Raw genomic sequence first — 64,150 nt, 5'->3', positions numbered from 1 at the left:
TAAGGACGAGTTCTTTTAGTCCAGAAAATAATGACGGCCTCCTGGAGAAAAGCTTGGATTTGGTTGAGAAACGGCGAGAGGCCGCTATGGTCCAAATGGCTTATTATCAGCAGAAGCTTAAACGCGGGTATGATGCCTATGTGAAGCTAAGGCCACTAGTGCCTGGGGATCTAGTGTTGAGAAAGGTTGTGAGTACCGCCAAAAACCCTGCTTGGGGAAAGCTAGGACCAAATTGGAAAGAACCCTACCGGATCATCTCTGTAACAGGCATAGGGTCATATCGACTAGCTGATCTAGATGAAAAAATTGTACAACGCCACTGGAATGTAAACAACCTTCGAAGGTATTATTATTAATAAAAAGCGTTTTTATCGTTCCTAGTTCAAATTATGAATATGTATTTGGGTTTACTTCTTACAATTTTTAAGTATCAAACAGAAACTTGGTGATGTATGGTCCTCGGACCACATACCTTGTGAAAATTGATGTCTTATCATTTGTTAAACAGAACCTTAGTTATGCCGGGTCCACAGACCTTCTACTTTGGGAAAATTAACATCTTAAGTTACAATTTTTAAGTATCAAACAGAAACTTGGTGATGTATGGTCCTCGGACCACACACCTTGTGAAAATTGATATCTTATCATTTGTTAAACAAAACCTTAGTTATGCTGGGTCCACAGACCTTCTACTTTGGGGAAATTAACATCTTAAGTTACAATTTTTAAGTATTAAACAGAAACTTGGTGATGTATGGTCCTCGGACCACATACATTGTGAAAATTGATATCTTATCATTTGTTAAACAGAACCTTAGTTATGCCGGGTCCACAGACCTTCTACTTTGGGGAAATTAACATCTTAAGTTACAATTTTTAAGTATCAAATAGAAACTTGGTGATGTATGGTCCTCGGACCACATACCTTGTGGAAATTGATGTCTTATCATTTGTTAAATAGAACCTTAGTTAAGCCGGGTCCACAGACCTTCTATTTTGAGAAAATTAACATCTTAAGTTACAATTTTTAAGTATCAAACAAAAACTTGGTGATGTATGGTCCTCGGACCACATACCTTGTGGAAATTGATGTCTTATCATTTGTTAAACAGAACCTTAGTTATGCCGGGACCACGGACCTTCTACTTTGGGAAAATTAACATCTTAAGTTACAATTTTTAAGTATCAAACGGAAACTTGATGATGTATGGTCCTCGGACCACATACCTTGTGGAAATTGATGTCTTATCATTTGTTAAACAGAACCTTAGTTATGTCGGGTCCACAGACCTTCTACTTTGGAGAAATTAACATCTTAAGTTACAATTTTTAAGTATCAAACAGAAACTTGGTGATGTATGGTCCTCGGACCACATACCTTGTGGAAATTGATGTCTTATCATTTGTTAAACAGAACCTTAGTTATGCCGGGTCCACAGACCTTCTACTTTGGGGAAATTAACATCTTAAGTTACAATTTTTAAGTATCAAACAGAAATTTGGTGATGCAGGGTCCTCGGACCACAGACTTTGTAGAAATTGATATTTTATTAAGTATCAAACAGAAACTTGGTGATGCAGGGTCCTCGGACCACAGCCCTTGTGGAAATTGATATCTTATTAAGTATCAAACAGAAACTTGGTGATGTAGGGTCCTCGGACCACATACCTTGTGGAAATTGATATCTTATTAAATATCAAACAGAAACTTGGTGATGTAGGGTCCTCGAACCACATGCCTGTGAAAATTAATGTCTTATCATTTGTTAAACAAAACCTTAGTTAAGTTGAGTCCAAAGACCTTCTACTTTGTTGAAATTAACATTTTTAAGTTACAAATTCTAAGTATCAAGTAGGAATGTGGATATGCATGGCTCTCGGACCATATACCCTGTACAAATCGATATTGTACTTATCAATAAGACGAAGTTTGTTTATGTCAGGTCCTTGAATCCTTTACTTTAGAAATATCAGCAAAAATCCATGTCATATTAATGTTGTGATGTTTATGAAACATTTTTTATCACTTTATGCCCCGAATTGAATTCTAAGTTAGGTTGTTAATTGTGCACTTACAACAATATTTTGAATGAGATTCGCTAGAAATTTTGTAGTTCAATAATATTAGATGGTCTCCACCACAAGGAGAACCAGGATTTGAATACATTTTCCCCATTTGTTATAATAATTAAATTTTATATAATAAAAAAAATGCATCATCCTAGTTGCCAAAATATTCAGTTTATTCAAAACCTTCAACTTTCCACACAAAAAAGAAGAAGTTTTCTTCTTATCACATGATTGAAATTATCAATATTTTATATATTGTGTAGATCCAATTAAACAAAAAGAGGCATACCAATCAAAAATATTCTAGACAAAAGAAAATGCAAATAAGCATAGTTGATGGCAATATAATTTTTTTTTGAAGTTAAACTCAGCAAATATATTAATACAAAAAATAATACAAAGAGTCACATGTCTATAACTTGTATCTTATTAGTTCTAGCCTAATTTGCAATACATTTGAGGGGTTTCACCTCATCACCAAACTATGCGTGTTTCGTTAGAAGATAGACTGCCTAATTTGCCTTTCGTCTGGTTAAATGGAAGGATGCTTCTGAATAGCGTTTCTACTTAAGTATGCCACAGACAATGTGCCCTCAGCTTGAGCATTGATCTATGCCCTTCTTCATCACATTACATATAGTAGTCAAGTCACTCTCGACTTCAATATGGTATAAGCTTGTTTGGGTTTTTTTTTTTTTTTTTGGTGGTCACAACAAATGTTATGTTTTGAAAGGTTAGCGATTAAACCTGGGTTCTCTATGGCAGTCAAGTCCGATACTCACAACAATGGGTTGTCCATTGGCTATGATGATGCCGAAAAAATCACCAGTAAGCTGCAGGCACTCCTCAAACCAAAGCAGCACTTGCAAAAAGAAAATAAAGGACCTAAAAAAGAGCATTGGTGTGGTGCCGGCCAAAACCGCTCCGAAGGTCAAGTTAGAGTCTTATTTTTTTACAACCCTAGAGTGCCGGAGTCGAGATAATTATGCATACCTTGCTTTGTGAGGGTTTTTGGGTATTTATAGTTGCGTAGGGCCTAAATTCATGCCTTGGTCAAGAAGTTCTTTCCTTTTAGGAGAGTGACTCGTGAATTTTGCGTATCTCTTAGAATTCCTTTCCATATAGGAGTCTTTTTATTATGGTCAAACGTGTAACGAAAGAACTCCCGGTGTGCAAGCTTGTGTGGAGATAAAGCAAAGCCACGTCAAACATATTGTGTGATGTATAATTAAGAATTTATGACAACTAATCATATTGGACGGATACCAAATGTTGGATCCGTCCATTATGTATCCTTGTGGTATCAATCCGTCGACCATTCTCCCGTCGTTCATCTTGAAGAAAAATCCGTATCATATTTTTATCCTATTCAGTTGCCCCCTCACTCCTTGAATCCGTCGCTAAACACCAAACGGATTCATGGAGTGGCAATCGTCCTCATGGCAACCTATTGTGACATGACGGTCTACGCTTATTTATGACGAAGGACACGTGGACCTTATCGATTCGCTGTTCTCATGAAACAAGACGTCCCTTCGTATTTCGTGCCCTTCTTTCTATAAAAGCCTGCCTTTTCTTCCTTCATTCTTGTCTTTCTTTAAAAAATTTGCAATCAGAGCACATCCGTCATTTATATTGTGCATTCGTGTCGTCCTGCTAGACTATCCGTCACTTCATATCTGCTCGATCTTAATCCGGTATGTGCTTTGAACCCTTCTTTTTTATTATTTTTTTTGCACCTTCTGTAGATCCGTCAGTGTCTTAGGCTGTACCATCATATATGTAGGTAATGTCTAGTGCGTCGAGTAATCAATCGTTTGTCCGCGACGGGGCGGGCTACGATGAGGGATTCCCATCAGGTTAAAGAGATCCTGACGCTTCAAGTGAAGAAAGGAATCCATCCTCTACCTCTTCTTCCCTAGATGACGAGGGTTTGGAGACTGATAGTTCAAAGTCGTCAAGTGATAACTTAGATGGTGTCAATCCCCCCGTTCAATCCGTGATCGGTCCAGACGGTCTTAGAGAGTTCCTCATGCTACCGCTGTGGACGGTCAACGACTTTAGGTCCACAATCACAGAATTCCATTTCAAAACACTTAGGGCCAAGTATCAAATTCCTGACGGCGTTCGTCTCCCACATAAGTCTAGAAGTGTTACTACAGGGGGGTTGACAGTGTTGGGGTCTATGAGCAAGCACTGAAGGCAGGGCTCAGATTCCCTTTGAGTTCTCTCCACCGTCGACTGCTTCAATATCTTGGCCTATCCGTCACTCAGATCTCCCCAAACGCCTGGAGAGTTTTCATAGGCATGGAGGTCTTGTACGGAGCTATGTCCAACGATGCACGAAGGTTGACGGTGGAAGAATTCTTTCACTATTACCGTCCTACGGAGATTACTAAGTCAAAAGGAATGTACAGCTTCATAGCTAGGAGCCCATTGTTGAGGCTGGTTTGTGAAACACCCGACTCCAATAGGGACTAGAAGAGTAGGTATTTTTTCTTGGAAGGGGACGAACGGATGTGTCGTCTAGGGGACGACACATATATGCCCGTCAACACCACATGGGGCATAATGCCTTCGTCGGGTAGGCAATTGCTTTTAGCTCCCATCCATTTAAAACTTAATTTTGCTTGGAAGTTAGTCTAACCATTTTTTTTGTAGCTCAGGACCGTCTACAAGTTACTTTAGAGGAGTGGAGCTTCCTGGAGAAAATTTTCAATAAAACGAAGCTTGAGGAGAGGACGTGGGCTCAACTAGTCACCCTCGACACACTCCATTGGTATTGTGACGGCCCTGAACCCACTCTTGCCGCCCGTCGCTACGACAACAGAGTTCGTAAACGTAAGCCTGTCATAAACTCTTTCCGTCTTTTTTACTTGTGCTTTTCTAACGCTTCACATCCGTCTTTGATGTGCAGAAATGGATGTTGCCAAGAGGAGAGCCTTCATCAAGCAGCAAGCAGCGAAGAAGAAGCAAGAGGTCGGTCAAGCCAAGGGGACGGTTCCATCCGTTCCATCAAAACGGAATCAATCGGAGAAGATGGACTGTCTGCCGAAGAAGCAAAAGACCACCCCATAGCCCGTTGTGGCGTTAGAGGTCGAGAAACCACCCGTCAAGCATGGCAAGGGTAAGGGTTTGATGAAAGGTCCAATTCACACCGGTGAGAAACCACCCGCCCTTCTTCGAGAAGACTCAAGTTACACCCTGGAAAAACTCTCGTCCATCATGACGGCTGACGACTATGAAGACCTTGGCAACCATGAGACGGAGGCGATGGGAGAGACAAGCCTCTTCACTATTGCACAGGTACTTTTTAACCCGTCCTCTAGTTTTTGTAACCTTCTTTTTCATCCGTCGCTTACATAGTGTTGTATTTTGCTTTCAGGCCATGCTAATGATGAAAGGGCTAATGGGCCGTTGTCTCAATCACGAGACAACAATGGACCGTCTTAGGAAGGAGAATAAGACGATGGAGGATGAGCTTCACGACCTAAAGACCTGGAAGATTAACATGGATAGAAAGCTTAAGTGCTCGGAGAAGGTTAGAGGTGAGATAGAGAAGAAGAATGAGCAGTTACGTCAAATTTTGAAAGATAAGGAAAAAGAGCTGACGAACACCAAGACTCAACTCCGCGATGCAAAAGAAGTTGCTGTGCAGGAGTATCGTGACTCCGACCGTCTTTTAGCAGAGCTTGGGAGCTCCTTTGCTGACGGATTCAACGACGCCATCCGTCAGGTCAAGTCTTCGTATCCCGATCTGGATGTGTCCCATGTCTCCATTGACGCTCAAGGGCAAACATTTGCGCAATCCGTCCGTTCAGAGAGTACAGACGATGTGTTTGCCGTCACTGCTCCAGCTGACGAAGGTCAAACTCTCCCTCCAAATCAACCAGACGACAATCAAAGGATTGAAAACACTTCCCCAAAGCATCAGTAGCAGTTTTTTTTTTGTTTTTTTTTTAATTTTTTTTTATCACGGTCAAAACTTTAACCGTTGTAATTTATTTTGTTGAACCGTCGTATTGTAATTGTGAACATTTCATATTATGAAATCTTAGCTTATTTTGTTGAATCGTCGTATTTTGTTGACTTCGTTCCGTCCATTTTACGAACTGTATACTATGTGAAATAATATGATAACAATCCTCGTAGGTTGATCCGTCCATTGTGTGGACAATTTTTATCCATTTGGGTGGTCCGTCCACAATGTGGATTTAGAGATCCCTTCATAGCGTGGACTTCACATAATTTTTATTCCTTTTTGGATGATCCATCCATAATGTGGTCTTTAATAGAGATTCGTCCATTATGTGGACGATTTTACTTTTATCCATTTTGGATGACCCGTACATTATATGGACTTAGTAGGGGTCCGTCTACTATGTGGACTAAAATTTTATCCATTTTGGATGACCCGTCCATTATATGGACTTAGTAGGGGTCCGTCCACTATGTGGACTTAGTAGATTTTTATTCATTTTGGATAACCCGTCCATTATACGGACTTAGTAGGTGTCCGTCTACTATGTGGACTAGATTTTTATCTATTTTGGATAATCCGTCCACTATACGGACTTAGTAGGTGTCCGTCCATTATGTGGACTTAGTAGATTTTTATCATTTTGGACAATCCATCCTCTGTATGGACTTAGTAGTCTGTCCATTATGTGGACTTGGTAGATTTTTATCCATTTTGGATAATCCGTCCACTGTGTGAACTTAGTAGTCCGTCCATTATGTGGACTTAGTAGATTTTGAGCACAGTACATTCATACGTTTTAAATAAAAACTCTTCTCATTATGACATACCGGTAGACTATATTGTTCATGGAATAAAAAAAACTTTTGTTCTAATAAACAAAAACTATGACTGTTTAAAAATAAACTGGAGAGGTAGATGTGGTCTACGCCCCTCGACTACTGGTAGTATTTCTTCAAATGTTCTGTGTTCCATGGATGGCTCAGTTTTCTTCCGTCTATCGTCTCCAAGTAGTACGTTCCCTTCCTATGTCATGAAATGATTCTGTACGGTCCTTCCCAGTTAGGACCTAGTTTTCCTTGGGAGGCATCCTATGTAGCGCCAAGTACTTTTCGCAAGACCAGATCTCCCACCTGAAAATCCCTGTGCTTGACCTTGGAATTGTAATGTTTTGCCATCATGTCTTGGTATCGCGCTAGTCTTTGTGCAGCTGCTGCCCTGACTTCGTCTACAAGATCGAGTTGTAAACGTAAAGTTTCGTCATTCTTGTTCTCATCGTAGCTTTCCACACGGTAGCTTGCTAATCCTACCTCTGCCAGTATGAGGGCCTCAGTACTATACGCCAACCTAAACAGTGTCTCTCCTATCGGTGTCCTCGTCGTTGTCCTGTATGCCCATAAAACACTTGGTAGTTCGTCCGGCCAGATGCCCTTTGCCCCCTCGAGCCGGGTCTTGATAATCTTCAACAAGGACCGATTCGTGACTTCAACCTGTCTGTTGGCCTGCGGGTGGGCGGGTGACGAGTAGTGATTTTTTATTCCAAGTTGAGAACAAAAGTCTCTGAAGGTGTTGTTATCGAATTGTTTCCCGTTGTCTGAAACGAGCACCCTCAGAATTTCATATCTGCAAATAATACTTCTCCACACAAAGCTACGGATGTTTTTCTCCGTGATAGTAGCCAGAGCTTCTGCTTCCACCCATTTGGTGAAGTAGTCAATATCAACCACCAAGAATTTCAGCTGCCTTATGGCTGTTGGGAATGGACCCATGATGTCTAACCCCCATTGTGCGAACAGCCATGGAGCCGTCATTGGGGTAAGTTCTTCCGTCGGCTGCCTAATGAGATTGCCAAATCGTTGACACTTGTCACAAGCTCTAACGTATGTATGGGCATCCTTTTGCATTGTTGGCCAGTAGTATCCTGCTCGGAGTAGCTTGTGCACTAGAGACCTTGATCCAAAATGGTTTCCACAAACCCATTCATGGATCTCCCTCATCACGTAGTCTGCTTCTCCGCGGCCGAGGCATCTTAGATATGGTTGGGAGAATCCTCGTTTGTATAGGACGTTTTTGATCAAGACGAACCGGGCAGCTTTAACCTTCAACTTCCTCACATTTTCTTTATTATCAGGCAGCTTGCCTTCCTTGAGATATGCCATAATTGGAGCCGTCCAGCAATCCTCATTGCTTACCTCTTGCATGCTAATGTCATCTAATAATGATGAAAGCTGGACAAAGGACAATACCTATTCCGGGACGATCATTGGTTCGGGCGAAGCTGCCTTTGCAAGTCGGTCCGCTTCCTGATTCTCCTCTCTTGGGATTTGAATCATCGTGAATTAGAGGTCACTCGTTCGACCCTTCACTTCTCCAAGGTACCTTTTCATCCTCTCATTCTTGCAATCATAGCTCCCATTAACCTGACTGGCCACGATTTGTGAATTGGAGTAGACGATCGCCTTCTTAGCTCCTGCCGCTATTGCGAGTTCCAGTCCCGCAACCAGGGCCTCGTATTCTGCTTCATTGTTAGTAGTAGTGAAGTCCAGACGGATCATGCATTCAATCTTGTCTCCTTCCGGGGTGTGGAGTACGACTCTAGCACCCCCAACGCGCTTATTGGAAGATCCGTCTGTGTGAATTCTCTAGGTGGGCATCTCTTCTGCCACTGCTTCTCTGCGGTAGTGAATTCGGCAACAAAGTCCGCCAATATCTGTCCTTTCACTGCCGTCCGTGGCTGATATTGGATATCGAACTCACTTAGCTCAGTTGCCCATAGAGCCATCCGTCCAGCCGATTTGGGATTACTCATTGCTCTCCGTAGGGGTCTATCTGTCAGGACATTTATGGTGTGTGCTTGAAAATATGGCTTGAGCTTCCGGGTCGCAGTCACAAGAGCAAATGCGAGTTTTTCCATCGGTGGGTATCTTTCTTCTGCTCCTCTTAGTGCCCGGCTTATAAAGTACACGGGCTTTTGTACCTTTCCTTCTTCTCTGATAAGAGCTGCACTGATCGCAGTTGAGGAGACGGCAAGGTACAGGAACAATTCTTCCCCCGGCATAGATGGGCTAAGCAACGGCGGAGCGGAGAGATATGTCTTCAACTCTTCGAATGCCTTTTGACACTCGTCCGTCCACTCGAAAGATCTCTTTAGCGTTCGGAAGAATGGGGGGCATTTGTCCGTTGCTCTAGATACGAACCTGTTTAAGGCCGCTATCTTCCCGGTCAAGCTTTGTACTTCTTTTACCGTCCTTGGAGGAGACAATTCTATAATCGTCTTTACTTTCTCCGGGTTGACTTCAATGCCCCTCTAGGACACCATAAATCCCAAGAATTTTCCTGCAGTTACTCCGAACGCGCATTTGTTTGGATTCAGCTTCATTTTGTATGTCCGAAGAGTATTAAAAGTCTCCTGGAGGTCCTTCAGATGATCAGACACCTTTATACTTTTTACCAACATATCGTCCACGTAAACCTGCACGTTTCTGCCAATTTGGTGCACGAACATTTTGTTCATCAATCTCTGATATGTGGCTCCCGCGTTCTTAAGACCGAAAGGCATTACCTTGTAGCAAAAAAGTCCCTGGCTTGTTATAAATGAGGTTTTTTCCTGATCAGTCTTATCCAATTTGATTTGATTGTAATTGAAAAAAGCATCCATGAAGCTCAAAAGTTCATGTCTTGCGGTGGAGTCTACAAGGGTGTCAATGCGTGGGAGTGGGTAACTGTCCTTGGGGCAGGCTCTATTCAGATCCGTGAAGTCGACGCACATCCTCCACTTCCCATTGGACTTCTTGACCATTACTACATTTGCCAACCAATCAGGGTAGTACACCTCGCGTATGAAGTCCGCTTCTTGTAGCTTTTGCACCTCTTCCGCTATGGCTCGATCTCAATCTGGGGCAAACACTCGCTTTTTCTGTCGGACTGGAAAGAAGGAGGGTGATACATTCAATCTGTGAACTATGACTGTTGGATCTATTCCCGGCATGTCCTCATGACTCCATGCAAAAACGTCTTGATTTTTTTGGAGGAATAATACGAGCGCTTGTCAGATTGTTTGGTCGGCGAGGGTACCGATTTTGGTTGTTCGGTCCGGCCTAGAATCATCCAGTTGTACTTCTTTCAACTCTTCCATTGGTTCCGCCGTTGTTCTCTGTTCCTTGATGTTCATTGCTTGTAGATGATCATCCATTTCCATCATGGCGACGTAACATTCCCGTGCAGCCACCTGATTTCCCCACAGTTCCCCAACTCCATATTCCGTAGGAAATTTGATCATTAGATGGTAGGTAGAGGTTACAGCCTTCCATGCATTAAGAGTGGGCGTTCCGAGGATGGCGTTATACATTGAAGAGCAATCAACCACGAGAAAAGAAACATCCTTGGTTATCTGCTGTGGGTAATCTCCAACCGTCACAAACAACGTAACGACGCCTAAAGGATAGACCCTTGTTCCTCCGAAGCCAACAAGGGGTGCATTCGTTGGGACCAGTCGTTCTTTAGCAATCCCCATTTGCTGGAATGCGGGGTAATAGAGGATATCTGCAGAGCTCCCGTTGTCCACCAAAACTCGATGCATGTTGTAGTCCCCTGCCCGTATGCTGACCATGAGTGCGTCGTCATGTGGGTGGTGAAGGCGTCGCGCATCTTCTTCCGTAAACTTGATGTTGGGGCTATCTTGTTGTGTCGCTTTTGGTGAAGTACCTGTCGACTGGACGCTTTGAACCGTCCGCAAGTATGTTTTTCGGGCCTTTTTGGATGACCCTGTAGAAGTATTGCCCCTACAATCATCCGTATATCTCCTACTAGTGGCCTGGGACGCTCGTTTTCCCGTTGGGGATTCTACTCCTGGAGCTGATCTATTCTCTCCTTCCTCACGAACCTCTGCAACCCTCCTTGCCTGATGATGACCTCAATTTGTTGCTTCAAGTCATAACAGTCCGTCGTATCGTGGCCATGATCGTCGTGAAAGCGGCAGTATCTATCTCTTGGCCTCTTGTTCGGATCTCCCTTCAACTTGCCTGGGAACGTCAAGGATCCTTCATCTTTGATCTGCATTAACACTTGGTCAATTGGGGCTGTGAGGGGGGTGAAGCTCCTAAATCTTCCCGAAGGTGGTTTGGGTCGTCGGTCTTCTCGCTGTTCTCTGGTTCTTGCCATTTTTCGTCCTTTGTCCGGTTGCGCATCTTCCTGTCTTTCCCTTTTTCTGGGCTTGTCCTCTCAGGCTAGCAAGGCATCCTCTGTGTTCATATACTTCATCGCCCTGTAAAACACATCGGACATAGTCTTTGGGTCATTCTTGCATAGAGAGAACAAGAACTTACCCTTTCGTAGCCCGTTTATGAAGGCTGTCACAAGTATCCTGTCATCTGCCTCGTCTATCGAGAAGGCTTCCTTGTTAAAGCGGGCTATGTATGATCTTAATGTCTCGTCTTCTTGTTGCTTAATACTCAATTTACACGTAGTAGATTTCTTATGCCAGTGATTTCTGATAATGTGTGATACGAATTGTGTGCCTAATTCCTTAAAAGTGATGATAGAATTAGGCGTCAGCATACTGTACCAGTCCCTCACAAGCCCTTTCAAAGTGGTGAGAAAAGCCCTGCACATGATTTCATCCGGTATGCCCTGAAGATGCAGTAGGGTTTTGAAAGATTCCAAGTGATCCAATGGATCCTTGGATCCGTCGTAATTCTCCACATGAGGCATGTGAAACTTTGGAGGAAGGGGGCATGAATTCACAAGCGTTGTGAAAGGCGAATCCGTTCTATGGACTAGGTCGTCCAGGTCGCTGGATACTCGTCCTCTAAGGGCGTTCATCATCACATCCATACGTTCCCTCATCTCCTGCATCTCAGCAGCTATGTGAGTCGGCAAAGTGTCCGAGATGGATGGTCGGTTGGTCTCTTGCTGCTCCGGTCTAGTCGGAGCGTTGCTACCCTCAGGCCCTTCCACGTTCATTCCTTCCGAACTAGCACCCTCCTAGTCTTCCTCCGGTGCACTTGGGTGTGCATTCCTTTGTTGCAATTGTTCTTCTAAATCATGATTCTGCTTGGTGAGGTGCTCAACCGCCGCTGCAAGCGTTTGGACCTGCCTCTCTAGAGTTGTGGCGTACGGTTCGTCACTTTGATTGTTGTTCGTTGCCATCGATCGAGTGAGTACCATGCAACTCTTTGTCTCAGGAATAGAGCAAAGGATGAATAATCGATTTCTTTCCCATAGACGGCGCCAACTGATGATATCGAAAAAATCACCAGTAAGCTGCAGACACTCCTCAAACCAAAGCAACACTTGCAAAAAGAAAATAGAGGACCTAAAAGAGAGCACCGGTGTGGTGCCGGCCAAAACCCCTCCGAAGGTCAAGTTAGAGTCTTATTTTTTTACAACCTTAGAGTGTCAGAGTCGAGATAATTATGCGTACCTTGCTTTGTGAGGGTTTTTGGGTATTTATAGTTGTGTAGGGCCTAAATTCATGCCTTGGTCAAGAAGTTCTTTCCTTTTAGGAGAGTGACTCGTGGATTTTGCGTATCTCTTAGAATTCCTTTCCATATAGGAGTCTTTTTATTATGGTCAAACGTGTAACGCAAGAACTCCCGGTGTGCACGCTTGTGTGGAGATAAAGCAAAGCCACGTCAAACATATTGTGTGATGTATAATTAAGAATTTATGACAACTAATCATATTGGACGGATACCAAATGTTGGATCCGTCCGTTATGTATCCTTGTGGTATCAATCCGTCGACCATTCTCCGTCGTTCATCTTGAAGAAAAATCCGTATCATATTTTTATCCTATTCAGGCTATTACCATTGCATTTTTTCCTAGGCAAAAAATAATATAATGAGTGATAGCAATTACAAATTACTGAGAAAAATATTATTCTCGTGTATGGATCTTTTAAGCATGATTTAAACTATGAAGTATATGTTGAAACGGTCTTTCTTTAGGTTGTTCCATACATTCTCAATACAACTCTTAAATCTCTGCATATACTTGTGCTGGTGCTGGCTATATATTATATATCATGGAGGACCTTTTTTTTGGTGCTTCTAGATTGCCCAAAGCCAAACTTAAATACTATTTAACAAAAGTTTAGTATTAGTAAGCACTTTTACATTAAATTAAGCAATATTCCAAGCGAAGTTGTCAAAATAGGGATCCTACGTAGGATAGTGGGAGGTAGTAGAATCGTAAATCATAGGATCGAATCATGAATCGCAAGATCCTACATTATTTGAGAAAAAAAACAAAAAATACACATTAGTATGTTAAATAATCACATAAATTATATATTCATTGATATAATTATCATACATCACTATATCCATTTGTAAGCATCATTTAATGAGGCCAAAAACCTTAAAATATGACACTTTATTGGGATATTTTTTATTTGGATTCAACTGACACTCTCTTTACAGTAGAGTGGAAAAATTTGGTCTATTGAGATTTTATTTTTTATTTAGGTTCAACTGAGCCTTTTATCAAGTTAAAGAAGATTACAAGAAACTAAGGTCGTTTGGGATCGTCAGAATCATACGATCCTATTGATCCTGAACGATTGCAAAGATCCTTGAAAGATCTAGATCGTTTTGGGCAGGTGGAATCATAAAATCGTAAAATCATAGAATTCAGATCGAAATTTTGACAACCATGATTCCAAGAGAGGAATATAGACACGTTTAATTTTACTATAGAACCATACTTTTTGTGTAAAGAAAAAATGTTCATTTGAGAATTGCTTATTTTCAGTAGCTTATTTGCATATTGTGAGACAAAAAGCTAAAAGTTGGCATATGAGTGTGTTTGGATATCGCTTATTTTGCTGAAAACTGAAAACACGGTAGCAAAATAATTTTGGCGTAAATGCACTTTTAGTCCCTACATTTTGGGCTTTTTCTATTTTGATCTCTACATTTTCATTTCACCACATTTAGTCCTTAACTCAATTAACGCGTGTTATTTTAGTCATTTCCGTTAGTCAATAGACGGAAATAACTGAGGTGACTAACGGGGGATTAAAATATTATTAAAAATCCACTGCTGCACTTACCACTCATGCCACATCAGATTATAATTTAAAATATTTATTTCTCAATTTTAACAAAAGAAAAGATATGAGTTAAAAATTTTAAAAAAATAAGAACACACCAGAACAAGAACAGAAGGTGGAGAAGGGGATCTAGTTAAGCATGTTCCATTCAGGTTGGATGTCGACGGAGGATTTCAATGGCTCTCGGCGCATCATGTTGTTGGTGTTGGAGCGGTTATTATTGTAGTGACAATTGCGGCAAGTGCGTTCCTTCTCTGTCTCGCGCTTTTTGGCTTCGACTTCCTCGTCGCGGCGTTGAAGGAGCTGGCACTGTTGCTGGAACCTCCACTTGGGGATGAACTTGGGCTTAGGTGGAGGCTTGCTGTTGACGAGACAAAAGGAGGAGTTGTCATCGGTGGCGCCAGAGGAAAGGAAGGAGTCGTTATTGGAGAAGTTGAAGACGGAATTAGAAGGGTTCTTGGAGCGGTTCTGGTTCTGGTTGTTGAAGTTAGTGCGGGTCCAGTCGGCGATGTGACCAAGCTTATCGGAGAGGGAGAAAGGGGCGGGCCCCATCCGTCAGGATTGAATGGGACTTCTCCAACTTCGAACTCTCCTAGACTTGGTTGTTTGTGTGGTAGTGGATTGGCTTGGGTTCGAATTTTTGGGAATGCAGATCTGTGTTGCAAATCGTGTTTTGTATATGTAAATTGGATAAGTGTTTTGTGTATGTAAATGTGCATGTAGTCGAGTGAGTTTAGATAAATTTTTTTATTTGGATTTGATTTGAGTTGGGTTTGGATGGAATGGACTTTGATGGTGCTGTCCAAATTTTTATTCTTTCATTTTCTTGGCAACCAAACAAAGACTAAAAAAGAACTGAAAAATGATTTTGCTTGGGTTTGAGGATAGGGGCTTTGGAATTTATGATTTTTTTTTATGGTGTTTTTATGTTGAATTTTCTAGGTTTATGAATTTGGTTTCTGAGTTTATGAATTTTATTTGCTGGAGGTTTTGTTGTTGATTGAAAGATGAGAAAATCTGGGTTTCAGTTGTGATTTTGTATATCTGGGCTTTGTGTTTTGAGAAAATCTGAGAAGATCTGCTGCTAGGTTTGTGTTCTTGCTGGAGATCAATTTGTGTTTGTGTTTGGTTGACAAGAAAGGACAAGAAAATGCAAGAAAATCTGGGCATGTGTTCTTATGTTTAAAATCTGAGTTTGTGTTCTTTGGTGTTTTTGTTGAAGATGAACATAGATCTTGATATATTTTTAGATTTTAATTTTGTTTTTTTCAATTTTAAATCTGTTAAAAACTTAAGAAGGTTATATTTTTTATTATTATTATTTTATCGGATGAGTGCTACAGTAAATTTTTTTAATAATATTTTAATCCCTCCATTAGTCACTTCAGTTATTTTCATTTGTTAACTGACGGAAATGACTAAAATAACACGTGTTAATTGGTTTAGGGACTAAAAATTGTAAAATGAAAATGTAAGGACTAAAATAGAAAAAAAAACCAAAATATAAGAACTAAAAGTGCGTTTATGCTAATAATTTTTAAATGTATGAATAATATTTTGGTATTGATGTGTTTCGCTTTACCATTTCAAAATTACGCATCGAATATAGTGTTTTTAATTTTTAATTTTTAGCAAAATAAGTAGTATCTCAACACAGACTAAAGATGATAAATATTGTCAATATAATTATGGTTTAAAAAGTGAAAATCGTGGTTACCCCTACTACACCCCCAAAATATCTAAAATTACATCAATACAAAAGTGGGACCGGACAATCCAGTGAGTTGGGTCCCATCCTTTCAAACCCAACGCTGACGCGTCAAGAATATTTTTCCTTTTAGGGTGGTCGATATAAATCGCTAGCAAAGCAAAAGAGATATTAATAATACATAATTGAGAGCTCAACCCCGATCTGCTGTATCGCACATAGAGACACTACTCTCTCTGAGTTCCGAGCTCCGAACAGTCACACAGTCACTCACAGAGAGAGAGAAAGAGAGAGATGGGGACGGAGAAGCGGCACCAGATGATGCAGAACCTGTTCGGCGATCAATCGGAGGAGGAGGAAGAGATTGATTCCGAACACGAGTCGAATCCTCCGCCCAATTACGCCTCTGTAAGATTCTTCTTCTTCTTCTTCTCTTTTTTGATGTATAAAAGTTATAGGTAAAGCTGAAATTTCAGATTCAATTTCGTGCTCGTAATGCTAGGTTTTCATCAATTTAAGCAAATTCTAGCTATGGCTTTGGATCTAGGCTCTAGGGTATCCACGTGGAAATTTGAAGTTCTTGTGATTGTGTTAAAATTTTGGTTATGTGTGTTCTGGGATTAGAGAATTTTGTAATGAAGTATGTTTGTGTTTTATTTTGAGTATGTGTACGCATTCTGGTTTTAAAAAGCACAAAATTTTGTTTCCGAAATCAGAGTGATTAAGTGTGCTTGATCATAAATAATGTTTATGTGTGGTGTGGTTAAAATTGGTTCTAAGTGATTGAAGTTTATGTAACTAAGAAAATTTACAGTTTCAGTTTATAAATATGTGCCTTTGCCCTTAAGATAGAGCTTTGCATAATATATAGCCCCGAATAGAAAACAATAATTTTGGTGTTTTTTTTAAGGACCCATCGCATGCGTGTGTAACATGCGAATAAAAATGGATTTTTTTTTCCCGTTGAAAATGTGACGGTTTTGTTTTCAGGATGAAGCAGAGGGTGGGCTGGAGCCTGAAGGCGAAATTGAAGTGGAGGGGCCTGGGGAGGCTGAAGTAGAGAGTGAAGGTGAGTTGGTTGAAGTAGAACCTGATCCGGGGGAAAGCGAGGGTGAAAGAGATCAGAGTTCTCAAGAAGTAGAAGTCGGTGATCAAAGAGATGAAATTGGAGGAAAAGAGACTGACAGTGATGAAAAGGAAGATTATGGTCAAAGAGTGGTAACAAGCAAGAGACGCGATGTGATTGAAAGTGGATCCGAGAGATCCGAGGAAAACCATTATCCTGACAATGACGAAGAGGAAGTTGATCAGGGTAGAAGTCAAAGGTAATTTGCATAATACTAATACCTTTCTAACACAAACACATTCAATTTTATCTTGAAGAATTGGGTGCTATTTTCTGGTATGGGCTGGTCATGCATGCCTTGGTCACTAAGCACTAGGCATTGCAGACATATCAAAACAAAAGAATATTAATGTTAATGTGAGCTCTTTTTATAACAAGCAGCAAGCTATCTTGACTATTAATGGGAAACTTACCTTCTTAACAGTGGATCGCCTGGGGAAGGAAAAGATCAGACCCATGTTTCAAATTCAGCTGTTCGTGATGTTTTTGGTGAGTCTGATGATGAAGAAGAAGCTCCTGAGTATGCAGCTCACAATGACATTGAGCAAGATTTAATTGTGAGTATATCATTGATGCAATGAATATATCATTGACCAAGATTTGTACTTGGTGATGATAGAAAGTGTTTTCTTGCCTTAGAACCCCATGGAAGAGGAAGGGACCTATGGAAAGAGTCCAAGAGCAGAGGATTTAGTGCCTGATGAAGATGCTCGTTATGAGTCAGAAGAGGAAAACATTGAGTCTAGAATTAAAGAGAAGCCTGTTGGTCCACCATTGGAGCTAGAGATTCCATTACGTCCACCTCCAGCTTGTCCAGAGAGGGTATATTCTTTCTTCTATTAGCTACTACTATGTTTTCTTAAGTTGTCTATCTTGCTTGATTCACAGGTTGCTTGCATACCCCATTTAAGGCATATGCATTATATATTGCTTTCCAGGGAATGAAGTTGAAGCTAAAATTAATTCAGATGGTCTACTTGTTTTGCTAGTCATTTCAGATATTAATTATGGTCTCATCTATGCATCTTATTGAATTAGTTGGTGGCATGTGTAGATTGCACTTTTAGATGTTGAGGTTGAGCTTGGGATTTGAAATTGTATTTTAAAAAAGACCTTGGGCAAATAACATTTAACATGGCTATTTAGTATGAAACTGGAAAGTTGTTCAATTTATGTTGCGATTGGCATCATATAAATTATACATTCATACTTGAGTTATAAAAACGTATATAGAGGACAAATTTTACTATATTCTTTATTTTATTTGTGGTTAAGAAGTTCTGCATAGTGAGAGAAAAGAAGTTTTCTGGGTCCTGAAGTTTCTAAAATTTGTAAGCGCAGCCCTTAAGATCAACTTCCCTCAGTTTCCATGGAAGCGTTTTGAGTCATAGCTGTGCAAAATCAAAATCACCTCTTTTGGTTTGGGGTTTCTCTTTAGGGTTTTCCTTTTGAGTCCTCCTTTTATCCCACCTTGCTTGTTTTTTCCATGAGACATGTCTCTTTGCCAATGGATCTGTAATTTTTCTCATCTTTTTGGAACTTCATACAGTTTCAATTAATGGGTCTTATTTTCAGCTCCAATTTGATACATTTTTAGTTTGTCTCATTTTAAGGTGTGGGGGAACATGTTTAATTTTTACTGTTAGCTAGCAACCTATCAAAAAAGAAGAAGTTCTGCATGACTTGATCATCTTACTTTTCTTTTGCAAGCTTTGTGCTTAGTAATTTACTTGATGATGGTTGCCAATGAGATCTAGCTCAAATGGTACCTCATCTACTACTATGTAGAGTATGAGATCATGGGTTCAAGACCTACTGGGTGCATAACTTAATAATTTTAAAGGGGGGGGGGGAGGAACTTGATGGTTATTGTTTTCATTATTATTGTCCTCAGATCCTTTGATACCCAAAAAAGGATCATTAATATTTTAATTTCATGACTTGGTGCAAAATTTTAATATTTGGCTGTTTAACTGTTTGCAGATGAACATGGTTAAAGTTTCTAATATAATGGGCATTGACCAAAAACCATTTGATCCTAAAACATTTGTGGAAGAGGATATTTTTGTGACAGATGAATCTGGATCTAAGAAACGTATACGCTTAGAGAACAATATTGTGCGCTGGAGGACTGTTAGAAATCCAGATGGCACAACATCTGTAAGTATTTATCTTTTATTGTTATCTGTTATACACACACATGCATGCATAACAGAGAAGTCAAACACATTTGGTCATAGAAAGAAACACAAAAGTCAAATCAGTTAGGATTACAGGGATAAAGTCTTGGGGTCCTCTGATTATGTCACTGTACTCATAACTTGTAAGTTGTAAAAGAGGATTTTTCTCAGAGTCATGTCTTCTTTGGGGTTGATCAAGGTGTTGGATTTTGTGATTATTTCCACACACAAATTAATTGTATTTATTGTTTTATAAAGTCACTTGATGTTCAATAGTCTAAACTCTAAAGTGTGTGTGCAAAAATAAATTTAGAGCTACCTTTCTTAATAATGATTTAGTGTTGGAGTAGATCATCCTATTATACCCTCTTCATAGTGGTTCTTCAACCTATGAACTTTTTGTTCTTGGTAATTATTTCCCATTTTTATCTTCCCTTTAGCCTTAAGTTTTGAAATTGGTCCAACATTACTGTAAGAGCTCATTTTGCACTTGACTGTTCAACATTTTTGTCAGATTTAATTTAGTGTTTAAATATTTCCTTGTGTTTTATAGCGCGAAAGCAATACACGCTTTGTGAGATGGTCAGATGGCAGTTTGCAGTTATTAATTGGGAATGAAGTTCTTGACATATCTGTGCAAGATGGACAACATGATCAATCACATCTTTTTCTTAGACACGGAAAGGTGAATTTATATCTGTTTGATATGTCTAATAGTTTTTTATTTAATTGATATCTTGTGTGATCCATAAATATAACATCTTTAATCATTTCTACCCCCTTTTTCCCACTTCCTTTTCCAACCTTTGATGTTGCATATCATTTGTCTAAACATCCTTGAAAGCAAAATCTTTTATTGCTGCCTGAGAAGTCTAGTGTGTTGTTTCCCTAGTTTCCAGCTTCATTCTTCTAAAATTTTAAACCCTGGTTCTATGAATTTTTCTACCCTAAGCCCAATAAAATCCGATATACAAACTTCCTAATTTTATCCTTCATCATGTATCAAGCTGCCAAATGTGTCTGAGAGAACCTTAAATACATAGCCTACTAAGATGCATCAATTTTCTTTTACCTTCCACACCTTCTTTGTGGCATGCTTTCAGAGTCAGAAACTCATATTTTGTAATTGTCTCTCTAGGATAATCGATTTGATTATTCCTTCCTGCTATAGCATCCCTTGACCCAATAATATAACCAAAATTTGTAACGAATTTTCAAGTTCATTCTACCTCTCCCCCTCTTTTCTAGATACTTGTAAGAACATGAGTATATCATGTCACATGGAAGTTGAATCTAGATTCTTACAATAATGTCTTGTGTATACACAAACAGCCACTCATATACATATGTGTGTGTGTTGGTCAATATAAATGGAAAAAAGCTTAGAAGCCCTTGACAATAGACAATCAGTGTATTTGGTATTAGGGTTTAGAGGCATTTGTTATTTAAAAGTTGACATGGGACTGCCACTGTGTTAGGGTTTAGAGGCATATCCTTGATGTTCATGTCCTTGCCTTAGATTTATGTCCTCCTCCCATATTGGAAATTTATTGCTATTTTCTTCCTTGGGTGCTAAAAGAGGTTTAGTTTTTTTTCCCCGATTGGTAATTTATGCACAAAACCACTGGTTTTTAGACCCATGACCTTACCCTCTATCCATTCTTGTTGGAGGAGAAAGTCCCATTTGGGCTAGGGTTTATTGGCAATATGTCCCCTCTAGGCTGCTTTTACTATAATGGGACTTAAATTTTATTCCAGGGACTGGGGTTCCTGTCAACTAGATGCTAGGGGGCAGAAATGATGAAGTTGATTTTATAGAAGCCCTCTCATGTTCTTTTAGAGAGTTAAATGCAGTGTACGTGCAGGACAAGAATATACTAATTTAGGGTCATCTGTATATCAGCAGGAATAGAGTTTAGCCTTTTTGAACAAGATCATGCTATATATGCATACCAAATACCGAATAGATGCTGTTGATTATGGGTTCCAGTTCTGAACCCTGAATCTTGCCCACCAAGCTTGGCCATTGTAATATAAGACCTTGTATGTGATTTCTTGTAGGGTCATCACTTTTTTTTTTTACTTTTCATTAAAACCGTTCACAGCTCTCCCCATGTCCTGTTTTGAACTGCATGATTTCTTGAATCCTTAAATGCCTTGCTTTCAGGGAATTCTCCAATCTCAAGGAAGGATTTTAAAAAAGATGAGGTTTATGCCGTCATCTTTGTCATCAAATTCTCATAGACTGCTGACTGCTCTTGTTGACTCAAGGCATAAAAAGGTTTATAAGGTTAAGAATTGCATCACTGACATTGATCCTGAGAGGGAAAAAGAGGAAAAAGAAAAGGTAATTACTTATTAATTGCATTAAGGGTATGTTTGGATACCGCTTATTTTGCTGAAAATTGAAAACAATAAAAAAGTTACTGTTCATGCGTTTGATACTGTTCATAAGTCTAAAATCTCTGTTCATGGACAATGAACAGTACCAGAACTGCTGTCCAGGAAAAAGAAAAAAGAAAAAAGAAAAAACGTAAACGCAAAACTCAAAACCCAAATGCCACCTAAGTAGTGGTGTGTGCTTTATATTGAGAATCATGAATTTCATTTGTCCATTTTTCTAATGGTTTGTAGGCTGAAAGTCAAAACATCAGAGCTAATGTACTTCTTAATCGGAAGAGGGAAAAAGTGAACCGGAAATATACCCCAACTGTAGACAAGAGGCGCCAACTTTCTCCCGGGTTCTTGGAGGATGCTCTTGATGAGGTCAGCTCTTGCTCTTACAATGAATGGGAAATAGATGAAAAAGTTAACACTTGCCTTTTCCTCCTTCACCTATGGAATTTTATTATTTGACTGGTACTTTTCACCTTGGAGACCACAAACATTGTTTTAGGCATGGAAAAGCCTATAGTCTTCATCTACCTGTAGTATTTTTCTATATATATATATGTCTGTCCAAGCCTGAACCAATTCTCCTACTTGTCCACCAATTTTTAGGACGATGAGACAGATTATTATGATTCAAGACGTTCTCGCCGCCGCTTTGAGGAAGATTTGGAAGTTGAAGCTCGAGCTGAGAAACGCATTCTAAATGCTAAAAAGGTCTCATGACTTGATCTCTTAATTGATTCCCCCCACCCAAAGAAAAGGTGATTATTTATTTTTTCTGCTAAGACAAAGTTTTGCTTTTGGTGTTCTAGTCACAGGGACCAAAAGACATCCCTCGCAAGTCATCTCTGCCAACTGCTAAATCTTCTCGACGCCCAGTGGATTTCTCTGACAGTGAACGAGAGGAGTCCGAGTATGAAAGTGATGGTGAGGAAGATGAGAGGTCTCCCCCACGTAAAAGAGCTGAGGAGCCGGTGCAAGAGTATGAAGAAGAGGAAGAAGAGGAAGAACATGATGAACAAGAGGCAGAAGTGAATGAAGCATCGGAGGAGGAAGAGGATGAGGAGGCTGAGGTATGCCTGTTTCTTTGATTAATCTAAAATTTCCATACTACATGTTTCAGCTAGGCTCTCTGGTATGTACTCTTCCAATTGAGGCACAAGAGATTACTTACTTAATAATTGTTGTTCTATGATCGTGCTATCTGATACGGGCACTTTTTGTTTTTGATATGTCGGATGCCTTTGGATACTTCAAATTTCCTGAGTTTAAACTGTCTATTTTAGATGTACTGTTGTGTCCATAACATACTTTAAAGAATTACCATTGATTGTTTTAGGACTCTAATATTTCTTCATGCTTGCTGTAATAATTGACTAGAACAACTGGCTGTCTGTCAGTATGATAGTTAGGCCATAGATTGTGCGAGTATTTTTTATATATGTTCAATGGGATTTGACATGTCAATAGATACCAGGTGTTATGTTTCATTTTGCATCTAATCTGAAAATTCCTTAGCATGCATCCTTGGGCAGCACTCAAACTCTTGATGAGTTTTGTTCCTAGTGTGAACTGCTTTGGTCTAGTCCCCTGAAAGGGCTGCCAAAGAAAATACCAGTAGAACCTTTAACAGAAACAGTGATAAATGCACTGTGCATATAATTCATGTGGCTAGGGAATGCAGCTTTTTCTGGGGAAGCTAAGAGTTCTTTGGCACTGATGTTGATAGATTGGTGTTATGAGACTGTCCAATGTCATATAATTAACAAATTATCTGCTCTAGGTGGTACAATGATGTTAACTCTGAAAGGAAATGGTTGTGCCTGATGGTTAAGTTTTTCAAATCCTTCTTTATTGCAATTTGTAATACATATATGATCTCTTTTTGGGTGATCATCCCTAAGATTGTCATGGTGTGGAATGCGCACATTGTCCTCTTTATAAAAATTCCATGTAAGGAGATATTGCAATGTTATGAAATAATGTTTATTTTTTATTCTTTTTATACTTCATCCTGCCTTTTGGATATTTTCAGGAGCCAAAGCAGAAGGGTAGGGAGTTTGGAGGCAGTCTCAAGCGCAAGGGGATTGAGTCAGATGAGGACTCTCCTCCAAGAAAGACTACATCCCATCGCCGAATGGCAGTTGTTTATGATAGTGATGAGGAATGAAACTTGCTTCAGAAAAGAATTCCATAAGTGAGTATCTCATTTATGTACAGTAAACTTCTTTTTATAATTTTTGTCATGCTTGCTCTCACAGTTGAAACTGTTGGAGACGGAGAAAGTACATAATTGCCTTTTTTAAGAAGAGTTTGTTGATTTCATGGAAAATATTTGCTTGAATAACTGTTCATTTCTTTGTTTTGATTATAAAATATTTTGTTTTTTGCATGTTTTTTTCTTATCATAATTTTGTTTCATAGGGAACTATGTAAAAATAATATATCTCCTTGTACTAGGTAAAAGCAAAGGTTGTAAAGTTGTATTATTTAGCATATGGTTTATTTTGTGAATTTCTTTTAGGGGCTATGATTTTGAGTCATATTCTTACATTGTTTCAGCTGAACATTTGAGAATGAATCAGAGATGAACCACCTTTGCAATTGGGGTTGGGATAACCATTGCATATTGTTGATAAGACTGTTAGTTGTAGCAAAAGAAAATGTTGGCTCCCGATTTCCCCCATTTTCAAAGTTTGTTACTCTTAAGGTTTCTATGTATATGAATAAGGATTTGTATTTTATTATGTAGGAGGAGATGTTGTGAACTGAATTAGTGTTCTCCATCATTTTTTCCCCTAAATTAATTCTGATTTTTTTTTTTGGAGTTAACTCTTACTATTTGTAATAACTACTAAAATTAGTAATGGGTACTTTGTGATGGTCGAAGAATATTGTACAAGGCTTATCGTTATTTTTATTGTTCCCAAGTATCTGTTTTTATTTATTATTTATTATTTTTAATTACTTGGATGTTTCTCTTATGTATCCAGTGACAGCAGAAATCAGCCTCTTTATTTTTTGGGTGTATGAAGTAAACTTTATTTATTTTAGATGGGTAGATAGTGGGGAGGAGGGGAAGTTGGGATTCCAACCTGTCACAAAGGATGCTATTACTTAAACCCCAACTAAAAAAACTTTATTGAAAGAAGAGAAATGAATTATCATAGATTTGTTAGGAGGTTTACTAATGAATGCTTGTAAACTATTTTAGGAAATTTTTAATGAAAAAAAGAAAGAAAAGTAACTAACTCTTTTAACGGTTTTATCAATTTCAATAAAAAGTTTCATAAAAATTGGTGATTAATATATGAGAGCAATCATTAACTGGACTCATTTATAAATAAAAAGAAAAGATAACGGGGCATGATGAGTGAGGGAGGAGAATTGAAAGTGGGTAAAAAGAGGTGTGGACTGTGGAGGGTGGATGTAAAAAGCATTAATTAATTAACCACAAGCTGTTTGTGAATGATGCGTTCTTTGAAATTTGTGTGAAAAGGGCTAAAAATCTGGGACCCTACTTTAGGGCAAAATGTAGAGAGAAAATTTTGTGAATTTGGGATTAGTGGTGATTTCTTGTGGTTTTGGTTTGCAAAATTAACTCTGAATTAAGTACAGTGGCAAAATTTGGTCTTCTATTCAACTTCTGTTGATTCAGTGGATGAAAAATATTCATCCCCATGTACCATCCACCAGTGTCTTACAACTCAAAATGAGCCACAAATAAAACCGAAAACAAAGCAAAAACCTGAGAAGTACCAAGTTCCTGGCCATGTCTCTGAAAGTACCAAATCTTTTTGCGTCTATACGGGGCACCTTGGCTTGACGGATTCAGAGCCCTCCAAAAGTGACAAATTGACAGGTACGGTATGTATTCTTTTTTGAGAGACTGGCAGAATTGAGATATGACACTTTTTTCCAATTCAAGTTTAGGTTTGGTTGTTCTCTTGTGCTTGGTTGCGACCAAATCAAAGTCTAGGTTGGTTTGTTTTCTTGTGCTCGGTTGCAGCTTGCAAGAATGCAGATTCTGACCAAGTCTAGTTGACCAAGTCTAGTGTTTGTTTCGGGGGTTGGGGGCTCCTTCACCCAAATGAAGCCTGAAGCCTTGTGACATGGCTATGATTCCTTCTTTCTTGGCGTTCTCTTTCTTTGTTATGCCAACTTAACAATTAGTGAAAAGAAAATCTATAATGTCAGGTTGATGACATTCTCACAAAAAAATTTATGTGGCATGTTGTTACCTTTTAGTCTACTAATAACAATTTGCTACCTAGAATTTGTTGTGAAATTATTGTAAAAATGTTGTGAATGTAGCGTTTCTCATTTTTCATTCTACTAAATTACTTGACATTGGACAAATTTGGAGAAGTTCCACTTATATTAAAAAATTTTAAATTGTAAATACAATACCTTTCTTTACTTAATTTTTAAAATTGAGTAAAATATGGTAAACCCCCCTAAGGTTTGGGCTAATACTAGCTTTTTTCAAAACCCACAAACTTGATCCCTAATCACCGTGAGAGAGAGAGAAGGAAAAACAAAAAGAGAGTAACGTTTTAGGGTCCAAGTTGGGTTTAGGGATCAAGTTGGTCAATTTTGAAAAGTTTTGGACATGATTAGCATTAACCTGAATCTCAAGGGTGTTAATTCTATTTAACCCTCTCCTCCCCCCCAACCGGTCCTTTACCCTCTACTTTCTTCTCCTTCCAAACACACTTTTATGTCTAGCATTGTATTTGTTTCAATGTAAGGTTGTGTTTGTTTGAAATAGGGCAGATACAAAACTTTGGAGAAAAAATGGGAGGAAAAACTTTTTTAGAATGAGCTTGGTTGGGTAGGAAAGAAAGAAAGTAAATGTCGGGGTCTAGGTGTTTTCTCCCTAAGCCCACCAAAAAATTCTCTCCAAAATAGAGAAAACGGAGTGGAGATGAATTTTTTCTTGATTGACAAAAATACCTATGTGCATGTGCACATGATTTCCTCAAGTTGCCTTTATTTATTTTTTTTATTCCCCTGGGCAGTAGCGTTACCTTTTGTTTATGTCTTTTTTTGGGGTAACATTGCCTCTTTTTTTTTTTTTTTGATTTTCTAGGGCCTGGGCGTGATTTTTTTTATTTAATTTTTATAACTTTCTAGGCATGTTTTTTTTGGACAATTTACCACTTATAATTTGTTGTGAAAATATTATGAATATAGCACATCTCTAAAAAAAAGAATAAAAAAGGTCATATAGATAGAATGAATATACACATATTGACATGAACGTAATGTTAAAAAAAATAATAAAAATAAAGAGAGAAAGTAAACGTAAATGATGGCAATTAGGAAATATGACAGATTTTTTTTTTCTCTCGAAGTGTGCGTTTGGATGAACTGAATTTTTCAGCTTATCTCCACTTTCAACTTATTTTTTAACATTTTTAGCAAAAAGTTTTCAATTTCAACTAAATAAGCTGTTCCAAACAGACACTAAAATGTTAAAATCAACATAGAAATTCAAAGTTATCAAAAGAAGTAGTTAAAATCAACACAATTTTATCCAAAGAAATGATAAAGCAATAGAAGAAAAGTTGATAAAAAGAAATAAAATTTTTTTATCTAAAAAATTGCTATGTTTCTTTTTTGAATTTTTTTTAAAAAATTCTTGCAATTTAGTGCCGCTACAGCTTCTATGAAAAAATAAATTGTGCAGTTTAATACAGCCAATTGGTCCAACCACCACGGGCTTTTATGCCCAAATTTTATTATATTTAGAATAATTTTTTTAAAAGAACATATATTATAGAGTCCATTTGATACCAAATTTAAAACCCTATAGAAATAAGGAATTCCAATTCTTTTTAAAGGTTATAATCAACTTAAAAATTTAATGTTACGAAAAGAAGAAGTTAAAATAAACATAATTAAATAACTATATTCAAAGAAGTGATAAAGCAATATAAGAAAAGTTGATAAGAAGAAACAAAATGTTTTTATCTAAAAAATTTCTATATTCTTTTTTTGAGTTAAGAAAAAATTACTAATTTAGTGGCTATTTGGACTAATAGCTTCTTCTAAGTAAAAAAAAAGAAAAAAAATTGCTGCATTTTAGTGCAGGCACTTACTGCAACCATGACTTCCAAGTTAACTTTATTGTATAATAAGTATATTATATGATTCTCATTAAAAAAAAAGAGAAGATTTTTATACGTTAAAATATTAATTTACCATAGTTCCAAAAAAGCAATTATAATTCAAAAGTATCAGATGATAGAAAAAAAGAGACAAGACAAGTCACAAGATGAGCAAAGAATTAACAAGAGAGGGTTACGTAGTTTCTAGCGCCACCTGGCAACATTTCCACGTTGAAAAATTAACAAAAGGGAATAGTCTCTCTTCTTCTCCTCCTCACTACTACTCTGTTTTTCCAAAACATCACAGGATAATTTTCAAACAATATTTCTTCTTTTCTTTGAAAGACAAGCAACAATTTTGTTGTTGACGATTTCAGAGATTGCAAAACCAGTGTCTCTGCAAACAGCAAGTTCTAAATACCCATCAACTATTCCAGTGTCTCTGCTAAAAAGGTAAAGGAAAAACTCTCTCTCTGTTTGTGTTTTCTTTCTTTATTTATTTATTGTTGTGGAAAAATTGTTCTATGATGGTGTGACTCTGCTGGGTCTATTCAGCTTCTCTGTTGTTGTTCTTAAATGCCTCTGGAATGCTGTTGTACTTGTGTGTGTGTGTGTTTTTTGTCTCCTCTGCTTTGTAAAATTTAGATTGTCATGATCCCAAAACAAAATACATAGTTCTTACAAACTGGGTTGTCGTATTTTAAACAGAACACAACAAATAAATTAAGAAAGTTACTAAGCTGTTAATCTGATAATTTGTATAGTAGCTTTAGCATTTTCCTAATTCTTTTTAAAGGAACAGCTAGTTTCCTTTTAATACATTCTAGTACATGTTTCATTTGGGGTATCGTATAGTTTGCTACACCTGGTCCCCGGAGTATTGTATAATTTTCCGTTTCATATGTGATTTCTTTGGTTGCCAAGCTTTCTTTTTCAATATGAATTCTGTTCTTTGTGGTTTTGATGTTATGGTAACAAAGGTTTAATAGTGTTTTTATTTTATTTTATTACAGTCTTTATAGGTGCTAAGAAGCAAAAAAGATGAATCATCTCCATCTTGTTCTTGCTTTGATCTCCGATGCTGTTGGCATCTTCAGACAAGCAATTGTCAACGCTGGTGGTGAAGATGCCACCAGTGCAGTGGAGAGAGTGTTCAACCAGGCAGTAATGGAACTCCCATCTCATCTATCTGTTGATCAGCTGATTCTTGGCCTTCTTGAGGATTCTCAAATTGGGGACTTGTTTCAAGAAGCTGGTGTTTTTCCTGCTCAAGTGAAATCGGAGGTCGAGAAGCTTCGTGGGAAACAAGGAAGAGAGGTGGAGAGTGCTTCCGGGGATACCAATTTCCAGGTTTTGAAGACTTATGGGAGAGACCTTGTTGAGATGGCAGGAAAGCTTGATCCAGTCATTGGCAGAGATGAGGAGATAGGGAGAGTTGTTACAATTCTGTCCAGAAGAACTAAAAACAATCCTGTCCTTATTGGAGAGCCTGGTGTTGGTAAAACTGCTGTGGTGGAAGGTTTGGCTCAAAGGATTTTGAGAGGTGATGTCCCTAGTAATCTTGCTGAAGTAAGACTCATAGCATTGGATATGGGAGCATTGATAGCTGGAGCAAAGTATAGGGGATAGTTTGAAGAGAGATTGAAGGCTGTATTGAAAGAAGTTGAAGAGGCTGAGGGAAAAGTTATACTTTTCATTGATGAAATTCACCTTGTTCTTGGTGCTGGTAGAACTGAAGGGTCTATGGATGCTGCAAACCTCTTCAAACCAATGCTTGCGAGAGGGCAGCTAAGGTGCATTGGTGCAACCACACTTGAGGAGTACAGGAAATATGTGGAGAAAGATGCTGCATTAGAGAGAAGGTTCCAACAGGTGTATGTGGCAGAGCCTAGTGTTGCTGACACAATAAGTATCCTTCGAGGTTTGAAAGAGAAGTATGAAGGTCATCACGGTGTGAGGATTCAGGACAGGGCTCTTGTTGTTGCAGCCCAGCTCTCAAGCCGTTACATCACAGGTATGTACTTTCAAGACTACCATGACTTAGTGTGATTGTGTTGATTTCCTTTTTAGACGTGTTCTTTCATTTGTTAGTCTTATTCAAAGTTGAGATATTGATGTATATGTTTTCTTTTTGGTTAGGGCGTCATCTCCCTGATAAGGCGATTGATTTGGTGGATGAAGCATGTGCAAACGTGAGAGTCCAACTTGATAGCCAGCCTGAAGAAATTGATAACCTTGAGAGGAAGCGAATACAGCTCGAAGTTGAACTTCATGCGCTCGAAAAGGAGAAGGATAAAGCCAGTAAAGCCCGTCTTGTTGAAGTAAGTATTTGTTTTCAAAGAGTGGTTGGAAAATACTTGTGGTTGTTATTGAAAGTGTTTTGTATCATTTGCATTCTAAATGTGTTGTGCTCCTTATAGGTACGGAAAGAGCTTGACGATTTAATGCACGAGCTTCAACCTTTGAAGATGAAATATAAAAAGGGGAAAGAAAGGATTGACGAGCTTAGACGACTAAAGCAGAAGCGAGAAGAGCTCTTGTTTTCCGTACAAGAAGCTGAAAGAAGATATGATTTAGCTAGAGTTGCTGACTTGAAATATGGGGAAATCCCGGAAGTGGAATCTGCTATAGAACAGCTTGAAGGACATTCTGATAATAACTTGATGTTAACGGAAAATGTCTGCCCAGATCATATTGCAGCAGTTGTCAGCCGCTGGACTGGCATACCTGTCACAAGGCTAGGCCAGAATGAGAAGGAGAGGTTAATTGGGCTAGCTGAGAGGTTGCACAACAGAGTAATTGGACAAGAACAAGCAGTTGTTGTTGTTGCTGAGGCAGTATTGAGGTCAAGGGCTGTGTTAGGAAGGCCTCAACAACCAGTAGGTTCATTCCTGCTCCTAGGTCCAACTGGTGTTGGTAAGACTGAACTTGCAAAGGCTCTTGCTGAGCAACTCTTTGATGATTAAAATATGTTGGTGAGGATTGACATGTCCGAGTATATGGAGCAACACTCGGTTTCACGATTAATTGGTGCTCCACCAGGGTAAGTGCCTTGGCATATTTATTCAATCAGCGTTTATATATATATGATGTGAAAGTAGATTTTTACTCTTGTTGAAGCAGAATATCGTCAGTTGAGGAAGGTTCGTCCAGATGAATTCCAGTCGGCGGGAGTCCATCCAAACGATCACTGTGTCACTCCTGCGAATAAGACAGGTTTCTTTACTCGGTCACCGGTGTGGTGCCTGCCACAACACCTCCGATGCCAAAGTTAGCCCAAAAAAGAAAATAGAGTTTTTCTTAAGGAATTTATTTGTTCTTTATGCAATTGTGTACCTTGTGTGGATGGTGCTTCTCCTTTATATGCTTTTCTTTGGTGTCTAGCCGTTGCGGCATTAATTCCTGGTTTAATGGTGCTCCTGGCCGAGTAATGGTTCTTTAATATGCCTCCAACGGTCTACCCAGCTGGTGTCGTAACCGCTCGAGGCATTACTGCTGTCATTGAACCATTTTGGTGCCTTCGTCAGTGACGTGGGATTTTTCTCTCGTCATGGAGGTATAAGTCGTCAGTATCATTTTACTCGTCAGTGAGCCATTCTCGTCATTCCCATCAGATGCCCCCGGATCATGTGGTCGTCGTGACGCGTCATGTCGTCCACAGGATCGAGTATGTCGTCCACAGAATGCGAATCGCTCGAATACGTTGTCCTCAGAATGCGAATCGCTCGAATACGTTGTCCTCAGAATGCGAATCGTTTGAGTTGCAGATGGGGTTTCGTGCTGTAATAAAGGCGTAGTGGCTGCGCCTCTCTGATTGTTGCCACGTGGCGCTTACTGGTGGGTGCAGTTTTGTGCGACCCTTGGGTTTCCCGCTAAGTTGCAGTTTTTTTTTTTTTTTTTTTTGTTTAAAAACTCCCACTTTTCTTCTTCTTTTTGTTTCTCATCTTCTAAAACTTCCTGTTCGTGCTCCTTCCTATTCCTTCAATTCCCTCTGTGAATTAGTGCGCAGTCTCCATCTCTCCAAAGTGGTGCAAGCCGGGGTTTTCTAGCTTGAGGTATGTTCTTTCCTTTTCCTTTCGTTTTTCTTTTTGTTCTTCCCCGTTTCTTAATAATGTGATTCGGGTGCCCCCCTTTTTCCTTCTTTCCTTTTTTTTTTTTTTTAGCTTCTTTGGTCTTTCTATGATAGATAGTTCTGAGGTTTGGGTTATTTGTCCTTCGATTTCTTTCCTATTTGCGCGCTTAGGAGGGTTTGTAGGAGTTTCCCCAAATTTTAAGGGTTTTATCTCAGAGGGTAACGGTTTGGGAGTGGTGGTGGCCGATTTGTTGCCATTACTTCGCCTATCCGTCAATTGGTTGGGGAATTTGTTAAGGGAGTGGGAAAGGATGTCTGAGGTGAGGACGAGTGAGCTTGAGACCGGGCTGTCATCCAGTGACGATCCAGTGGGGGGAGATACCGCCGTTTCTTCCTTCCGGAGGTCGGGGCTTTCCACGCCCTTAGAGAGGTATGTGGTCCGGATTCGAGGTTTTAGGTAGATTTAGGGAAAGATTTCGCTTCCCGGAGCGGGTTAGGGTTCGTTTGCCGACCAAGGAGGATCGGGCTTGTCATTCTTTCCACGGGAGGTCTGTTTTATGAGTCTTCTTTTATCTCGCGGGTTGAGGCTCCCGGTTCATCCCTTTTCATGGAGTTGTTAGATCGTTACGGCATTGCTCCGGGGCAACTTATGCCTAACTCCGGAGGATGCGGTCAGTATGGGAATATGGTGGCCGCTACGACGGGGAGAGCTTAGGGTGGACGAGCTCACCTATTTGTACCGTCTAAAGGAATCTAAAGAGTTCGGGTATTATGAGTTAGTCCCATGGGAAAAGAGGACCCGGATCGTCCGAAATTTACCCTCGTCTTTCAGGTACTGGAAATCCCGGTTCTTCTTTGTGTCGGGGGACGATTTTGAAACCCCCTCTGGAGGGGTTTGGGGTGAACTCCCGAGGCTATCTCGTCAGTGGAGGACCCCAAACTTAGGTGCGTCATTACTTATTCCCGTCACCCGAGTTTCGTTGAACTTGATTTTCTCCAAATTTTTTTTTTTTTTTTTTTAACTCCTCTGTTCATTGTTTTGCGCAGTAAAAGGCGCCCTAAGCTCAAGAGCAGATATAAGGAACGAGTGGAGAAGGCGATTGAGTATGCGCAGACAATTGTGGATTGGGACGACCTTGTAGACCCGCGCACTCTCGCATTCTATTGTCTCGGCCTCGAACCTTCTGCTTTCGTCTTGCGTAACCTCCGGATTGAAGGCAAAAAAAGTAATTTGCGCCTCGTGTATTTCCTTCTCATGAATGTTCCTTTCACATGTTTTTTTTTTATACGTTCCTTTTTCGCAGAGATGACGACCAAATTTAACAAAGGCATGTATGACAAGATGAGAGCAAAAAAGGACGAACCTTTATCCCACCTTGGGAGAAAGGTGGTCCGCATTACCGGGACGGGCCCTCCGGTTACTCCTGCAGCTTCTATTACGCATCTCGTCTCCGGGGCCCGACACGACGAGGTCGGCCTCTCCTGCCGCCTCTATCGAGGAAATCCCCCGCTCACCTTCTAAGAAGCAGCGAACTTCAGACAAGGGGAAGGAGAAGGTTGACTCTCGTTCGTCATCAATCTGGGACGACGAGAGACTTGCTGCGGACAGAGCTCGTGAGGTGGTGACGGCGGACGACTTGAGGATCTTCTCAGGCTCATCAGCGAAGGATCTTGTGGGTCGTCGGTTGCACAAGCGGGTCCAGTAATGCCACTTGTGTTATTTTTGCTTCACATGCCCGTTCACTTCTTCCTTCTCCTCCTTTTTTTTTTTTTTTGACCCCCCTATGTGTTCTACGAGTGTTGGGGAAAAGTATTCATCTTTCCTCGAGTATTTAGCTCAAGAGGCCAAGGTCGAGTCGGCTTTATCGCAGATATCTGGTCTTGGAGATGGACAACTCAAAGCTCGAAGGAGCTTATAGTCGCCATGGGTGAGGCTAATGCGCGAGGAAGAGGCCGGGAAGATTCGGGACGACCTTAGAACCGAGCGGCGTTGGTTCTAGAGAAGGACGAACAACTAGCTTCTGCTTCGGGAGAGCTGAAAGGGGTTGCTGCAAGGGCAATAGAGGGCTTCCGGCAAGCCAAAGAGTACAACTCTGTCCTCTTTAGCCGTGGTACTTCAAGGGATTCGAGTTCTTTGCGAAGATACCTAATCAAACACCCCTCTGGAGTAGACTTGGCGACGCTAGATATGGAGGAGGTAGATAGAGAGATGTCTGGCGGACGGTACAGCGGCGCAATGGCTCTGATGCTAGTACCCCACTGAAGTCCCTCCTGCTGATGAAAGAGAGGACGAGTGAAAACTTTTTATAATTTCTGCTTGTGTCGTTTTTTTTTTTTTTTAGGTGTGCACTTTGTATTTTGGGGTTTAACTTGGGAACAATTTTACTTATATTTTGAGACTATTATTTTTGCTTTAAAGTAATTGCTCACTTGCTCTTGGTTTTGTAGCTACTTGTTTTGTTTTACTTGGAATATACATCTCTCTATCTCGTCGCAATGCACCGTCATTACTTAGATTTTTAGGAGACATTTTTTGTGTCTCGTCAGTAATGTATATCCGTCGGTGCAAGATCCCATTACTTAGATTTTTTTTGGAGACATTCTTTGTGCCTCGTCAGTAATATACATCCGTCGGTGCGGAATTTTATTACTTAGGTTTTTTTTTTTTTTTGGAGACATTCTTTGTGCCTCGTCAGTAATATACATCCGTCGGTACGGAATTTTATTACTTAGGTTTTTTTTGGAGACATTCTTTGTGCCTCGTCAGTAATATACATCCGTCGGTACGGAATTTTATTATTTAGATTTTTTGGAGACATTCTTTGTGCCTCGTCAGTAATATACATCCGTCGGTGCGGAATTTTATTACTTAGATTCTTTTTGGAGACATTCTTTGTGCCTCGTCAGTAATATACATCCGTCGGTGCGGAATTTTATTACTTAGATTTTTTTGGAGACATTCTTTGTGCCTCGTCAGTAATATACATCCGTCGGTGCGGAATTTTATTACTTAGGTTTTTTTTGGAGACATTCTTTGTGCCTCGTTAGTAATGTGGACTGGTCTGTTAGCACGACTGTAGGCAATGCTTTTATTAATTTCAGAAAAATGAATACATTCGATTGTCACACCTTTTCATGGTACTTCTTTAAATGTTCAATGTTCCATGGTCGAGGAAGTGCTTTCCCGTCCATGGTTTCCAGGTGATAGTTGCCCTGCCTGGAGTAATGAGTGACTCGGTAAGGTCCTTCCCATGTGGGGCCGAGCTTTCCTTGGGTGGAGTTTCTGGTTGCTGTCGTCACCTTCCGCAAGACGAGGTCACCAACGTGGAGTCGTCTGAGTCTCACTCTTTTATTGTAGTACTCGGTCATTTTCTTCTGGTATCCTGCTATCCTGTTCGAGGCTCTGTTTCTTACCTCGTCCAGGCAGTCCAGATTTACTCGTAACTGTTGGTCATTGCTTTCATCGTGGAATGCTTCTCGTCTGATGCTGGTTACTCCCACCTCGACCGGGATTACTGCTTCGGTGCCGTATGTAAGCCTGAATGGGGTTTCGCCCGTTGGAGTTCTTGCAGTGGTTCTGTAGGCCCACAGCACGTTGGATAGTTCTTCCGGCCAGGCACCTTTAGCCTCGTCCAGCTTGGTTTTGATCATCTGGAGCAATGTCCGATTTGTTACTTCCGTCTGCCCGTTCGCCTGTGGATGCCCAGGGGATGAGAACTGATTTTTGATGCCGAGGCCGGAGCAGAAGTCTCTGAAGCCTTGGTTATCAAACTGTCGTCCGTTGTCCGTGACGATTGTCCGTGGTATCCCGAACCTGCAGATGATATTTTTCCACACGAAGCTTCGGACTCGTGCTTCGGTGATGGATGCCGTTGCCTCGGCCTCCACCCATTTTGTAAAGTAATCAATTGCGACGAGGAGGAATCTTACTGTCCTTTCCGGGGGTAACGGTCCGACGATGTCGATTCCCCATTGTGCGAATGGCTACGGGGATGATATGGTCGTCAACTTCTCTGGGAGTCGCTGGATGTTTCCAAATCTCCGACACTTGTCGCAATTTTTGACGAGTTGCGCTCGTCTGTTTGGATGGTTGGCCGAAATAACTGTTCGGATGACTTTGCTCGCCGGGGATACGGGGCCGGCGTGGTTCCCACACACGCCTTCGTGTATCTCTTCTAAGATGTGCACCCGGCTTCGTCCACGTCGACACACTTCAAGTATGGTAGGGAATAACCTCTTTTGTATAATCGGTCATTTAGAATGGTGAACCTGGTTGCTCTTTGCTTGACCTTCCTGGCGTCTTTGGGGTCCTGGGGGAGGTGCCCGTCTTGGAGGAAGGATATGATTGGCGCCATCCGAGTTTGTTTATTCCACAGATGTTTGCAAATATCGAGATTTCCTCGATGCTTGGGGCGTTCTTGTATCTCCATGGTCGGCTCCGTGGATGCGGGTTCATCCTCCGACGATGCTATTTTCGCAATCTCGTTCGCTTCCATATTCTGGCCTCTCGGGATCTGCATGAACTCCAGTTTGTCGAACTCCCGGGCCAAATGCTTTGCTATCTTGAGGTATTTCTGCATTCTTTCCTCCTTTGCTTCGTACTCCTCCTTGATCTGTGCTACCACTAGCTTCGAGTCACATTGGACGACCAGGTTTTTTGCTCCGATTGCCTTCCCTATTCTCAGCCCTGTCAGTATTCCTTCATACTCAGCTTCGTTATTGGTGGCTGGGAACTTGAGTCGAACTCCATACTTGAGTTTTTCTCCGTCGGGAGTTGTTATAACGATCCCTACTCCTCCCCTTCTTCGGGCTGATGATCCGTCAGTCTGGATCGTCCATCGTTCTGCAGCATCTTCGCAATTGTCGTCGTCTTTAGGTGTGAACTCGGCAATGAAATCCGCTAACGCTTGGGCTTTGATGGCAGTTCTGGGAAGGTACTCAATATCAAACTGGCTAAGTTCCACTGCCCACTGAACCATTCTCCCGGCTGCCTCTGGCTTGTTCATGGACTTCCTGATCGGTTGGTCCGTCATTACCAATATTGGGTGTGCTTCGAAGTACGGTCGCAGCTTCCGTGAGGCTACTATCAAGGCGAATGCAATTTTTTCAATTCTGGGGTATTTGGCTTCTGCCCCCTGGAAGGCTTGGCTTATGTAATAAAAGTAGCCTGTTTTTTATCTTCTTCCACGATCGGGGCCGCGGCGGCAGGTCGATGCGCGGATATAAGTAGAGGCTTTCCCCTTCTTTTGACGGACTTAGTAGAGGTGGATTACTTAGGTAGCGTTTGAGCTCTTGAAACGCGGCTTCACATTCATCAGTCCAGGCGAAAGCTTGCTTCAACGTCTTGAAAAGGGCGGAGGCATTTGTCCGTTGCTTTGGAGACGAACCTATTTAATGCGGCGATCCTCCCCGTGAGCTTGGACATCTTTGACGGACTTCGGTGACGTCATGTCTAGTATTGCTCGCACCTTCTCCGGATTGGCCTCTATCCCTCTTTGAGACACCATGAATCCCAAGAATTTACCCGATGTTACCCCAAAACACACTTGCTAGGGTTCAACTTCATCGATATCTCCGAGGGTATTGAATGTTTCTTCCGGGTCGTCCGTGTGTGCCGGTTCTTTTTGCTCTTGACGAGCATGTCGTCCACATATACCTCCATGTTTCGCCGATTTGCTTGCTTGAACATTTTGTTTACTAACCTTTGGTACGTTGCTCCTGCGTTCTTCGGTCCAAAAGGCATTACCTTATAGCGGTAGAGCCCACGGCTCGTGATGAAGGCGGTTTTTCTTGATCTTCCTCAGCCATTTTTATTTGGTTGTATCCCGAAAAGGCGTCCATGAACGTCGGGATTTTATGCCCGGCCGTGGAATCCACCAATTTGGTCTATCCTTGGCAAGGGAAACTATCCTTTGGGCATGCCTTGTTTAGGTCCGTGAAATCTACGCACATTCTCCATTTTCCATTCGCTTTCTTTACCGGCACGACGTTGGCAAGCCATTCGGGATAATACACTTCCCCGATGAAGTCCGCCCTGCAACAACTTGTTAACTTCGTCGTTGATCGCGGCTTCGTTCACGGGGCAAAGACGCGGCGCCTCTCGTTGGACGGGTTTCTTTTCGGGATCTACGCTTAATCCGTGCTGAATCACTTGTCGTGATATGCGGGCATATCCTCATGACTCCACGCGAAGACGTCCCGGTTTTCCCCGAGGAATTGAATGAGCTTCATTCTCATTTCGGGGCTTAGTCTTTGTCCCTATCCTCGTCACCTTCACGATTTCCCCCTCCACGACTTCAACGGCTTCCAAAGCCTCGTTTTGTCTTCTTTCTCCTTCTCTATCGTCCATGTGTGGTTCTCATTTGTGGCCACAACGGCACAGTAACATTCCCTAGCCAGGATTTGATCTCCTTTAGCTTCGCCAACCCCGTCCTCAGTTGGGAATTTCACCTTCAAGCAATATGTGGACGTGACCGCCTTCCATACGTTGAGCGTAGGTCTACCAATGATTACATTGTACGCCGACGGGCAATCTACTACCGGAAAATCCGGGGACGTGTTTGCTGCTTTGCGGGTACGTCCCTATCGTGACTTTTAGTGTTACTATACCCACAGGGTATACTTTGTCCCCATTGAAGCTAACGAGGGGAGAGTCGAAGGGCGCGGCCTCTTGGGATCAAGTTTCGAGTTCTTGGAAGGCGCGGGTACATAATGTCTCGTAACCGCCATTATCTATAAGTATCCTCTTCGTGTTGAATCCCTCGATCGTGAGTGTTATAACCAGGGGGTCATTGTGTGGTTGCCTTACTCCTCGTGCATCTTCTTCGTTGAAAGATACGTCACGATCTGTTCGTCTCTGTTTGAATGGGGGTAGCATATGGACGCTATTCACCTGTCTCTGGCGTGCTTTCTTGAGGGACTTGCATGACCCTCCTGATGGTGGCCCTCCTGCAATCGTGTGTATTTCTCCAATCACGTTTTGCGGTAGTTGAGGAGTCTTTGGCCCCATTCTTTGTCGAAGGCTCGCGCGGCCCTTACCTTCGTCTTTGAACTCTTTGGGTTCTCCCTTCTTGACATACTTTTGCAATTTTCCTTTTTGTATCAACTCTTCTATCTGTCCTCTCAGGTCTCGGCAATCCTCCGTATAATGGCCGTGATCCTTATGGAATCGGCAGTATTTGTTCTTGTCCCGTACGTTAGGGGATGAATGTAAGGGCTTTGGCCACTGAAGGTAATGTTGATCCTGGATCTATGTCAGAATTTTGTCAATAGGCATAATCAGAGGGGTAAATTTTACCGTTCGGGGTGTCTTCTCGTCCTTTCGTTTGTCTACGTCATTTCCTCGACGGTTTGGGCGCTCCCTCTTCTGCCCCCTGCGTTCGTCTTTGTTCCTTCCCTCTTTTTTGATGCGCCTCGTCCATAATGGCTGCTAGTGCGTCCTCGGCATTCATATATTTTTGCGCTTTCAGGAGCATTTCTGCCATCGTTCGGGGCGGATTCTTTGCCAATGAGACAACGAATTCTCGAGACCTAAGCCCGGCTTTGAATGTCGTCAGCTGTACTTTGTCGTCTGCATCGTCCACTTCCAAGGTCTCTCGAGTGAAACGCTTCACGTACGAGCGCAAGGTCTCCTTTTCACCTTGCTTAATAGTGAGCAGGTGGTCCGCGGGTCTATTGGGACGTTGTCCCCCGACAAAATGACGCAGAAAGGCGTTACTTAACTGTTCGAAGTTGTCAATAGATGAGGTGGGTAGCCTCGTGAACCATTCCCCTGCCCTCCTTTAGTGTGGTAGGGAATGAACGACACATTATCTCGTCAGGGGGCTGTTGAAGACCCAACGTCGTCTTGAAGGTATTAAGGTGGTCTTGGGGGTCCTTGAGTCCGTCGAAGGGTTCGAGTTGAGGTAACCGAAACTTTGGTGGCAACGCCGTTCCAAAGCTGCCATGGTAAAGGGTGAATCGTTGCCGGACCATTTTATCTAAGCTCCGATCCGTCTTCTCCTTGATGGCATTTTTCACTCGTTCATCTCCTTTCTCATTTCTGGAGGAGATCGGAATGCTGTTCCTCCGGAGTGATGGTCCTTCGTCGATCGGTTCTCCATGGCTATCTCCTTCGTCTTCTTGAATTTGCTCTCGATCGGTTCTCTTCCTGCCGAAGCCTTTGCTTTATTTCTTCGTTATCGTACGCTGGTGAGCTCTTCCACGGTGGCCACAAGAGTACGAATTTCTTGAGCCAAAGCCGCCTTTGGATCTTGGTTGGACTCCATCTCGGGATGTTGAAGTTGGTAGGAGCTATGCGCTTTCGGATCGTAATGCGAGAACGTCGTTTCCCACGGGCGCCAACTGAAGCGGAGATATCGTCGGTTGAGGAAGGTTCGTCCGGATGAATTCCGGTCGGCGGGAGTCCGTCCAAACGATCACTTGTGTCACTCCTGCGAATAAGACGAGGTTTCTTTACTCGGTCACGGTGTGGTGCACTGCCACAACACATCCGATGCCAAAGTTAGCCCAAAAAAGAAAATAGAGTTTTTCTTAAGGAATTTATTTGTTCTTTATGCAATTGTGTACCTTGTGTGGATGGTGCTTCTCCTTTATATGCTTTTCTTTGGTGTCTAGCCGTTGCGGCATTAATTCCTGGTTTAATGGTGCTCCTGGCCGAGTAATGGTTCTTTAATATGCCTCCAACGGTCTACCCAGCTGGTGTCGTAACCGCTCGAGGCATTACTGCTGTCATTGAACCATTTTGGTGCCTTCGTCAGTGACGTGGGATTTTTCTCTCGTCATGGAGGTATAAGTCGTCAGTATCATTTTACTCGTCAGTGAGCCATTCTCGTCATTCCCATCAACTCTCATTCTATTCTTGCAATTCTTAGGTATGTTGGACATGAGGAAGGGGGACAGCTCTCGGAGGCCGTGAGGCGCAGGCCTTATAGTGTAGTACTCTTTGATGAAGTGGAAAAGGCACACGTCTCTGTATTTAATACTCTTCTCCAAGTTTTAGATGATGGAAGGTTAACCGATGGCCACGGCCGTACTGTTGATTTTAGGAGCACTGTGATTATCATGACATCAAACCTTGGAGCAGAGCACCTCCTTTCTGGACTAATGGGCAAGGTCTCAATGCAAATTGCTCGTGATCGTGTAATGCAGGAGGTATTGAGTTACTTCATTACTTAACAAATAAATGTACATATTTCTGTTTTGTTGAAATTGGTTGTAATCCATTTGTTGTTACTTGACAGGTAAGGAAGCACTTCAGGCTAGAGTTGCTAAATAGGCTGGACGAGATTGTGGTATTTGATCCTCTCTCACATGAGCAGCTGAGGAAGGTTGTTCAGTTACAAATGAAGGACATTGCAAGTCGGCTTGCTGAGAGGGGAATTGCCTTGGATGTGAGTGATGCTACTTTGGACCATGTTTTAGAGAAAAGTTATGATCCGGTTAGTATTCCTTTGTCCAATCAATCAATATATATATATATATATATATATATATATATACACACACACACACACACAGACTTCACGCGGAGCATTTGAGGTTTTATTATGTGGCATTCTAATTTTGCATTTAGTTTTTTTTTTACTTCTTTTTATTATTATTTTTTTTTTACGTTACCTAAAAGATCACATTAACTTATTTTTTTACTATTATCTCATTAATCTCTCATTAATTGTTTGAGCTTACATTGCACATTTCTCTCTTATTCACGTCTTTTAGCATACCCATTGTTTTAATATTAAAAATAAAAGCAAAAAAAAAAAAAAAAAAATTAAGTACTAGTATAACTAACCAATAAATAAGGCACTATGGAGAGATAGAGAGACATGAGAATATTGTGGATTGTTAAATGAATCACATTATTTCACTATTTCCAAAATAAAATACTTGAGATTGACAAAGCATTTGTAAGAGAGAGAAATAGAGGAGTTTGAGGGGCTGCCACCGTTGTCATGCTGACCTCTCACCACTATCAAGTTGCCGAAATCCCTATGGGTAATTTTTTTTTATTACTTCTTACAATGAACTCATTACTAACAAAATTTTATAACAATCATGCTACAATATATATATATATATTCTTCAAAATTATCTTACATTAAACATTACAATATTATTCGTGCATCACATGAGCAACTTACTAGTTAGTCTAAAGACACAACTTTTCTCAATACTTTAATTTTCATTACTGTTGAGTTGACAAGTTGTTAATCGTGGGCAATAGAGTAGTGTCAATGTTCGGTCTATATGAATATCAACAACTTGACAACTCAACAGTTGTAAGAAATGGTGTGAAAAAGATTGTGTCCGTAGTTTGTATCCTTAAGCTTAAATCTGGTTTGCTTTTTGGTTGCATGAAAATACTTAATGTTTTTTTTTTTTTTTTTCCTGTTCAGGTTTATGGTGCTAGACCTATCAGGAGGTGGCTGGAGAAGAAGATTGTGACAGAGCTGTCAAAAATGCTTATAAGGGAAGAGATTGATGAAAACTCAACAGTCTACATAGATGCTGGGCCTAATGGGAGTGGATTGGTGTATAAGGTGGAGAAAAAATGGAGTGTTGGTTAATGCAGCCACTGGTCAAAAATCAGATGTTTTGATCCAAATCTATGAGATGATGATGATGATGATGATGATAATGGTGAGATGGATGAAATGGATAAATAAAGTGTTTCCTAAGGAAAAGGGCAAGTGTGTAGTCCTATGCATCCCTACAGTGTTTCCTTGTTTTAAGTACTGCTGAATGATGAAATGAAGTGCGGACTTCCTCCCATGTATTGTCTATTGAAATATATAAATGGCTATTTCTTTTTAATTAGCTCAGCTTATTCATTTGGTTATTTAGAATGTTACTTATTTTTGTTAGGAAAAAACTTGTTTTACAAAACACATTGTGTTATAAAGAGACACGTTTTCAAGTTATAAAACACAGTGTGTGGAACTGTGTAAAACAAACACCACATGGTGTAAATGGTTAATGCTCATTTACAAGAAATGATTGGTTTTGAATATTTTAGTTTGGATGGATCTTAGATTACCCTTAATCATGGGCTAGGGTTTATTGGCAATATGTCCCCTCTAGGCTGCTTTTACTATTATTGGACATAAATTTTATTCCAGGGACTGGGGTTCCTGTCAACTAGATGCTAGGGGGCAGAAATGATGAAGTTGATTTTATAGAAGCCCTCTCATGTTCTTTTACAGAATTAAATGCAATGTACGTGCAGGACAAGAATATAGTAATTTAGGGTCATCTGTATATCAGCGGGAATAGAGTTTAGCCTTTTTGAACAAGATCATGCTATATATGCATACCAAATACCGAATAGATGCAGTTGATTATGGGTTCCAGTTCTGAACCCTGAATCTTGCCCACCAAGCTTGACCATTGTAATATAAGACCTTGTATGTGATTTCTTGTAGGGTCATCACTTATTTTTTACTTTTCGTTACAACCGTTCACAGCTCTCTCCATGTCCTGTTTTGAACTGCATGATTTCTTGAATCCTTAAATGCCTTTGCTTTCAGGGAATTCTCCAATCTCAAGGAAGGATTTTAAAAAAGATGAGGTTTATGCCATCATCTTTGTCATCAAATTCTCATAGACTGCTGACTGCTCTTGTTGACTCAAGGCATAAAAAGGTTTATAAGGTTAAGAACTGCATCACTGACATTGATCCTGAGAGGGAAAAAAGAGGAAAAAGAAAAGGTAATTACTAATTAATTGCATTAAGTAGTGGTGTGTGCTTTATATTGAGAATCATGAATTTCATTTGTCCATTTTTCTAGTTTGTAGGCTGAAAGTCAAAACATCAGAGCTAATGTACTTCTTAATCGGAAGAGGGAAAAAGTGAACCGGAAATATACTCCAACTGTAGACAGGAGGCGCCAACTTTCTCCCAGGTTCTTGGAGGATGCTCTTCATGAGGTCAGCTCTTACTCTTACAATGAATGGGAAATAGATGAAAAAGTTAAAACACTTGCCTTTTCCTCCTTCATCTATGGAATTTTATTATTTGACTGGTACTTTTCACCTTGTAGACGAGAAACATTGTTTTAGGCATGGAAAAGCCTATAGTCTTCATCTTCCTGTAGTATTCTGGAGTATTTTTCTATATATATATATGTCTGTCCAAGCCTGAACCAATTCTCCTAATTGTGCACCAATTTTTAGGATGATGAGACAGATTATTATGATTCAAGACGTTCTCGCCGCCGCTTTGAGGAAGATTTGGAAGTTGAAGCCCGAGCTGAGAAACGCATTCTAAATGCTAAAAAGGTCTTATGACTTGATCTCTTAAGTGATTCCCCCCACCCAAAGAAAAGGTGATTATTTATTTTTTCTGCTAAGACAAAGTTTCGCTTTCGGTGTTCTAGTCACAGGGACCAAAAGACATCCCTCGCAAGTCATCTCTGCCAACTGCTAAATCTTCTCGACGCCCAGTGGATTTCTCTGACAGTGAACGAGAGGAGTCCGAGTATGAGGAGAGGTCTCCCCCATGTAAAAGAGCTGAGGAGCCGGTGCAAGAGTATGAAGACGAGGAAGAAGAGGAAGAACATGATGAACAAGAGGCAGAAGTGAATGAAGCATTGGAGGAGGAAGAGGAGGAGGAGGCTGAGGTATGCCTGTTTCTTTGATTAATCTAAAATTTCCATACTACATGTTTCAGCTAGGCTCTCTGGTATGTACTCTTCCAATTGAGGAACAGGAGATTATTTACTTAATAATTGTTGTTTTATGATCGTGCTGTCTGATGCGGGCATTTTTGTTTTTGATATGTCGGATGCCTTTGGATACTTCAAATTTCCTGAGTTTAAACTGTCTATTTTAGATGTACTGTTGTGTCCATAACATACTTTAAAGAATTACCATTGATTGTTTTAGGACTCTAATATTTCTTCATGCCTGCTGTAATAATTGACTAGAACAACTGGCTGTCTGTCAGTATGATAGTTAGGCCATAGATTGTGCGAGTATTTTTTATATTTGGTCAACGGGATTTGACGTGTCAATAGACACCAGGTGTTATGTTTCATTTTGCATCTAATCTGAAAATTCCTTAGCATGCATCCTCGAGCAGCACTGAACAACTCTTGACGAGTTTTGGTCCTAGTGTGAACTGCTTTGGTCTAGTCCTCTGGAAGGGCTGCCAAAGAAAATACAAGTTGAACCTTTGACAGAAACAGTGATAAATGCACTATGCATATAATTCATGTGGCTAGGGAATGCAGCTTTTTCTGTGGAACCTAAGAGTTCTTTGGCACTGATGATGATAGATTGGTGTTATGAGACTGTCCAATGTCATATAATTAACAAATTATCTGCTCTAGGTGGTACAATGATGTTAACCCTGAAAGGAAATGGTTGTGCCAGATGGTTAAGTTTTTCATCCTTATTTATTGCAATTTGTAATACATATATGATCTCTTTTTGGGTGATCATCCCTAAGATTGTCATGGTGTGGAATGCACACATTGTCCTCTTTATAAAAATTCCATGTAAGGAGATATTGCAATGTTATGAAATAAAGTTTATTTTTTATTCTTTTTATACTTCATCCTGCTTTTTGGATATTTTCAGGAGCCAAAACAGAAGGGTAGGGAGTTTGGAGGCAGTCTCGAAGCGCAAGGGGATTGAGTCAGATGAGGACTCTCCTCCAAGAAAGACTACATCCCATCGCCGAATGGCAGTTGTTTATGATAGTGATGAGGAATGAAACTTGCTTCAGAAAAGAATTCCATAAGTGAGTATCTCATTTATGTACAGTAAACTTCTTTTTCATAATTTTTGTCATGCTTGCTCTCACAGTTGAAACTGTTGGAGATGGAGAAAGTACATAATTGCCTTTTGTAAGAAGAGTTTATTGATTTCATGGAAAATCCTTGCTTGAATAACTGTTCATTTCTTTGTCTTGATTATAAAATATTTTGTTTTTTGCATTATTTTTCTTATCATATTATTGTTTCATAGGGAACTATGTAAAAAGTAATATATCTCCTTGTACTAGGTAAAAGTAAAGGTTGTATTATTTAGCATATGGTTTTTTTTTTTGTGAATTTCTTTTAGGGGCTATGATTTTGAGTCATATTCTTACATTGTTTCAGCTGAACATTTGAGAATGAATCAGAGATGAGCCACCTTTGCAATTGGGGTTGGGATAACCATTGCATATTGTTGATAAGACTGTTAGTTGTAGCAAAAGAAAATGGTGGCTCCCGTTTTCCCCCATTTTGCAAAGTTTGTTACTCTTAACGTGTCTATGTATATGAATAAGGATAAGTATTTTATTATGTAGGAGGAGATGTTGTGAACTGAATCAGTGTTCTCCATCATTTTTTCCCCTAAATTAATTTTGATTTTTTTTTTTTGAGTTAGCTCTTATTATTTGTAATGACTACTAAAATTAGTAATGGGTACTTTGTGATGGTCGAAGAATATTGTACAAGGCTTATCGTTATTTTTATTATTCCCAAGTATCTGTGTTTTTATTTATTTTTTATAATTACTTGGAAGTTTGTCAAATGCAATGCCCTTAGGTATCCAGTGACAGCAGAAATCAGCCTCTTTATTTTTTGGGTGTATGAAGGAACTTTACTTTATTTTTTTGAGATAGGTAGATAGTAGGGAGGAGGGGGAGGTAGAGGTGGACGTGGGATTGCAACTTGTCACAAAGGATGTTATTACTTAAATCCCGACTAAAAAAACTTCATTGAAAAAAGGGAAATGAATTATCATAGATTTGTAAAGAGTTTTACTAACGTATGTCCAGTAAATTATTTTAGGAAATTTTTTAATGAAAAAATAAAACAGTAACTAATGATGCCAAAAAATCACCAGTAAACTACACAGTTCTCACAAGGTCGAAACAATACCTGCACAACAAAAAGAAAAGACCTAACAGAGAGCACCGGTGTGGTGCTGGCCAAAAACCCTTCGAAGGTCAAGTTAGAACTTTTTCGCAACCCTAGAGTGCCAGAGTTGAGTGAATAATGCGTACCTTGATTTGTGAGGGTTTTAGGGTATTTATAGTAGTGTAGGGTTAACATCCGTGCCTTGGCCACGAAGTCTTTTCCTTCTAGGATAGAACCTCTCCCATCTTGCATACTTCTTAGAGTTCTTTTCTTTATAGGAGTCTTCGCGATTAAGGTTAAGCGTGTGGCACAAGAACTCTCTCCTTACACACTTTTGCGTGGAGATCAAGTAAAACCCCATCTGACCTAATGTGAGATGCAAGTCAATTCCATCTAAGGATTCTTGGAGCCCAACCAAAACAGGTGTCTGCCACGTGGCTCCTTACATCCGTCCACTATTTGTCCAAGCATTTTATATCCGTCGTCTTTCATCCGGCCAGCATCACATTGTCACAGCTAGATCCGTCAACTTCATTTTACCCTCTTCAGTAACTATCTTTTTTGACAGTTTTATCAATTTTCAATAAAAATTTTCATAAAATTGGTGACTAATATATGTTCGAAAGGTATACATTAACTGAATCTATTTGTAAAAAGAAGAAAAGATAACGGCACATGAAGACAGAGTAAGAAGTATTGAAAGTGGGTAAAAAAAAGGTGTGGACAGGAGGGTGGATATAAAAGCATTAATTCAACCACAAACTGTTTGTGAATGATGCGTTCTTTGAAATTTGTGTGAAAAAGGGCTAAAAGTCTGGGACCCTACTTTAGGGCAAAATGTAAAGAGAACTTTATGAATTTAGGATTAGTGGCAAGTGATGTCTTGTGGTTTTGGTTTACAAAATTAACTCTGAATTAAGTGCAGTGGCAAAATTTGTTCTTCTATTCAACTTCTGTTGTTTCAGTGGATGAAAAATATTCATCTCCATGTACCATCCACCAATGTCTTACAACCCAAAATGAGCCATAAATAAAACCGAAAACAAAGCAAAAACTTGAAGAAGTACCAAGTTCCTGGCCAAGTCTCGGAAAGTACCATTTTTTTTTGCGTCTATATGGGGCTCCCTTCAAAAGTATATTGACAGGTACGGTATGTATTCTTTTTTGACAAATGGGCAGAAATGAGATATGACACTTTTTTTCCATTCAAGTTTTAGGTTCGGTATGTATTCTTTTTTGACAAATTGGCAGAAATGAGATATGACACTTTTTTTCCATTCAAGTTTAGGTTTGTTTGTTTTCTTGTGCTGGGCTCTCTCTTACTTTGTTATGCCAACTTAAGAATTAGTGAAAAAAAATCTAGAATGTTAGGTTCACAACATTTTTATAATAAATTTTATGTATCAAGTTGTTACTTTTTTGCCTACTAGTATTAACTTGCTACTTAAGATTTGTTGTGAAATTATTGTAAAAACATTGTGGACGTAGTGTTTCTCATTTTTGATTCCCCAAAATTACTTATTCTAAAAAAAACCCCCCTAAATTGGACAAGTTTGGAGGAGAAGTTCCACTTATATTAAAAAATTTTAAATTGTAAATACAATACCTCTCTTTACTTAATTTTAAAATTGAGTAACATACAGTTAATGCCTCTAAGATTTGGGCTAATATTAGCTTGGTTCAAAACCCACCAACTTGATCCCTAATCACCGTGAGAGAGAGAGGAAAAAAAAATGAGTAACAATTTTGGGTCCAAGTTGGGTTTAGGGATTAAGTTGGTTCATTTTGAAAAGTTTTGGACATAACTAGCATTAACCCAAATCTTTTTTTTTTTTTTTTTGAGAAACACACACACACACACACACACAGAGGGGACGAAGGAAGAGATAAGGAGCATTAACCCAAATCTTAAGAGTGTTAATTGTATTTTACCCTTTAAAATAATCCAAATAAAGGAAAAGGTAACCGTTTTCAATAGTTAATTACGTATTTAACGACAAATTTTAATGGAATCTCAAGAATTTCCTGAAATAAATGAATTTGAAATTTAGAGAACTCAATTAAAAAAAAGTAAAGTTAGAGGACTGAAACGAATTTCAGTCAAATTTAGAGGGTGAATTTGCATTTTTAGCTCTCTCTCTCTCTCTCTCTCTCTCTCTCTCTCTCTCTCTCTCTCTCTCTTTATATATATATATATATATATATATATATATATATATATATATATTAAATTGTAATATTTATGAGGTTGGACTTTTCAAGGAGATAAAAGTTATCTTTATAAGATGAGAAAGGTATAAGTTTAATAGTTTATTATATGGAAAGTTTTTAAATTTTTTTTAAAATTTTATAAAATAGAGGATTTATGTATTAACTAAGGAGCACTGTTACAAATATTGTCAATTGGGCACTCGCGAGAAGTGCCTAGTTGTAAAATATCACACACATATTTTACATAAACAAAATTTGGACATTTATTATATTCTCTAACACTTCATTGGTGCTCTTATCCCCTTCCTGCTAGTTCATCTGCCATGCCATTTGCTTCATGAAAGACAGTTTTTAGATATCCAATAAAAAATATTTCATTAAGCATTATACAATCATCAATATATATATATATATATATATAAAAGGAGAGACCTCATTTGAGAGAGCATGAAGCTTTGCCAAGTGGCGCTCTCTTTGAGGATTCTCTTGCAATAAAAGATATGGACTTTTTGTTTTCGTTGGTTCATCATTTCAAGACCATTCCTCTATCTCTCACCAACATAAGTACTCTTTATTTACTAAATAAACACCAAATAAAAGATAATGACTCTTTATTTTCTTAGGTACATCGTTTCAAGACTACTTTTTTCTCCTTAGGTTTTCACCTCTTGCACTTCTACTCCTTTATATACCCCTGCCCATAGTCTTTTACATCATCCTAACTCATATGCACATATGAGATTCTTCAAACTAGAAAGGATGTGAACAACTTGTGGTTTTGATGCAAAGGTCAAAGGTCATTGTGGGACTGGATATTTCCCTTATTTCACTTTTTTTTTACTTATTCTCCACGTTAGTCTTTTTGTATTTTTTTACTTTTACTTTGATACTAATGTATTGTATTGCACACACATAAATAAAATAAAAATTTTCCCTTATTAGTGTGAACTATTATAATTGTATTTAAAATTATGAATGAGGTTCATAATTTAATAGATTTGTGAAAATTTGTTAATAGTTAACATGAAGTTATTTTATATGAATTTAAAAAATCATACAAAATCTTTTAGTTTCTTTTTTTTTTTCTGCAATTTTCCTTATACTATATATATATTGTTGAATTTCCTTATACTATATTTGAACGCTTGGGAGCTTGCTTCAAAAATCTATTAAATAATAAAAATATTTTGAATATGAACATTGAGGATAATTGCACGGATACTCTAACAAAACTAATTAAAGAAAAGGGCATACCATCAGTTTGGAAAGTAAGTATTTTCATTATACCTTATTCTGAATACTGTAATTGCGATTTAGCTCCGGTTTTTCTACATATTATTTTTAATATTAAATTTATAATATGATATGGTCTCCTAGGAATGCCTAAGAACTATACAATTTCAATCTCATATATCAATTTTAGTAAATTAAAGCCAATCAATAGTTTGGAACTACTTCTAGAATAAGAAAAATTATAAATATGAATTAAGAAAAGGGAGCTTTAAAGCATTCGACAATAGTTTGGGAAAACATAAATACTATAAACAACAAAATGAATATTCTATATGTTATATGCGTCTTAAAAAGAAAACATAAAAATTATTTCCATATGAAATTGCAAAGTGTCTGCGCATCGCGCGAGACATCATCTAGTTTTATATGAAAAGATGTAATTATTTAAAACCTTAACATTGGAAAAAGAGAAATTGAATTAAGTATTACCTTACCGTGATAATTTAGTACTTTCTCAACTACTAGCAGGATCATATATATGCTTTAATCTTTTGCAAAAATAAAGTATAAACACATACATTTTTTTTGGCAAGGAGTTGAGAATGCTATATTGCATCAAGGCCAAATCCCTTATATAGATGCTGCGCCTAATGTGAGTGGATTGGTGTATAAGGTGAGGAGAAGAATGGAGGGTTGGTTAATAAAAAATCAGATGTTTTGATCCAAATCTGTGAGATGATGATGATGATGATGTTGAGATGGATGAAATGGATAAATAAAGTGTTTCCTTAGGAAAAGGAAAAGTGTGTAGTCCTATGCATCCCTAAAGTGTTTCCTTGTTTTAAGTACTGCTGAATGACGAAATGCAGTGCGGAGTTCCTCCCATGTATTGTCTATTGAAATATATATATATATATATATATATATATATATATATATATATATATATATATATATATATATGGCCTTTTTTATTTTTTTTAAAAAATAGGTCAGCTTATTCATTTGGTTATTGAGAATGTTACTTAATTTTTTTAGGAAAAAACTTGTTTTACAAAACACATTGTGTTATAACGAGCCACGTTTTCAAGTTATAAAAACAGTGTGTGGAACTGTGTAAAACAAACACCACATGGTGTAAACTGTTAATGCTCATTTACAAGAAATGATTGGTTTTGAATATTTAGTTTGGGTGGATCTTAGATTAGCCAACCCTTAACGCTAAAATTTTGGGACTAGAATTGTTAAGGGCTTATTTTTGTGGGTTGGGCTATTAGTGAACTAAGGTTGCGTTTGAAAATATGAATTTGGATTTGGATTTGAGTTTTAAATCAATAAATTTTAAATACCTTGATTTTAAATCATTGATTTTAGATGCCATTTCTAATCCAATGATTTTAGATCTCTTAAATCGTTAGTGCATTTATCAAATCCAATGATCTTTTAAAATGATCCAAATAAGATATTTGAATTTTAATAACTCAAATAAAAATCCATATGCTCAAATCTTGCCATTCAAACGCACCATAAATATATTTATATTTTATACAATCATTGGCCCCTTAGGTCGAATAAATGAGTACTAGTTGGTTGGGCTAGGCCAACCACAGTTTGTGGTAAGCCCAACACACTTAATCTGAAAAGTAATTACAGCGGCCTAATCCTTTAACTAAGCATAAAATGAGAACCTAATTAAATAGCACCTATCTGTCTCATGTTTGCACCCAAAAGAAGATAAAAACCTCTGTTTCTACTTCTATGATTCCCAGAAGCTATATATATATATATATATATACACACACACAAGTGACAAGGGATGTTAAAAAAGGAAGCAAGGAAAATTAGCCATCAGTACATTCTTCATTTTATTATCCTCAGTTATTCCACTCATTTTTTCATATCATCATACTTGCTTTACGTTTTGTTTCATTAGACCTTTTTTTTACTCGAAGCTTCAAAAACGAGTACTGAGTTGTGTTGCCCCACTAGCTTCCAAGATCCATACTTGGATAGGGTTTTGGGTTGGGCTTTCCAATTATTTTTGGTGTTTAAGAAAAAAAATTCGCAACAAGGATTGAGCATTTGCATTAGCTTATGCAAAAAATTATGTTTACATACTTACTTTTCAAAACACTCTACGTATTATCTATTTTGCACTATATTTCATTAAAATATTTTTTTATTTTATTTTTTTATTGTTTCCTTTTCTTCACAGTTCACACATAACAATCATCATCCACTTTCATCCTTCGTCCTCGAGGAATGTAAAGAAAGAATAAATAATTAAATATAAAATGAATAGTGCCAGTGTGAATTTACACGATTACTGTAGTAAATTTGTAAATTTACACGATTACTATAGCAAATTTGTAAATTTATACAGATTGATGTGAATTATTTTTAGGCAAAACTATATAAATTTTACATATTTTTCTATTATACACACTGTGAATGCTAGAGTGCCATTTGTTGTATATATAGGTATATATATGGATAGGTTGTCATAATGATGTTTGAGTTTGGAGAGTATTGTTTCATAAAGTCGATAAAGTGAAAATTCAAATTCTGGAATTTTCTAAGTGAAAATTCGAAATTCAGTATTTTCGATTGGTCGAAATTTTTGTTTGATCGATTGAAATGGTAAGGAAATCTATCCTGGAGTCTTTGCTTGATTCAATCGCTATTCGATTGATCAAAAAGAGCATTTGATCAAACGAAAGGAACTTTCGACTGATCGAAACTCAAAATAATTGAAGTTTTTGCAGAATTTTCTAGTGACTGTTCAAAAAGTTTGAAGAGGTTTCAAGCCTTGTGAACAGTTTTATGTTAACTCTTTATATGTGTTTTTTGATGAAATATAACCCTATAGGTATAAATAGAAGCTTGTGTTCAGTTGAAATCTTGTGGTTATTCTCCAGAATTGTTATTTGTAGAACTCAATAACTTGGTTGTATCCTGTAGATAAATTTACGATAACCCTTTAGCAACAAGAGTTTGAGGGCAAATATTGTCTAAGGATAACAATTTTGTGTCTCCAAATCATTTATTTTTGTTTGTCTTTTGTGATATCCTTATTCTTCCTTTATTACTTTGTGTATTATTCCCAACACCATTAAATCTTTGTTTTTCCTTAAAACTTCATTGTTGACAATTGTTTCCAAGGAAACATCACTGAAAGTATGCCCGTTTCTTTAATTAATACAAAATTTCCACACTACATGTTTCAGCTAGGCTGTCTGATATGTACTCTTCCAGTTGAGGCACAAAAGATTATTTACTTTATTATAATTTTTGTTCTGTGATTGTGGTGTCTGATGCGGGCACTCCTTGTTTTTTTAGATGTCGGATGCCTTTGGAAACATCAAATTGCAAGAGTTTTAAACTGTCTATTAGGGGTGTGTAGAAAACCGACGAACCAAAAAAAACCGCTTCAAATCGACCGAACTGATGCAAAATTTCGGTTCGGTTTTGGTTTCGGTTTCATTATATAAAAAACTGAAAATTTCAATTCGGTTTTTGGTGGCAAATTCTAATACACCGAATCGACAGAACCGAACCGAAATATATTAAATAATAATTTGTACAAATTATTTCAACAAAGTTCATGGTATCCTAGCGGCAAGGACACGGGCTTGTCTCCAATCAGCCCAGGTTCGACCCTTAGTTATGGCCTTTTTATTTTTCCTCTTCTTATTAGCAAAACTACGTCGTTTTGGGGTTTGCTTTATAACCCTATTAATCCTATTTTCAGCATTTGCCTTTCACTTTCTTTAACAACAGCCGCTCTTCTCCCCTTTCCCTCTCTAGTCATTCTCTTCCTCCCCATCTCTCTCTTTCCGTCATTCAGATCAAACAGAACCCGGCCAATGAAATCATCCTTGACAAGATCCTTATCTTTCACAGTAACTTCAAGCACCGAAGATTGAAGCCGATCTTTCGAGAAAGCGAACACCTGGTTCCACTCGGGATTTGACTTCTTCTCAAAATGCCATTTGTACCCTTGTAGTTCCACTGCCGTCGCCTCCAGACGAATCAGCCTCTGTCGCCACCTCCACATGCCGGCCTCCCCAAGCCGGCTTGATCTTTTCATTCTCAGTTTGACATTTCTCGATAACCCTCTCACTTTTTTGTATTTTGGGTTTTGTTTAATACTAAATCAATGCTATTTTCTGTGAATCTGTGATTGTGATTTTGAGTTGTTATTTTCTTATTGAAAAATCGATAACCCCATGTGATGTTGAGTTGTTTTTTTCTTTTTGTGACTGTGAATCTGTGATGTTGACTGAAACCAAACACCAACCGAAAAACCGACTGAAACCAAAACAAACCGAAACCGACGGTGTTTCGACTATTTAGGTCGGTTTCGGTTGACAACTTTGGAAACGAAAATTTCGGTTTCGGTTGGCCAGTTAAAAAAAAACCGACCAAAACCAATTGGAAACACCCCTATTGTCTATTTTCGATGTACTTTGCGTCCATATTCCATAACATACTTTAAAGAATTACTAATTACGCGAGTAATTCTAGTTACATGAGTTTAAACTGTTGACGAGTTTTGGTCCTAGCTGAAGTGCTTTGGTCTAGTCCTCCCAAAGGGCTGCCAAAGAAAGCACAAGTATAGCCTTCAACAGAAACAGTGATAAATGCACCGTGCGTGCACATATATAATTCTTGTGGGTAAGGGAATGCAGCTTTTTCTAGGGAAAAAGAAAGAAAGAAAGAAAGAAGAAGCTGAGAGAAAAAAAAATGGCGTGAAGAAAAAAAAAGGAGCCTTTGGTCTGACTTTTGAGTGCGACAAGTCTAGTTATGAGTTATCAAAATGCTTCCTACTCATCACTTGTTATTATCAAAATGCCACTTAACTCATAACTCAAAATTTGAAAAAACATCAAAAAGTTGTTCTCAATTCTCATACTCATAACTCAAAATAGTTATGAGTAATGAGAATTGAATAAGACAATTTACCAAACAACTCTTGTACCGGTAGAGCCGACAAATTTAAGTTTTGGTAGTTGGAAACTGAGTTTTGAATTAAAAAATTCGCTAAATCAAACACTCTCTAAGAGTTCTTTGGCACATTTATTGATAGATTGGTGTAATGAGACTGTCTCAGATAATTAACAAAGCATCTGCTCTAGGTGGTCCAATATAATGATAGTGCATTAATAAAGTTTTAGCGACATTCATCAAAACAATCTTTGCGTATAGTACCATTAGTCAAAGATAGTTTTGATGAATGTAGCTAAAACTTTACTAATGCACTAAAATGAAAAAGATGCCTTCATGAGTAACGAGAATATTCTTGCCTTGAAAGCTTATAGTAACTAAGTGTAATTAAACAGGCAGATTAATTTGCCTTGCTTGAGCACCCATTAAACATGTATAACAAAAGGAAAATAGCTAAAGTTTAAGTTAGTTGAGTAATTAATATAACATATAGGACCACCTAACCTAAAAGCTTAAGCATATGCGTTTGAGTTCAGTTATGTTATATATTAACTACTTAATTCTGTCATTTTTATGTTGGAGCAAACACGCTTTCTTTTAGGAGATTCAAGTCTTGGCTAAGACTTGTAACCTTCCTCTTGCGCATGTATCTGACCCAATATCTGAGTCAATTCATATTAGCCCATTAATCACTACAATTAAAAAGAACAAAATAATTACTCTCATTTTTAATGTAGGATTAAATATTTTCATTAACTGTTCAACTTTTATATTCACTTCCACATTTTTACATTTTTTACATATATGTTGTAATTTTTTTTAATTAATTAATATTAAAATACTCCAACACTCCATCGTAATAAAATCTTGAAGTAAATTTCAAGAGTCTTTCATCAACTCTATCATAATAAATTAGGTATGTTGCAGAAGTTTTTTTCGTTTACAGTACATTTACAGATCCAATAGGTACTGATATATACACATACATGAGCTAAAGAAACGGGAAAGGATCCTATGACTCATGGGAGAGGCAGCATCTGTGTGATTTGCCTTTGTTATGAAATCTTTCTCAATTAACACTCCTCTCCTTTTCAAACTATCAAATATTAAGTCTATCGTCTTTACTTAAAAAAAGAAAAAAGTTCCATATGGTCCACCATGATAAACTTTTGCTACTACGTACAAAGTAAAGAAAACAAAACCTTTCGGGCTGTCAACGTGGCATAATTCAAGCCATACGCTGACATTGAGCAAATCAACAAAATGACCGACAGAAATGTGTTTTAGGATCAAAGGTTTGATAATCTGTGGCCAAGGTGTAATTGAGAGGCAACCAATACACGTGCTAGTCATCCCATTTCCAGCACAGGGTCATGTTGCCCCTCTAATGAAGTTGTCACACAAGATCGTTGATCATGGGATCAATGTCACATTTGTTTACACTGAGTTCATACATGCAAAACTCACAGCTTCAATGGCAGTGAAGAGTGAAGAGAAGAGCCCAATAAGACTGGTCTCAATCCCAGATGGACTAGAACCTGGGGATGATCGAAATGATATTCCTAAGCTGATAGAAAGTGTTGAAAAAGTGATGCCAGGCCATTTGAAGGACTTGATTGAGAAAATTAACCAGTCAAATGATGATGATCAGATCAGTTGTATCATTGCTGATACAACGGTTGGGTGGGCACTAGAAGTTGCTGAGAAGATGGGAATTAAAAGGGCTTCAGTTTGGCCTGCTGGACCAGGAACCTTGGCATTTGCATTACATATTCCGAAGCTTATTGAGGAGGGAATAATAGATATTAAAGGTAAAATCTAGCTCGCTGCTATTTTCAATCTCAACTAGTTTATGTTATCAAATAGATTTTTCTTTACATGTTGGGAGCTTATTGAATAACTCATAATCAAGCATCTTCAGTGCTTAATATATGGAATAGGAGAGGAAAGGAGAAATAAGGCATAAGATATAGTAGTCCACAGAAATTATTATTATTATTATTAATTTTTTTTTGAAGGAACAGAAATTTAAAATTGTTATTATTCATCTATTATCATAAAATATATATTAAATAAGACGATATTTTTGCTAACGATTAAAATTAGGGTAAATTATGAATTTAGTCACTAACATTTCAAACATATCAATTTATTTTCTAACTTTTTAGTATTATGTCAAAATAATCCATACAGTTAAGTAGTGAATAAGAAAAAAAAAATGCTAACATAACTAATGGTTAAAATATTAGTTTTTAGATAATTAAGCTGCCAAATATCCTTAGTTTAAAAAATAAAATAAAATAAAATATTTAGAATTAGTTTATTTTGGTAATTTTCTTTTCTTTTTCTTTGCTTTCTCAGATGCAAACTAGGATTAAAAACCCAAAATTCATTCATTCAAAACTGAATTTCCTTCATTTTCCCACATTTTTCCAACAACCAAATAAGGAACCCGTTTAAACATTCCAGTTGGGGTCTAATTCTCTAATTTTTTATGACACCGATCACATATTCCCCCCTATCCTTATCTTACACATTGATTTGACATGCTGTTTGTAGTCTGTAGTCTCTGTGCTAGCTTTTGTTGAGCCACTGTAGGATAATTATTTTAAATCACTTTATTTATTTAGAGTTTTTTAAGCTTAAAAAATGATTTGACATCATTTTATTAGATGAACTAAATATGTGTGACAAATTTATGTGATATTTATCAGAAAATATAGATAAAGGGGTTTTAAGGTGTAAAATTCAAAAGCTTTCAAAATTTAGGAGTATAGTCTGTACTTTAGCCTATATATAATTATACGCATGGGTACAAAAAGGCTAAAACTTTTTTTCTTTGTGATTTCATCTTGTAACTTGATCGCTTTTAGTAATTGATACCACTCATTGTAACCTATGAAGTATGGACTGGGATACGCGTACAGGTGCAACATAGTGGCATGGCAATTTTTGAAAAATTAGGACTTGGATAAGGCGGGAATACGTATATAAATTAATTATTAAATATTGTTAAACATTTAAACATATATCAATTTAAGAGAAATAAAGGACAATAAAGTGGTTTTATGAGTAATATATGATGTTTAGAAATTAGAATATAAACCAAGAGTAAGATCTAAAAGAGTAAATAAAAGATAACTAGATAAGTGTTCAAGATTAATACTATAAAGAAATAAAAGATAAGTGTCCCTCTCATATCCTGCAATTTTTCAAAAAACAAAAAAAAAGGACATGATTAGAGCATTCTTATCGAACATTCTAAAAAATTTAGTATTTACCCTCTCAAAACCTATGTTTATAACATATAACACACCACTTTACAATACAACCTATATCAAAACTTCTAATTTTTTTACAATTTCATTTAAATATTGTTTCTTTATTATTTTTCACTAATTTTTTATTTTTCCTCTCTCTAAAAGTAATATAAAAGTGGGCTCCACGAATAAAAAAGTAATATAAATTTTTACAATTGGTGAATAGTGCAAATATGAAATGACACTATTCATCAATTGAAAAAATTTTACAATATGAAAGGTTTGATGGAGTAGGCTTAAACCTTTCAAATGCTAAAAAAATAAAATTTTTAGCATTTGATAGGTTTGATAAGAATGCTCTATTATGGCGTTTGGTACGGGAATTCACATTACTCCTGGCATCTAGATTCCCAGGAATGTGATTCCTAGGAATCACATTCCTAGGAATGTAGCTATTTCTATGTTTGGTTTCATTGGGAGATTCCCAGGAATGTGAGATGATAATGTTTGGTGTATTCCTAGGAATCTTAAATGAATTATTTGTTTTTCCCATTTTGTCCTTAGATTTGAATGTGAAGTACCAAGCCCATTAAAAAAAAAATCTTCCTTTAAATAAAAAAAAAATATAAACTATTAATTAGTTCTTTAAAAAAATATCTTACTCTAAATAGATAGATAAAAAACATTATATAAACTATCAATTAGCAACACATTCATTAAAACTGTGATCTAACATTTCAAAATGACAAGAATAATACAAAAATAACTATTAGTAGAGTTATTTATCCTGTTTATGTTGTTTTGGCGGGAAAAGATAAAGACAAGAGAGAAGATATTGATAATTTGTTTTATAGTTTATCTTAATTGCTTAAATGATAAGGAAAAAGGGTTAAAATTGTCAATTTATAAAAAATATAATTTCTTTTAAGTTTGGGAATCTGGATTCCCACCTGTCTTAAAGGGAATCCCATTCCTACTGAGAGGGGTTTAAGGATTCCCCTGGCATCTGATTCCCTAGCGTAATTTGCAACCAAACATGTGAATCTTTAAACATTCATGGGAATCCTAAAACATTACCCCGTACCAAATGCCACCTTAGTAGTTAGTGAATAGCATGGGGCTGAAGTTAAATGCCCATAATTCATTCATTGAAAACTCACTTTCCTTCATTTTCCCACATTTTCCGAACAACCAATGTTTAAACAACCTGGTTGGGATCTAATTCTCTAAATTTATGACACCGATCGCATATTCCCATCTACCCGTATCTTACGCACACTGATTTGACACACGCTTTTTGTAGTCTGTAGTCTCAATGCTAGCTTTTGTTGAGCCATTGTGTAGTAATTAAAATCACTTTATTTATTTAAAGTTTTTTCAGGCTACACAATGACATGACTTAATTTTATTAGACAAACTAAACACGCGTGTCAAATTTATGTGACTCATAACGAAAAATATGGATAAAGGAGCTGCTAATGCAAATAAAATATAATTTCAGTGTGTAAAATCCAAAGACTTTCAAAATTTAGGGGTGTAGTTTGTAATTTATGCTGTATATAATTATAAGCATATGCATAAAAAGGCTACAACTTTTTTTTGGAAGCAGCAATGTGGAGCCTTGGTTTAACCTGGAGCCTTGGTTTAACCTGAAGCCTTATGCGAGTCCCACACTTTGTAAATTCATCTTACAACCTGTTCAATTTTAGTAATTGTTACCACTCATTATAACCTATGAAGTATGGCAAAATTTGTTGAATAGTAACATTTTATAAATTTTTTTGGTGAATAGCATGTGGCTGAAGTTAATTAGTTAAGTAGACTATTTTTGGAACTCAAGTTTGTCAAACTCGAGTTCCAAAAATAGTGTGCTTAACTAATTAACTTCGTCTGTGTGCTACTTTCTTAATTTTTTTCTAAAAACATGCTAGCTATTTGGCAAATTTTGCATATGAAGTATGAACATGGATACAAGCACAGGTACGACATGGTGATATGATAATTTTTGAAAAATTAGGACTTGGATACTACAGGAATACATATATTAATTAATTATTAAATATATTTTTATTTTTAAATATTGTTAAGCATTAAATATTTATCAATTTAAGAGTAATAAAGGATAATAAAGTGAATTCATGGCTAATATATGATGTTTAGAAATTAGAATAAAAACCAAGGATAAGATCTAAAAGAGTAAAATAAAACATAACTACATAGTGTTCAAGATGAGATTAAATTCTATAAGGATGTGGTGTAAAACCCAAATTTTACCCCTCCAATTTTAACATGCCACATCATCATAATACATATTAAAGAATATGCACAACCACACTCGATCAATTCTAATACCCATTTGAAAATCCAACTTAACTGTGAGTTAATTGAGATCTTATTATATGTAGTAGGATATATTGAGTTTTAAGTAAAAATTTGATGAGACAATATCTTATTGGATGGTGTAAAACATAGGTTTTACACCACATCCTTACTGAATTTGGACTTGTTCAAGACAAATACTAAAAAGAAACAAAAGATAAGTTTCCCAGGTGTGTCCCGTGTCCGACACGAGTATGGTACCCCAAATGAAGTGTTTGTACTTTCTAGGTTTTAACCCAGTAGAACACCAATTCACAAATAGAGTAGTCCACTTGATAGACAGTTAAGTCCACACTGGTGGATTTCCTTCAGATTTCCTTGAGGTGTGTTTGGTGATTATTGAGTCGGTAGAGGCTGGTTTGAACTAGTGTTGTTTTGCCATGGGTTTAATTTACCCAGGTTGGGTTAAGTTCACCTGCATTGGATTTGAGACTAGGCTACTTTTATATTTAGTTGAGGGCATGTTAAACTTTGCACTATAGAATATTCCCGGAATCCAAATATTTTGTTAAATTTAATTGATGGAATAATGAAATTGGGGTATTTGCTTATTTTTGAAAAATAGAGAGTGAAGATTAGTTGGTTTTAAATATCGGGGAAAATTGTAAACTACCCCAAACATAAAAGAAGAAAATGTTTTTTTCCCTATAAAATGAAAGCGTTTTGACTTGTTGCTTTCCTCTAGGGTTGCCAAGTTTTTGAAACCCTCATTTTCCCACTATAGTAGTTGAACTATCGAACACTCACCATCTTTTTTATTTTATTTTATTTATTAAAAACCAATTCAACACAAAACAAATCCTAATAAAATTAGGCATGATCTTCTCTAATCAAATTGGAAAAAATTGGAGGGGATCTTATCATGGTATGTTTTTTTCCAAAAATTTTCTTATTTGACCTTTTATTTTATGATATTTAACAATTAAATATGTATCATATATATTTTTTTGTTTAACTTCCTCATGCATTACATGGGTTAGCGGTTAATATGATTGGTAGTTGGTACTTGTTTAATTTTGATGAAACAAAATAATTGAACCACTCTGCAGGAACTCCAATAGAAAACAACTTGATTTGGTTGTCAAAGGATATCCCGGCATGGAGTAGCACTGTTTTGCCTTGGCGCTGTCCAGGAGACTCAAAGACACAAAATTGTTTTTTTGAATCTTATGCTTTCATAGCGAACCGTTATCTCAGACTACCCAATTGGCTTCTCTGCAACTCATTCTATGAACTTGACTCACCGGCCTGCAATTTAATTCCTGGGATCATACCTGTTGGCCCCTTACTTTTGGGCAATCAATTGGGCAGTCATGCCGGAAGCTTTTGGCCTCAGGATTCAACTTGTCTAAGCTGGCTTGATAAACAAGCTGTGGGTTCGGTCATTTATGTTGCCTTTGGTAGCACAGCAACCTTCAGCCAGCAACAGTTTGATGAACTAACTCTCGGTCTTGAACTCATAAGCCAGCCATTTTTATGGGTTGTCCGGTCAGACGTAATTGGGGGACTGAATTCTGAATTCTTGGATGGGTTTAGAACGAGGATCGTTGATCAGGGAAAGATTGTTGAATGGGCACCTCAAGAGAATTTGTTAGCTCACCCTTCTATTGCATGTTTTCTAAGCCATTGTGGATGGAATTCAACCTTAGAGGGTATAAGCATGGGAGTCCCATTTCTATGTTGGCCTTACTTTGGAGATCAATTTCATAATAAGAGTTACATATGTGATGTTTGGAAGATTGGTTTAGGGTTGAACCCGGATGAAAATGGGCTCATCACGAGGCATGAAATCAAAACGAAAATAGAAACACTGCTCTCTGATGATGGTATAAAAATCAATGCACTGAAGCTGAAGGAAGTAGCTAAGAAGAGTGTAACTGATGGTGGATCTTCTTTTAAGAATTTCAAAAGCTTTATTGAACAAATAAAGCATTAAGGGTGTTCAAAAGTGTCATTATCATTGTTTTTTTTTAAGTGTGTTTGAATATTATTTTGAATTGTGTTCCTGAAAAAAATAAAACTTTAGAGTGAAAGAAAAAGTGTGTGCATCTGTAAGGATTTGAATTGCGTTAATGACTTGCAATGTTAGCATCATTTGAACTAGCTTTAAATGCAGCTTAAGCTTCTTTCTTTTTTTTATTTATTTTTTATTTTATACAAGATAGAATTTCTACAATAGCCTAATCTAAGTGTATATGTGTGTAAAGCTCCCTCCTGGAGACTTGAACCCCGGCCCTTGCCCCCCCCACACCTCACAAGCATTTATACTTGTAGAGTGACCACACCAAGGGAGAGTGGTGGTAATGCAGCTTAAGCTAAATTGCCTTGCAAGTTACCTATTTTTGTTAATTGTTAATGCTCATCTACACACAAAAAAAAAAAAAATGGTTGGTTCTGAATATTTTAGTTTGGATGGATCTTAGACTAGCCAACCCTAAACCCTTAAAATTTGGGACTAGATCTTTGACTGTGATTAGTTTTTTGTTTTCCCCCACACTTCATTAGATAAAAACTCTTTTCGACTTTTCCTCTATTGGTTTATCAATTCTTTAGATAAACACAGAGCTTAATTGTTGCTATCAACTTCTTTCTAAAAATCTCATATTGTAAATTAAACTTTTATACAGTATATGTTATGATTTGTTCTTATCTATGTTTTTTTTTTTTTTCAATGTTCTTATTACTTATCAACTTTTTAGTAATAGTTTTTTATTTTGGTTTTTAATACAAGACCTTTTTTTTTAGCTTGGAAAAACGTTAAGCATCTGTGAAGACCAAGAAAATGATTATAAGAGTATTTCCGAATTTGAAACTAGTTTCAACAAGAAACCAAACCAAAACCTCCTCCTCCCAAGAGAGGGAGAGAACAAATTAATGTATGGTGTCTAGGTTTTTTGAGAGAGTGAGATGTGTCATTTTGAAAATTCTTATGGTGAGTGAGTTAAGGCCTAAGGGAACACAGTGATGGAGGTTGCTGAGTTTCAATCACTTCTATTACAAATGCTTATGGCAACGTTTTTTAAAAAACGTCGCAATAGAGGCATATCCTTGATGTTCATGTCCTCGCCTTAGATTTATGTCCTCCTCCCATATTGGAAATTTATTTCTATTTTCTTCCTTGGGTGCTAAAAGAGGTTTAGTTTTTTTTCCCCCATTGGTAATTTATGCACAAAACCACTGCGTTTTAGACCCATGACCTTACCCTCTATCCATTTTTGTTGGAGGAGAAAGTCCCATTTGGGTTAGGGTTTATTGGCTATATGTCCCCTCTAGGCTGCTTTTACTATTATAGGACTTAAATTTTATTCCAAGGACTGGGGTTCCTGTCAACTAGATGCTAGGGGGCAGAAATGATGAAGTTGATTTTATAGAAGCCCTCTCATGTTCTTTTAGAGAATTAAATGCAGTGTACGTGCAGGACAAGAATATAGTGATTTAGGGTCATCTGTATATCGGCAGGAATAGAGTTTAGCCTTTTTGAACAAGATCAAGCTATATATGCATATGATGCTGTTGATTATGGGTTCCAGTTCTGAACCCTGAATCTTGCCCACCAAGCTTGGCCATTATAATAT

General features: G+C 38.1%; 2 protein-coding genes, 1 long non-coding RNA gene and 1 pseudogene across 4 annotated transcripts; all 4 read left to right on the top strand.

Moving 5' to 3' along the window:
- Positions 1–15,981: 15,981 nt before the first annotated feature.
- On the top strand, positions 15,982–24,438 carry LOC142631424 (protein LEO1 homolog). Of its 2 annotated transcripts, none has more exons than XM_075805590.1 (12): positions 15,982–16,219; positions 16,802–17,136; positions 17,362–17,494; positions 17,577–17,759; positions 18,921–19,097; positions 19,671–19,802; positions 21,285–21,464; positions 21,752–21,883; positions 22,118–22,222; positions 22,327–22,581; positions 23,544–23,705; positions 24,071–24,438. In XM_075805590.1, the coding sequence occupies exons 1-11, from the start codon at positions 16,106–16,108 to the stop codon at positions 23,676–23,678; spliced, it is 1,881 nt and encodes a 626-aa protein (XP_075661705.1). In that variant the 5' UTR covers positions 15,982–16,105; the 3' UTR covers positions 23,679–23,705; positions 24,071–24,438. The 2 variants fall into 2 exon arrangements, with proteins under 2 accessions (XP_075661705.1, XP_075661704.1); XM_075805589.1 differs by having other exon boundaries at positions 22,321–22,581.
- A 4,224-nt stretch (positions 24,439–28,662) lies between these two features.
- Positions 28,663–42,436, top strand: LOC142632778 (chaperone protein ClpB1-like; annotated as a pseudogene).
- A 789-nt stretch (positions 42,437–43,225) lies between these two features.
- On the top strand, positions 43,226–46,136 carry LOC142631423 (uncharacterized). Its single transcript, XR_012843608.1, has 6 exons — positions 43,226–43,402; positions 43,490–43,621; positions 43,868–43,972; positions 44,071–44,313; positions 45,275–45,437; positions 45,799–46,136. It is a non-coding gene; the product is annotated as an uncharacterized LOC142631423 (long non-coding RNA).
- Positions 46,137–56,212: 10,076 nt separating this feature from the next.
- LOC142630524 (UDP-glycosyltransferase 83A1-like) lies at positions 56,213–62,689 on the top strand. Its single transcript, XM_075804514.1, has 2 exons — positions 56,213–56,747; positions 61,625–62,689. The coding sequence occupies exons 1-2, from the start codon at positions 56,213–56,215 to the stop codon at positions 62,509–62,511; spliced, it is 1,422 nt and encodes a 473-aa protein (XP_075660629.1). The 3' UTR covers positions 62,512–62,689.
- Positions 62,690–64,150: the final 1,461 nt, after the last annotated feature.

The sequence above is a fragment of the Castanea sativa genome, chromosome 4 (assembly GCF_040712315.1).
Source record: "Castanea sativa cultivar Marrone di Chiusa Pesio chromosome 4, ASM4071231v1".
Taxonomy (NCBI): Eukaryota; Viridiplantae; Streptophyta; class Magnoliopsida; order Fagales; family Fagaceae; genus Castanea; species Castanea sativa.
The sequence above is the reverse complement of the archived record's forward strand: the minus strand, read 5'-3'. Positions and strand labels throughout refer to the sequence as shown.

Coding starts and splice junctions, on each gene's coding strand:
- LOC142631424 (XM_075805589.1), top strand. CDS start 16,106: ATGGGGACGGAGAAGCGGCACCAGATGATGCAGAACCTGTTCGGCGAT. Junction 17,137..17,361: donor GATCAGGGTAGAAGTCAAAG/GTAATTTGCATA, acceptor CCTTCTTAACAG/TGGATCGCCTGGGGAAGGAA. Junction 19,098..19,670: donor ATCCAGATGGCACAACATCT/GTAAGTATTTAT, acceptor TGTGTTTTATAG/CGCGAAAGCAATACACGCTT.
- LOC142630524 (XM_075804514.1), top strand. CDS start 56,213: ATGTGTTTTAGGATCAAAGGTTTGATAATCTGTGGCCAAGGTGTAATT. Junction 56,748..61,624: donor GGGAATAATAGATATTAAAG/GTAAAATCTAGC, acceptor ACCACTCTGCAG/GAACTCCAATAGAAAACAAC.